The 72089-nt window shown below is 45.7% G+C and overlaps 1 long non-coding RNA gene across 1 annotated transcript; it reads left to right on the top strand.

Moving 5' to 3' along the window:
* Positions 1 to 28138: 28138 nt before the first annotated feature.
* LOC135186978 (uncharacterized) lies at positions 28139 to 33975 on the top strand. The gene is made up of 3 exons (XR_010307156.1): positions 28139 to 28368; positions 32195 to 32326; positions 33073 to 33975. It is a non-coding gene; the product is annotated as an uncharacterized LOC135186978 (long non-coding RNA).
* The last annotated feature ends 38114 nt before the right edge of the window (positions 33976 to 72089 follow it).

Below are 72089 nucleotides of genomic sequence, written 5' to 3'. Positions count from 1 at the left end.
TTCCCCCCAAACCTCCTCCCCCAAACCTTCTCCCCCAAACCTCCTCCCCACAAACCTCCTCCCCCAAACCTTCTCCCCCAAACCTCCTCCCCCCAAACCTCTTCCCCCCAAACCTCCTCCCCAAACCTTCTCCCCCCAAACCTCCTCCCCCCAAACCTCCTCCCCCAAACCTTCTCCCCCAAACCTCCTTCCCCAAACCTCCTTCCCCAAACCTCCTCCCCCAAACCTTCTCCCCCAAACCTCCTCCCCACAAACCTCCTCCCCCCAAACCTCCTCCCCCAAACCTTCTCCCCCAAACCTCCTCCCCAAACCTCCTCCCCCCCAAACCTCCTCCCCCCAAACCTCCTCCCCAAACCTTCTCCCCCCAAACCTCCTCCCCCCAAACCTCCTTCCCCAAACTTCACATTTTTGGGAGAGGTCTCAAAGGAAATTTTTTTTTATTCCATTCCCACACAGCATTGGCTGCAGCCCAGGTGCCCCCCCAGGTGCCCCCCCACGTACCCCCCTTGTGCCCCCCCAGGTGCCCCCCCAGGTACCTCCCCTGTGCCCCCCCACGTACCCCCCCGGTGCCCCCCCAGGTGCCCCCCCAGGCGCCCCCTCAGGTGCCCTCTTGCCCCATCAGGCACCCCCCCAGGTACCCCCTAAGCTACCCCCTCAGGTGCCCCTTCAGGTTGCCCCTCAGCTACCCACCCTTTCCCCCCAGGTACTCCCTCAGGTACCCCTTCATCTACCCACTCTACCCCCCCAGCTACCACCTCAAAGTGCCCTCTCAGGTACCCCCTGAGGTGCCCCCACAGGTGCCCCCCCCTCAGGGACTCCCTCAGTTACCCATCCTACCCTCTCAGGTATCCCCTCAGGTACCCCCTCAGGTGCCCTCCTACCCCATCAGGTGCCCCCTCAGGTACCCCCTCAGATACCCCCCCAGGCACACCATCAGGTGCCCCCTCAGGTGCCCACCCTGCTCCCTCAGTTACCCCCTCAGGTGCCCCCCAGGGTGCCCTCTCAGGTACCCCCTCATCTACCCACCCTACCCCCCCCCGGCACCCTCCCAGCTGCCCTCCTACTCCTTCAGGTACCCCCCCAGGTGCCTGCTCAGGTACCCCCCGAGGTGCCCCCTCAGGTACCCACCCTACCCCCTCAGGCACCCCCTCAGGTGCCCTCCCTACCCCCCCAGCCACCCCCCCAGGTGCCCCCTCAGGTGCCCTGCTTCTGCCTCTTCCATTAGCGCTTGAGCTGGGGGTGCCCCTGGGGGTGCCCAGCAGGAGGCGCCGCTGGGCACTGGGGAACAGCAGCACCCCCAGGGCCTGCGCCCGCAGCATCTCCGAGTCCTCCTGCGACTGGCACCGGTGGTACAGCAGCCCTGCGGGCACCAGCGGGCATCAGCCTGGGCACCGGCACCAGTGTGGGCACCAGCATGGGCACCAGCATGGGCATTAGCATGGGCACCATACGGGGCACCAGACTGGGCATCAGCAGTGGCACCAGCATGGGCACCAGTATGGGTAGCAGACTGGGCACCAGGGTAGGCACCAGCATGGGCACCAGACTGGACACCAGGGTGGGCACCAGCATGGACATCAGACTGGACACCATCCTGGGCACCATCCTGGGCATCATATGGGGCACCAGCATGGGCATCAGGGTGGGCACCAGACTGGGCATCATACTGGGCACCAGCATGGGCACGAGCATGGGCATGAGCATGGGCATCAGGGTGGGCACCAGCCTGGGTATCAGCATTGGCACTAGCATGGGCATCATACTGGGCACCAGTATGGGCATGAGACTGGGCACCAGCATGGGCACCAGCCTGGGCATCATACCGGGCACCAGCATGGGCACCAGCATGAGCATCAGCATGGGCATCAGGGTGGGCACCAGCCTGGGTATCAGCATTGGTACCAGCATGGGCACCACTGTGGGCAGCAGACTGGGCATGTGCCTGGGCACCAGCATGGGCATCATACTGGGCATCAGCCTGGGCATGAGACTGGGAACCAGCATGGGCATCATACTGGGCATGTGCCTGGGCATCAAACTGGGCATCAGGATGGGCACCAGACTGGACATCAGCATTGGCACCAGCATGGGCATCATACTGGGCACCAGAACAGGCATCAGGGTGGGCACCAGTATGGGCAGCAGACTGGGCATGTGCCTGGGCACCAGCCTGGGCATCATACTGGGCACCAGCGTGGGCACCAGGGTGGGCACAAGCATGGGCACCAGAATGGGCACCAGCCTAGGCATCAGCATGGGCATCAGCCTGGGCACCAGCCTGGGCACTAGCATGGGCACCAGCATGGGCATGAGCGTGGGCACCAGCATGGGCACCAGGGTGGGCACCAATATGGGCATCAGCCTGGGCACCAGGGTGGGCACCAGTATGGGCATGAGCCTGGGCACCAGCATGGGCACCAGTATGGGCATGAGCATGGGCATGAGCATGGGCATCAGGGTGGGCACCAGCTTGGGTATCAGCATTGGCACCAGCATGGGTACCAGTGTGGGCACCAGCATGCTGCTCGGCCCCCACTGTGCCCACCTGGGTGCCACCCTGGTGCTTGTGCCCACTCAGGTGCCCCCTCTGGAGATCTTGAGGTGGTGTCTGTGCCCAGCTAGGTTCTCCTGTGCCCACCCAGGTGCCCCCCATGCCCTCCATGGTGCTGTCCATACCAACCCAGGTGCCCCAATGCCCACCCAAGTGCCTTCCATCCTCACCCAGGTGCCACCCTTACCCACCCAGGTGTCCCCATGCCCACCCATCTGCCTCCTGTGTCCACCCAGGTGCCCCCCACACCCCCAAGGTGCCCATCCTTGCCCATCCAAGTGCCTCCCATACCCACCCAGCTGCCCCCTGTGCCCCTCAAGGTGCCCACTGTGCCCACCACACCCTCGAGGTGCCCTCTATACCCTCCCATCTGCCCCCTGCGCCCCCCCAAGTGCCTTCCATGCCCACCCAACTGCCCCCCGTGCCCCTCAAGGTGCCCACTGTGCCCACCCAGGTGCCCCCCAAATCTCCAGGTGCCCCCCGAGGTGCCCCCCAGGTGCCCTCACCCTCACTGCAGCGCAGCCTGTCCCTCTCCAGCTCCCACAGCCTGAGCTGGTCAGTGACAGTTGGGGGGGGGGGGAGCTGTCACCACCCACCCACGGCTGGCACCACGACCCCTCCCACTGCCCCTCCCCGTGGAGCTCTGGGGCTGGGACCCCCCCCCCGCGGGACCTAAGACCCCCCCCCCCATGGAGCTGGGACCCCCCCTGATAGAACTGGGACCCCCCCTCATGGCCTGATGGACCTGGGACCCCCCCAAAAGGTCTGGGACCCCCCCCAGGGCTCTGCCCCCCCCTACCTGTTTGGCCATCACAGGATGGGCTCTGGTGAATGATCTGGGGGGGGGAGGGGCCTCTGGGGCCCCCTAGGACACCCCCCCCGCTCCCCCCCCCACTCAAAGGACCCCCTCGGGGCACCTCAGTGCCTCTCCAGTACCCCCCCCCCCCAGTACCCTCGGGGTACCCCAATGCCCTCAGACCCCCCCCCCAGTACCCCCCCACTGCCCTCTGGACCCCCCCAGTATCTCCCCAGTACCCACTCAGTACCCCCTGGACCCCCCCAGTACCCTGCCAGTACCCCTCCAGTACCCCCTGGACCCCCCAGTACCCCCCCAGTATGCTCCTTGGACCCCCCCAATACCCCCCCCAGTACTCCTCCAGTACCCCCTGGACCCCCCAGTACCCCTCCAGTACCCTCCCTGGACCCCCCCAATACCCCCCCAGCACCCCCTGGACCTCCCAGTGCCCCCCAGTCCCCGCTAGAGCACCCCAAAGCCTCTCTCTAAGCTCTCCTCCCTAACCCACTCAGCGCCTCCCTGCTCCTCCTCCTCCTCCCCTCCCCCTACTGCCCATGGCGGTGCCAGGCGGTGCCAGGATGGTGCCAGGCGGTGCCAGGCGGTGCCAGGATGGTGGCAGGTGGTGGCAGGGCACCTGCTGGGCGGTGATGCCGTTGGCGATGGCAGCCTGGATGCTGTCCCTGGTGACCTGAGGAGAGGAGAGGAGAGGAGAGGAGAGGAGAGGAGAGGAGAGGAGAGGAGAGGAGAGGAGAGGAGAGGAGAGGAGAGGAGAGGAGAGGAGAGGAGAGGAGAGGAGAGGAGAGGAGAGGAGAGGAGAGGAGAGGAGAGGAGAGGAGAGGAGAGGAGAGGAGAGGAGAGGAGAGGAGAGGAGAGGAGGAGGAGGGTGGGAAAGGGAAGGAAGAAGGGAGGGGGGAGGGGGAGGAGAAAAGACAGAGGGAGGGTGGGGAGAGGGAGAGAGACATCACACAATGCTCTCTGTGACGTCACACAATGCTCTCTGTGACGTCACACAATGCTCTCTGTGACGTGATACAGTGTTCTCTGTGACGTGATACAGTGTTCTCTGTGATGTCACACAATGCACTCGGTGATGTCACACAATGGTCTCCTTGATGTCACACAATGCATTCTATGATGTCACACAATGAACTTGGTGATATCACACAATGCACTCTGTGACGTCACAGTATATTCTCTGTGACGTCATACTATGCTCTGCCTGATGTCACACAATGCACTCTGTGATGTCATAAAATGTTCCCTGTGATGTCACACAATACTCCTATGACATCATAAAATGTTCTCTGTGACATCACACAATGCTCTCTGTGATGTCACACAATGGTCTTATGATGTCACTATATGTTCTCTGTGACTTCACACAATACTCTCTGTGATGTCATAAAATGAACTCTGTGATGTCACACAATGCTCTCTGTGATGTCACACAATGCACCCTGTGATGTCACAGTACCACAGTATCACAGTATCATCAGGGTTGGAAGAGACCTCACAGATCATCAAGTCCAACCCTTTACCACAGAGCTCAAGGCCAGACCATGGCACCAAGTGCCACGTCCAGTCCTGCCTTGAAGTGCCCCAGGGACGGCGACTCCACCACCTCCCCGGGCAGCCCATTCCAGTGTCCAATGACTCTCTCAGGGAAGAACTTTCTCCTCACCTCAAGCCTAAATCTCCCCTGGTGCAGTCCTCTCGTTCTGGTGCTGGCCACCTGAGAGAAGATGGCAACCTCCTCCTGGCCACAACCACCCCTCAGGTAGTTGCAGACAGCAATAAGGTCTCCCCTGAGCCTCCTCTTCTCCAGGCTAACCAATCCCAGCTCCCTCAGCCTCTCCTCGTAGGGCTGTGCTCAAGGCCTCTCCCCAGCCTCGTTGCCCTTCTCTGGACATGCTCAAGCATCTCAATGTCCCTCCTAAACTGGGGGGCCCAGAACTGAACACAGCACTCAAGGTGTGGTCTAACCAGTGCAGAGTACAGGGGCAGAATGACCTCCCTGCTCCTGCTGACCACACCATTCCTGATGCAGGCCAGGATGCCACTGGCTCTCTTGGCCACCTGGGCACACTGCTGGCTCATGTTCAGGTGGGTATCAATCAGCACCCCCAGATCCCTCTCTGTCTGGCTGCTCTCAGCCACTCCGACCCCAGCCTGTATCTCTGCATGGGGTTGTTGTGGCCAAAGTGCAGCACCCTGCACTTGGAGCTATTGAACCCCATCCCATTGGACCCTGCCCATCTGTCCAGGTGGTCAAGGTCCCGCTGCAGAGCCCTTCTGCCCTCCAACCCAGCCACATCTGCCCCCAGCTTAGTGTCATCTGCAAACTTGCTGATGACTGACTCCATGCCCTCATCCAGATCATCTATGAAGATGTTAAAGAGGATGGGGCCCAGCACTGATCCCTGAGGGACACCACTAGTGACAGCTGCCAGCTGGATGTGGCACCATTCACCACCACTCTCTGGGTCCGGCCCTCCAGCCAGTTCCTAACCCAGCACAGAGTGTTGCCATCCAAGCCATGGGCTGACAGCTTAGCCAGCAGTTTGCTGTGGGGGACAGTGTCAAAGGCCTTGCTGAAGTCCAGACAGACCACATCCACAGGCCTCCCCACATCCACCAAGCAGTCACCTGATCATAGAAGGAGATCAGGTTGGAGAGGCAGGATCTGCCCTTCCTAAACCCATGCTGGCAGGACCTGAGCTCTTTGCCATCCCTCAGGTGCGCTCTTATCACCCCCAAGATAACCTGTTCCATCAGTTTCCCTGGCACTGAGGTCAGGCTGACAGGTCTGTAGTTCCCAGGTTCCTCCATCCGACCCTTCTTGTGGATGGGGACCACGTTGGCAGTTTCCAGTCTCCTGGGACCTCTCTGGTGAGCCAGGACTGCTGGAAAATGATGGAGAGCAGCTTGGCCAGCTCAGCTGCCAGCTCTCTCAGCACCCTGGGGTGGATCCCATCTGGTCCCATGGACTTGTGGCTGTCCAGGTGGCTCAGCAGGTCCTGAACTAATTCTTCATGAATTTCCAGGGGAACACACTGCTCCCTGACCCCATCCCCCAGTTCAAGAGGCCACTTGCCCTGAACTCCTCCCTCCTTGCTGTTGAAAACTGAGGCGAAGAAGGCATTCAGGACCTCAGCCTTTTCTTTGTCATCAGTTATAGTGTTCCCCTCCTGGTCCAGTAAGCAGTGGAGGCTCTTCTTGCCCTTCTTTTTAGCACTGATACATTTATAAAAGTGCTTTTTGTTATCTTTCATGGAATTGGCAGCCTAAGTTCTAGCTGGGCCTTAGCCTCTCTAATTTTCCTCCTGCATAATCTGGCTACCTCCTTAAACACATCAGGAGAAGCCTTCCCCTCCTTCCAAAGGTGATACACCCTCTTTTTCTCCCCCAGTTCCTTCAGGAGCTGTTTGCTCATCCAGGCTGGTCGCCTTCCCCACCAGCTCATCTTTCGGCACATGGGAACTGCCAGCTCCTGTGCCTTCAAGAGCTCCTGTGCCTTCAAGAGCTCCTGTTTAAAGTAGGTCCAACCATCCTGGACCCCTTTGTTCTCAAGGACTGCTGCCCAGGGGACTTTGCAAATAAGTTTATTGAACAAATTGAAGTTTGCCCTCCGAAAGTCCAAGGTGTAGGTTTTGTTGTAGTGCCTCCCTATCTCCCTGCATATTGAAAACTCCACTAACTCGTGATCACTACACCCCAGGCAGCCTCCCACTGTCACATCTCCTACCAGCCCTTCTCTGCTGGAGAGCAGCAGGTCAAGCTGAGCTTGACCCCTAGTAGGCTCACTTAACAGCTGGGACATGAAGCTGTCCTCCATGCACTCTAGAAACCTCCTGGACTGCCTCCTCTCTGCTGAATTAAGTTCCCAGCAGATATCTGGCAGGTTAAAGTCACACACAAGAACAAGATCTGATGATCTTGAGACAGCCTCCAACTGTAAAATATCTCATCTGTTTCCTCATCCTGGTTGGGTGGTCTATAACAAACTCCAACCAGGATGTCAGATTTGTTTGTCCTCCCTCTGATTTTAACCCACAAGCTCTCAACCCCTTCGTCCCTCACCTCCAGCTCTGTGGCAAGGAGTGACTCCCTAATATACAGGGCCACCCCTCCTCCTCTTCTCCCTTGCCTATCTCTCCTGAAGAGGCTGTATCCCCCCAGTATAGCACTCCAACCATGCCTGTCATCCCACCAAGTGTCTGAAATGGCAACTATCTCATAGTCACCCTGCTGGACCAGGACTTGCAGGTCCTCCTGCTTGTTACCCAAGCTGCGTGCATTGGTGTAGATGCACTTCAGCTGGGCTCTGGGTTCCTCAATTGTCCCTAGTTTCCTTCCCACTCTCTCCTTCTCAGGGAGAGTAATTGCCTCACCCACCCCTTTCAGATCTAGTTTAAAGCCTGCCTAGTGATCCCTGCCAACTCCAGTGCCAGGACTCTCCTGCCCCTCCTAGACAACTGCACCCCATCACGAGCAAGTAAATGTTCCCCCATGGTCAAAGAACCCAAAGTGTCACCGCTGGCACCATCCCTTGAGCCAGTTGTTGATGTCATAGGTTCTGCTGTTCCTCTCTGTGAACTCTCTTGCCACAGGGGGAACTGAGCAGAACACCACCTGTGCTCCTGCCCCATCTATCAATTTTCCCAAGGCCTTAAATTCCTTTTTAATTGCCCTGGTGCCCTTCTTCTCAATCTCATCCCTGCCAGCCTGTATTACCAGCAAGGGGTAATAATCAGAGGGCTGGATTAGGTTAGGGAGTCTCCTGGCGATGTCCCTAACCTGGGCAACAGGAAGGGAGCTGACCTCCCTATGGGATGGGTTGGGACGACAAATGGGTCCCTCTGTCCTCCTCAAGACCGAGTCACCAACAACTATAACCCTTGTGTCTGATACTCTGTGACCATCACAAAAAGTGCAACATCAAAATCCATCTAGAGCCAAAGCTGCTAAGATTCAGCAAGAGCCCCATACTATATTAGCAAAAATTTGCTATTAACATTTCATGAGCAGAGATCAATAAAGCATTACAAAATAAATATTTCATCTTGTCAGTTGCAGCTGATTTGCAAGCTCATGAATAGTGCGGAAAAATATGATAGCTTCAACAGTCTTTCCTGTTATACGTGATACTGGAAGGGCACATCCATTATTTCAGTCACTTGATTTGGTGCAAAATCCAGAGTTATTTAACAAATCTATTCTTTTAAGAAAACCAATCATAAATAATTATAATGCTACTACTTGTCAGTAAGATTCTGATTAATTTAGTTTTGACTTAAGTGCTGAAAGTTTTATTTTTCAACACCTTTTATTCCTCCATTATTTATTTGCATAATTTCCATTAAATAAATCCTAACTTGACCTAGAGGGAATTTATCTGCAGGAAGACAATATTTATTACACGTGAAAAGATTTTTTTCATCTCTTTTGGCTTTAGAAGACCTGTTTCAGAAGAAGCCAATCTTTATAAAGTATTTATGTGGTCATTACATAGTATTTATTTATGCCCTTATGCACCAAAGTAGGCCAGTACGTCGAAGTCTTACACAGGCTGCTGAGTAATACTTTGCAGAAATGGATTTAGCAAAGACAGACACCACTAATAGAATGTTTGAAGCTTCTCCCTTACCTCAGAAATGAAAGTTTTTATCCCCTCCATACATTGTTTACCTTTTTGTCCTTTTAGAAGGCTGTATTCTAGCACTGGGAAAAGTCTAGTAATAAAGAGTTACACTCATTAAAACACAAACCCTCTGAACCTTATTTCCCCTCCAATTTTAGCACAGAAATAGTGACTGACTCGCCTTAGTTCAGTGTTCTCTCTTCCTTTCTTATTTTGAGTTTTTGTTACTCAAAAAGTAGGTATTTCAGTGGCTCATGTATTAATATTTATCACGAGTTTGAAAGCTTTTGGTCTTCTCTGGAGTTTTCACTGTAAGGACAGAAACTTGGCCCTCTGACAGCTTGCCTGTCCTGGGAATTCATCCACTTTTCTGAGATTCTGTGTGGTCCCATGTGGTATTTGGTTACCACTCTTTAAATAGCAGAATAGACTCATCGAATTTTTTTTGGTTGGAAAAGACCTCCACGATCATTGAGTCCAACCACTGGCCCAGTGTTACCAGGCCACCACTAAACCATGTCCCTCAGCTCCACACCTACACAACTTTTAAATCCCTCCAGGGATGGTGATTCCACTGCTGAGGAAGAAGCTTTTCATCATGCTCAACCTAAACCTCCACTAGCACCACTGAAGGCCATTTTCTCTTGTCCTGTCACTTTTTACTTGAAGGAAAAGACCTACCTCCACCTCACTACAACATTTTGTCAGGTAGTTGTAGACTGCAAAAAGGTCTGTGTGGAAACAATTTTTCTATGATAATTTTGCAATGACATAGGGGATAACATCAGGCTGAGAGTCGCTGTTAAGTGTTACACAGAAAGCATCTTCTGTGCAATTTAAGGCAGTTCAGATTCTGTCGTTCATGCTGCCGTGCAGTGCTTCCATAGCTGTGAGAAATGCCACTACATTTTGTGCTACTGTTTGTTACCTTCAAAAGCAGTCATGTCAAATGTTTGAAGTAAGGCTAACAAGGATAAAATGAAAGTTAATGAGTTTGGACAGGATGATCTTGAGGGTCCTTTCCAACCTAATTAATTCTGTGATTCTTTTCTTCCTTCTACTTTTTAAAATTACTTTAAACCTTATGGGTGTAGAGCCTTTTAGACTTAAGTGCTAAGACTTAAAGAGGATCCACAAAGTAACTTAATTTTCTTTACAATATCTCTCAGCCCACTGGTACGATGTTAAATTTTAGTGCCATTATAATCACCATCCAAGTGAGAACTAAAGTACAGACACCAAGTCCCCTTGTTTACTTAAACCTGTGAAAACTGCGGTTGATGGAAACGTAAGAAGGAAAACACCTTCTCTTTTAAAAGCAATCATTTGGGAATACCTCGATTGAACCACTTGTTTGAAAAGAAGGATGAGCAAACATTTATATATGAAATGTAAAGTTCACATGCAGGGAGTGCCTGCAGTAAGAAGGCTAATCTACATTGAGGAGATTATAAGATAAGAGAAATAATTTTTTACATAGATGAACTACAATAAGTGCAAACAAAGGAGGACAGGATTCACTGAACTCAGAAAATTGGAGAGAGGAAAAACTGATGGGTTTTGAGTGAAGTTACTACAATCAAGACCTTGAGAATTTTTTAGGAAGCTGCTTACCAAGAAGTAAGAGGGAAGTCTCATAAAAGCATAATGTAGGGATTTAGTCTGTGAAGGCTGAGGTACTACTCAGAGGTGAAAACAGAAAATCCTGGCTCTAAGAAGTCAGAGCAAAATTGTAAGTATGCTTTAAGGAAAGCTAATGGGTGAGATAACTACAGAAATTCTTCCTTTACCTGTCAATTGCTGCTGGCCACAGTAAAAAGGCATCTAGAGTTATCACAGTATCACAGTATCACAGTAGTATCACAGTATCATCAGGGTTGGAAGAGACCTCACAGATCATCAAGTCCAACCCTTTACCACAGAGCTCAAGGCCAGACCATGGCACCAAGTGCCACGTCCAGTCCTGCTTTGAACAGCCCCAGGGATGGCGACTCCACCACCTCCCCGGGCAGCCCATTCCAGTGTCCAATGACTCTCTCAGGGAAGAACTTTCTCCTCACCTCAAGCCTAAATCTCCCCTGGCACAGCCTGAGGCTGTGTCCTCTCGTTCTGGTGCTGGCCACCTGAGAGAAGAGAGCAACCTCCTCCTGGCCACAACCACCCCTCAGGTAGTTGTAGACAGCAATAAAGTCTCCCCTGAGGCACTTGGGAGCCATCAGGTAAGTACACACATATACACAGTTGCACCTGTGTTGTTTGTATATACAGATATGTTCATATGAAGAAGACTGCAAGTTTAGGAGACCTTCTGAAGGAAACTTCAGAAATTAACAAGTCTGGATTTAGGCCTAAAAGAAAAATTCATGAAGATTTAGATCTTATGGTATCTTGGTCTTCTGGTCCCCGGTAACCAGTTTCAGTTACAAGATAATATTGTGTAGATGTTTCTCTCTCTGTCTTCAGTTCAGGAAAGCACTTAAATATGTGCTTAAGTTCCATGAACTTCAATGTGGCTTTGCTTGCATTTGTACACATGCTTCAGTGCTTGTGTGCAATAGAACAGCTGCTTCAGTCAGGAGTTCTAAGTTATTTTTTTTCTGGTTGTTTCCAGTAAATACTCTAATTCAAATATAAAACACATCTTAATAAGCTGAACTTTTCCTATGGAATAAAAGTTCTAAAACAAAAATTTTGAAAGAATTTTGGAACTATTTCAGAACCTGAAAATATTTTGAACTCGATCTACTGAAAATATGTTTTTACTTTTCCCAGTTATTGGTTAAGTTTTTTTTTTAATCAGGATTTAATTAACTTACAGTGATAGTGTGCAAAACACATATTTCTTTCATATCAAAAGGCAATCATTGGAGCTTCTTGGAATCTTCTAGTACTCAATTTTCTACCATGTTCAGGGTTGTATTTATCATATTTGAGATTATATTAGATTGTATTTATTATATTCAGGACTGTAGTTAAACATTTTCTGTTTCATCAGAACTAGAGAAAGGCCTTTGTTTGGTTATCAAGCATTAATCATTTTCTGACTTTGGCAGCCTGGTTCAGATTCATACCTCTGACCTACAGATGAATGATACCACATCCAGTACAGCTGTCTGAAGAGATGCAAAAATATTAATCATATAAATGATTGATGAATTTTTCTATACTTCACTGAATAATTTATTTTCTTGACTGGTATTCAATAAACTCTACAGCTATCCTTGAACCTGTTCCAATAACTAGAAACCATCTCTCACCTGCAAACAACCCAGGGAGCTCCACTGCTTTTTGGGTCCTGTAGTTCTCCATTTTAAGAGGAAAAAGTGTTAAGTATGGTCACCTTTTCTGCAATCTTTAAAGCCTTTCTTTGAAGTTAAAAATTTGGATGCTTATGTTAACATTTCTGACAAGTTGCTACAGTCTTTGTGACAGGTTGCATGATTCTGCTTCAGTAGCGATGTGGCAGTAACACCACTTGACAATATCATTTTTCACCAGGTGTCAGTAGATGGCACTACTTTGAGATAGAGTGTAGCAAGAAGACTTTCATTCACTCCACATGTAATCTGTCCTTCAGTTATGTGACTCCAAAGATCTAGTTACCTATTACCTTCCTCAGAAAGCTGTATGTATGTAATCATAGAATCATAGAATCAACCAGGTTGGAAGAGACCTTCAAGATCATCCAGTCCAACCTAGCACCCAGCCCTAGCCAGTCATCTAGACCATGGCACTAAGTGCCTCATCCAGACTTTCCTTGAACACCTCCAGGGATGGCGACTCAACCACCTCCCCGGGCAGCCCATTCCAATGCCAGTCACTCTCTCTGTAAAGAATTTCCTCCTCATATCCAGCCTAGACCTCCCCTGGCACAACTTGAGACTGTGTCCTCTTGTTCTATTGCTGATTGCCTGGCAGAAAAGACCAAACCCCACCTGGCTACAACCTCCTTCAAGTAGTTGTAGACAGCAATGAAGTCACCTCTGAGCCTCCTCTTCTCCAGGCTGAATAACCCCAGCTCCCTCAGCCTCTCCTCATAGGGTTTGTGTTCCAGGCCTCTCTCCAGCTTTGTCGCAGTTCCAGCACCTCAACATCTCTCTTGAATTGAGGGGCCCAGAACTGGACAGAGTACTCAAGGTGTGGCCTGACCAATGTTGAGTACAGGGGCAGAATAACCTCCCTGGTCCTACTGGCCTGATACAGGCCAGAATGCTGTTGGCTCTCTTGGCCACCTGGGCACACTGCTGGTTCATCTTCAGCTTACTATCTATCAGTACCCCCAGGTCTCTTTCTTCCTGACTGCTCTCCAGCCACTCAGTCCCCAGCCTGTAGCACTGCATGGGCTTGTTGTGGCCAAAGTGCAGAACCCTGCACTGGCCTTGTTCAATCTCATCCCATTGGCCTCTGCCCACCCATCCAGCCTGTCCAGGTCCCTCTGCAGGGTTCTCCTACCTTCCAACAGGTCAACACCTGCTCCTAGCTTGGTGTCATCTGCAAACTTAGTGATGCAGGACTCAATCCCCTCGTCCAGATCATCAATAAAGATATTGAACAGGACTGGGCCCAGCACTGATCCTTGGGGAACACCACTAGTGACTGGCTGCCAACTGGATGTGGTACCATTCACCACCACTCTCTGGGAACTGCCTTCAAACCACTTCTTGACCCATGCCAGAGTGAATCTGTCCAAGCCATGAGCTGCCAGCTTGGCCAGGAGCTTGTTGTGGCAGACGTTGTCAAAGGCTTTGCTGCAGCCTGTGGACTACATCCACAGCCTGCCCCAGATTCACCAGGCAGGTAACCTGATCATAAAAGGAGATCAGGTTGGTGAGACAGGGCCTGCCCTTCCTAAACCCATTCTGGCTGGGCCTGATCCCTTGGCCATCCTGTAGGTGCTTTGTGATGGCACTCAAGATGACCTGTTCCATCACCTTGCCTGGTGTGATGGTTTGAGCTCTTACCCACCCCCCCACACTTTTGGAATTGCCCCAGCTAACTCAGAAGGCCTCCAGGAATATAAATGAAGCTATTTATTTTACAGCAGCAAATATACAAGCAGATATTTGCAATATATACAGTTATATACAGAAATATACAAAGGATAAACAATACAGAAGCACAACTCCCCTCCCAGAAACCTGAGTCCCCAGGAGGGGCTCTCAAACCACCCCAACACCTTCCCTGGCCCCTCTCAACCTTACCCCAGTTCCCAGGAAGAATAGAGGTGCGGCCAAGAGGTTAGGGAGGAAGGTTAGTGGCAGTGGGGTTAAGGAGATGTGGCTAGGTCTGAAGACAAAGGCAGAATGAGAGACAAAATGGAGAATATTATCAAATGTTTTCCTTCTTCTTCCCAGAACTCTCAGCGAGACTGATGAGGGAAGGAGACACAACCACATTTACCTTTTCACTGCCCATTATCTAGTTCTTTTCACCAAAACATTCCAGCTTGCTTCAAACTAGCACACCTGGCACTGAGGTCAGGCTCACAGCTCTGTAGTTTTCTGGCTCCTCCTTACAACCCTTCTTGTAGATGGGTATCACATTGGCAGCTTCCAGTCTTCAGAAACCTCTCCAGTGAGCCAGGACTGTTGATAAATGATGGAGAGTGGCTTGGCCAGCTCAGCTGCCAGCTCTCTCAGCACCCTAGGATGGATCCCATCCGGTCCCATGGGCTTGTGAGGATCCAAGTGTCTCAGCAGGTCCCTTACTGCTTCCTCATGGATTAGAGGGGGACTATACTGCTCCCTGACTCCATCCACCACTTCAGGAGTCCAGCTGTCCTGGAGACAATCTGTCCCACTAGTGAAGATTGAGGCAAAGAAGGTGTTAAGCACCTCTGCCTTTTCCTCATCCTTTGTCACTCTATACCCCTCTCTATATAATAAGGACTGGAGCTTGTCCTTGGCCCTTCTCTGCCATTCAGATATTTATAGAAACATTTTTTATTCTCCTTACCAGCAGTGGCAGCCTAAATTCTAAATGGGCTTTTGCCTCTCTTATTTTTCTTCTACAAGACCTAGCAGCTTCCTTGAACTTTTCCTGGGAAACCTCCCCTTTTTTCCAAAGGCAATACACTCTCATTTTAATCTTTCATTCCTTCAGCAGCTCCTTGCCCTGTTGGCTCATGTTCAGGCAGGTATCGATCAGCACCCCTAGATCCCTCTCTGTCTGGCTGCTCTTCAGCCACTCCGACCCCAGCCTGTATCTCTGCATGGGCTTGTTGTAGCCAAAGTGCAGCACCCTGCACTTGGAGCTATTGAACACCATCCCCTTGGATTCTGCCCATCTGTCCAGGTGGTCAAGGTCCTGCTGCAGAGCCCTTCTGCCCTCCAACCCAGCCACATCTGCCCCCAGCTCGGTGTCATCTGCACACTTGCTGATGACTGACTCGATGCCCTCATCCAGATCATCTATGAAGATGTTAAAGAGGATGGGGCCCAGCACTGATCCCTGAGGGACACTGCTAGTGCCCGGCCACCAGCTGGATGTGGCATCATTCACCACCACTCTCTGGGCTCAGCCCTCCAGCCAGTTCCTAACCCAGCACAGAGTGTTGCCATCCAAGCCATGGGCTGACAGCTTAGCCACCACATCTCCTACCAACCCCTCTCTATTTGTGAGCAGCAGGTCAAGCAGGGCTGCCCCCCTGGTAGGCTCATGGAACAGCTGAGATAAGAAATTGTCTTCCACACTCTCTAGAAACCTTCTAGACTGCCTCTTCTCTGCAGTGTTTAAGTCCCAGCAGATGTCTGGTAGGTTAAAGTCGCCCACCAGAACAAGGGCAGGTGATCTTGAGGCAGCCTCCAGCTGTTTAAAGAGTAATAAATCAACCTCTTCTTCCTGGTTGGGTGGTCTGTAACAGACTCCAACCAGGATATCAGTCTTGTTGGCCTTCCCCTTAATTCTCACTCGTAATGACTCAACTTGATTATCCTTGATTTCTAGACCCATCACATCCAGAGCATCCCTAATATACAGAGCCACTCGCCCACCTCTTCTCCCTTGCCTGTCTCTCCTGAAGAGTCTGTAGACATTGATTACAGCACTCCAATCATGTGAGTCATCCCACCACGTTTATGTGATGGCGACAACATCATAGTTTTCCTCCTGCACCAAGGCTTCAGCTGGGCTGCTGCTTTTACCCCTATCTCTGGCCTACCATCCTCAATTTCCTTTGATTTATCTCTAGTGCTGTCACATTTAACCCCCTCCCCCTTCCACTCTAGTTTAAAGCCCTCTCAACAAGCCCAGCCACCTGATGTGCCAGGGTCCTTCTCCCCCTCTGTGTCAGTTGTACCCCATCTGCTGCTTGCAGATCCGTGGCCATATGAATGACTTGATATGATTGCTTCAGCACAAGACCTGATCTAAATGCTCCAGGTTCAGAACCACCTTTAATGCAAAGTAGGTGTTGTGAAGGCAGGGAATTAATGTGGCCGAGTCAGGAATTTATATAAAAATAGAGTTATTTTATTTTCCTGAAAACCTGCCCCCAAAACTATATACAGAAATTAATTTAGTTTTAATTACCAGATTCAGTTTGTTTGAGAAGATCTACAGGCTGCCGTTGATAATCTTACTATTTTGGAAGTCAGAAGTTGGAAAAGGCTTTAGCTATTAATGAATAGCATTTCCACTTAACAATAAAGCTGAGCCAAAATAACTCACGGTCAGGCTGGCTTGGTCCAGTGGCCTGTGCTCTCGCTCTCTCCTGATGCCATAGAAGAGTTGTTAAGGGTCGTTAAGGTCTGCACAAAGGACGTTAATGGGTGAAGCAGTCCTTTGGAGAGTTGGGCTCTTTCTGTATACAGGCCAGGCGAGAGAGGGGGGAGAAGTCTCAGGCAGGCACAAACCCCAAACGCAGGAAGTCCCCCAATATTTATACCCTCTCTAGACAAAGAGCAGAGTTACCACTTCCTAGGCGCGAAGACCACAGCCAATTACAGCCCAATTCCAGTGCAGGCACTGCACAGGCACCCCTTGTGCCGGAAGGGCCCCTTGCTCTCCCCCTTCACGCCTGCAGGGCAAGGCGGGGTGGGGGGATTAGGTGGCTTTTCCTCTCCCATTCAAGCCACAGAGGGAGAGGAATTTAGGGGTATACAGGACTCCAGGACAGTAGGCTATATTGTCATCTCAATTATGCCAGGGCAAATCCAGTGTAATTTCACTAGTTTTACATTGCTTGGAACTGCTTCTCATTAGTTATATATCAAACTGACTATCTGGAATGGGTTTATCATTTTTATAGCTATTGCAATTGTATATTGATTTGCTCCTCCAAAGTGATGTGTTTGTCATGAAATGTGCAAAATCTCCCATACTGTGGAAGGTCATAGATGATTGTAAACTGCTTAGACCAAATGTAGCCAATTTTAGGAGTATATCATTGTTCAGTATCTCAACCCAAACCCAATTTGATTTCCTTTTGGACAACTGAGCTTTGTGAAGGTCATGAAATTTTTATTGTACATGGCCTCTTCCAGTTAAATCTGCCAGCAGCTGACTGGATGATGTGGGGCTGCCTCTTCAGCAGTAGCCAAACCAAACCAACCAACCAAAAACCCAAGACCAACAATCCCCAAACCCAAACCAAAGAAAACAAACCAAAATAACTCTCCTCGACCAATAAAAAACCTTTAAATAAACATTTCAACAAATTTTCTAGTTTTCCAAAAAAAGAAAGTATTTATTCTTATCAAATAAAAATCCAATAATCTCATATACAATCAGGTGTTAGTTCTCAGATGTGGAGGACAGGTATTTTACAGATCAGTGGAGACACAAAAAAATCTCCAACAGTCAGATATAAGGAGTTTAGATATGTCTCCATTCTCACAGCACTATCTGTGTGAGGCAAGAATTTAGTGAGACAAAAGGGCCAACAGGTCTGATGCCCTTCCTCAAGTGCCACCTTGTTTATTCCTCTAGATCATGTAATACTGGAATAATTGTGTGTCTGATGCAGACTGAGCAGAACTGGGTTTGCCCTCTAGGAAGTCTAGGCTGCCTTTAACAACAGCTGGCATTGACATCTCGATTATAAGAAGAAACTCCATGCAGAACTGTCATTAACATTAATATGAAATAAAATAGGACTGCACAGAACAGAACTTGGAAAAGATGTCCTGTAAGCTGTTTGCACCACCTTTACTGTATTGTTCGCAGTGTTCAAATATGACTTACCAAAATTTTGCCAGTTGTTCGGTATTGATCTTAGGCTTTGCTTAATCATCTAGTGAGATTATATGATTTAATGCAGATTCATGTTTAAGCTCTACCAAATTATTCTAATTTGTTTATAATTTGCTGTTTTCTGTGGATGAATTTCTTGCTAACAGAGGACACAAATTGATAAACATGAGGAACTCATGCTGTAAAGTGTCCTTGAGTCCATCCTGGAGGCAGGAATTAAGACGGTGAAAACAGCCCCCCATATGTTCCAGTAGGTAGTTCCAATAGAGTGTGTTAAGTAATTGGTAGCTATTATATTGGAATATTATGGTAAGAAATTGTTTTTGTGAATGTATAGGTTAATGATTATTTCTTCTGTGCTGATTCTAAGGTCTTTTATTTTCCTGGATGCCATGGTACCATATTTCTTGGATTTTCTTTGTTTTTCCTCAGATTTCCTTCAGTCGATAGATTTTTCAGTTGATAATATAGTTAAGGCTAAGAGTTTATGCTATGAAAATGATAGGATTTAGGATATAGGGATATTGTAGGTTATTTTTTCTTAGTTTTTTTCTGTATATCTAGATAGCACTAGGATCATATATAACCAAAAAAAAAAAAAAGGGGGGGGGGGGAGGAGGGGAAGAAAGAGGGATAAGGGACAGAGAGGAAAGGAAGGAGAGAAGAAGGAAAAATTTGAAATTTCTCTAGTCACATCATACAGGGAGATTCACCCTAGACAAGGCCAAGTGGATTTGTTAGCCTAGTGAATTAATATGTTTTTATCTGTTTGTGCATTTGTTCATTCATGTTCACAGGCTTTTGATGGATACCAGCTTGTTATGACTAGCCTGCTTTGGCAGTAAGCAGAAGTCTCACTCAGATGGCAGATATTGTGACAAGAACTTGAGAGGGATACTTGAGATAATGGTTGTGTGTGCATAGACCATAGGTTTTGATCATGCTTAATGAATTTGGGTATTTTCATGAGCTTCCAGTAATTCTGTTTTAATGAATGGGCAACTGCAAAATAGAGATCAGGTCAGCCTCAGTTATAAAGGCCAAACCCACTTATTGGCAAAGATGGCACTGTGCTTGCTGTCTTTTTGCAAAGAGCCCTGCAAAAAAATGAGAAACACTGCCTGCATGTTTAAAACAAATAAAGGAATTGTGAGAATTAGGCCTAATAGCCTAAAAGGCTAAAAGGGAGTATCTTTTGTATCATATTCAAAAACTAGTGGCTCTTGAGCACAATAGACAACAAATGCAGGTCATAGCAAAAGAATGCAGTGAAAATGTCAAGATTCCTGAAAATTATAGAGTGAATCCAGAACAATGGGAGTCTGAGAAAGAATATTGGACAACTAGGTGAGCACAATATCTGTGGGGATAGAGATTGGCCTGATATTCCTTCACATGTAAAGGGAAGACCCTGTAGTCTAGGACATCTTTCGCTGTTAACTCCAAATACATCTACGATTCTACAACATTGCTTACTGCACAGAGCCCAATGAAGACCTGGTGTACATGCACTCTTCTGTGACTGTGATGATTGTCTGGATCTTCTGGTCTTTTGAACCAATGACTTACTGTCACTTTCTTAGCACCAGAAAAAGCTTTTCGGGTTGTTAGATAAGCTTGGGTTGTTAGCTTGCTAAACAAACTAATGCTACTAGCAAAGCTCTAACAGGTTCATTCTCTTTCTGATTTTAGTGTTATTGATTTGTAACTGTATTATTTACTCCTGTGTTGAACAGAGTCTGCGTAAAATTGCAGATCAAGTCTGGGTTGCTCAAAAAGGAAAAGGGGGAATTGTGGATGAATTTCTTGCTAACAGAGGACACAAATTGATAAACATGAGGAGCTCGTGCTGCAAAATGTTCTTGAGTCAATCCTGGGGGCAGGAACTAAGACAGTGAAAACAACCCCCCGTGTGCAGCTGCAGGAGACAGGGCCTGCTGGCCGCAGAAGGCTGACCCTACAAGTTGTTAATGTAAGTTTAGCCTATCTGTACCTTTCACATGTACCAATCTTAACTGAGGTAGCTATGCACACCTCTTCCAAGTTCACGTGTAAGTCTCTGTATCACTTCAATAAGGGGATTATTGGAGAACAATTATCTAACCGTATTGGTGTCACAATTGTTACTCTGGGGTGCAACGCCAGCAAATGGCGTCCGAACAGGGACAGCCTGGATTGAGAAGGACCAAGGTATTGCAGACTGTCAGTGGGCAGGACTGTGATTTTATGGGCCGGGGTTTGGGAACACACCAATCAACTGCGAACATTTCAAATTGTAAGTAATGTCACCGGCGACACTGGACGGAGGGCATTGCAAATAGGAGGCAGTAGCTGGTGAGCCCAGACCATGGCCGGGGAACTCTGTAGAAGCAGGTAAGGCTGTGGTGGAAGCAGATGCAGCGTTGCATTTATTGGTGAAAATACAACTATCTAACCGTATTGGTGTCACAATTGTTACTCTGGGGTGCAATGCCAGCAGTTTTCTATAAACAGAATAGATTTTCTATATTTCTTCATGGTGTAGACAAAGCTGAAGAAAAAAAAATAAATGGAATATTGACTGTTTTTTTAACTTTTAAGGACGTTGGTAGTGATGGAATTTGCAATGTGAGCCTAATACAACTAAGTCAGGTTTCGTTTGTTTCCTATACTTTCTCCTCAATGTACACCACAGTCCACTTTCTCCATTTGGTGTTTCATACATGTTTAAGGCAGCAGATTTCTTACTTATTAGAGAACTGATTTTCTAGTAATGTTTCTTTTTTAAAGAGCTTAAAGTTCATGAATCTGTCAAGATTATTAAAATGTCAGTTAAGTTTTTGAATGAGAACAAAACTATCCTGAATGATTACATCAGAAAATAAAAAGGTCACATGCCAAATGTCATCAATGAAAGAGAATGTCACTTTAGGATATCAGAAAAAGAAAGCATCACTGTCTCTCCTACTCAATTTTTAATACCTTTTCTGATGATGTCATCACCAGAGTCTAAATATAGTCTACTTTTCAAGAAAAAGCTGAAGGAAAAAGATTTTTATCTTTAAAAGTAACTTTACAAAAGTGTGAACACTTGAATTTTGGATGACTTTATACATGAACATGCATTAGTCCATCAATGCTACAAAATTATACATATTCAGTACAGGGTAGGGTTATTACAATTAGTTCTGGGAATACGTGGAGTACTGAGTGGCCTCAGTAGGCTGTGTGGGAGCAGGAAAGACATGAGCTTATACCAGTATGATATATAGATGGTCAATCCATTTATTGAATCTAAGTGTGATGCTTATATCATGGAGTTCAGTACAGGGGCGTGTACTTTTGATAGGCTTACATACCAGAATATGAGCTGTCCACATGCACAGAGGCAGACCTGAGCAACTACCCCACTTAATCCCCCTTTGCACAGCTGGCCACAACATTTGCTTGTTCCCAGGGCTGACCAGCCTGATGCCCCCCTTCAAGGCCCCCTCATACAGCTCAGTTTACAGACAGCAGTTAAACTTTCCCACCTTTTACCCAAGGCTGCTTCCCTGCAGCTGTGCCTCTTATCAGTTCTCAGACTGTTCTTTTCACTTCTCAGACTATTCAGTTCTGCTCAACTCCCGCAGTGGAGTTACTACAATCAGTTCCTGGAACTCATTTCCATAATGTCCTACTTCTTTATGCATGTTCATTACCACCTGGTGGTTGCCTTTTGGGGTCTTTGGAAGGAAGGCCAATATCTTCCTCAGACTGACCTCTCTACCTTTTGTCCACCTGGCATCAGTTATGGGTGACATTCTTGGCTAAATTTCCAATGTTTTCCTCTTTGAATATACTATTCTTCTCCATGAGAGTGTTTCAAGACCCTCTCAAGCTTAACTCACCTCCTTTGTGTTTGTCTGATTGATGATGCTTAATATTGGTGCTCACGCAGTTAATGATTTAACTAGGTTGTTGCACTCTGTGTTCTCTATCCCTTTTTCCCATATCAAATGGATTCATCTTGTGGTTTCACACTGTCTAATCATGTCCCTTGCAACCTAAACCATTCCATGATTCTGTGTCACATTCCAAACATGATGTAATGCAATTCACATTTTTTTTTTCATCTCTAACTATATTAACAGTGAAAAAGAGATGTGGGAAATGATCTACAGAAGAGCTTAGCCACCTTTACTTTCTTTTTTCTTTTGAACTTTTGCGAGATTACTTTTGGCTTCCCTTATAACTGAACAGCTTGCTCCCTTGAGCAAGTCTTTTTGCCTTGCCATTTATCATTATTACTTTCTTCATTTGCACAGTTTCTTTTGCAATTTCTTCTGTTCCATTTGTTTTAGGATGTTTCTTTTAATTTTCAATTTATTTTTTTTTAGAGCTGCATTTTTTATCTTCAATTATCTTCACTAGGCAGAGCAATATTTTATGATAATCTCTGTTTTTTACTTCTTTAAGAGTTCTCCATATTTCCAATCTCAAGTAACTAATATTTTAATCACTTAGTGTATTTTTATTTTATGTTCCACTGTCTGTATCATTCTCTTTTGATTATTTTGTCTGTGTATCTTTTGTTTTCTGTTAACTCCCTCTGAAGCTGTGTAGCCTACATTCCTTTTGCTTGCTCTGCCATCTCTTAAAAATTTGCAAAATAAAATTATTGTAGCTTTGAAAAAAAACATATATATCCCAGATGGTAACCAATTATAGAGTCTGAAGTTGTCTGCTGATGACAGGACCAAAATGCCTTCTGCTGATGTCTGCAGTTTGACACTTCAGTGCAGACTGATTTGTCAAGCAGGTGAGCCAGCCACACACAGGTAAATGCACACCTGGGGAAAATATTGCTTAAATGTTTCTCTGTCTCTGAAACACAAAAGCTTTCTGGAGACTTGGAGGACAAATTTTGATATATTGAATAACAGAATAGTTTTTATAAAGAACTTTATCGATACTATCACCTGTTATTAATTTTGTATCAACAAGGACCTCCAAATACATAAGTAGGCGTCAAGTACCTACTGAGGCTTGATGACCTTTGTAGCCTTTTTTCAAACTACACCTGCAGTAGCTCTAACCCTTGGCAACTGCACCAGTTAGTTTTTAAGTGTTTGGTTCAGATACTGCATAGCTCATCAAAAGAGAGCTGCCATTCACTTTGTTTCTGGTCTGTACCTTTTTGAGTTCTTGGAGGGAGGAGCTGAATATTTCAAAAGTTTTCAGCTCATCCACTCAAAAATTGGTTCTAGATGAATCCAGATTTTATGTTCATTAGTGCCAGAATCATTTGATCATTTGGATTCTCTGTATTTTGCTTAAATAGCTCATAACATTTATTACCACCACCCCTTTTTTTTTTTTTTTTTTTGGTCAGTGTTCCAATTTTCCTCTTATTTCCTGTTCTAAATGAGTAGTCATTGATATAGCTTTTACTTCTAAGGAAGCCAAATATTATTACACTCAACACAGGTTTATGCTTTTCTCCCTGTATTTTAGCAGAATCAGTGTTACGTTAGATGCATGAATCTGACACATCTGGAAATATCTCTGTGCATTTTCTCCATGACTTTTTGCAGGTCCTGTTTTCAGTTTGATTAGAAATTATTAGTAAATGGGGAAGAATGGGATTTGAATTTGTTAATGACAGAAGCAAAAGACTTTGATAAAAGATGACAGGTGGTTTATTTTAATCTTCTTTAAATGAAGGCAAAGTGACAAGCTATTTTATTTGTACTTAGATGCACCTTTATGCAAGCAAATGGTAAGTTTTTAGAACTGTCTGTGTTACAAACCCTGTGAAGTGTTACACTGTGATGAAAATTGCAATTGTTGACATGTGGCTATGGTATTCTGAAGGAATTATTAAACTGTAAGATAAATTATTTATGCATTACCATGATTATTACACCAAAGCTTCTTGGAATGAAAGCATGTTGTCAGAGTTTTCTGTCTAGTCATACAGTCTTTTCTGCTTGATTTCCAAAATAATTGACAGCATTTGACTTTAAGCATGTGAAAGTTACAGTGGGAATGATGTTCACTTCACTTGTCTTCTAGGTCAGTAACAACTATCCATGTGCTTAAATTTCTTGCTTAACAAGGATCTTTAGATTCTCAAAAATGGTTTTAACTATATATGGTTGGGTGTCTAGGTCTGACACCTTACCTATGTTTGCTTATCATGCATTTATTCCTTGTGATTGTAATATACTTTTAAAAGTCTGTTTGCCTCCTTTCATTATATTTTGCATTACAGAATTGAAAATGAGGTAATTTATTCATGCAAAATCTTCAGTTCACATTGCTGGACATATTTACAAGTGTTTAGTGACACAAAGGCCCCAGAACAGAACATACAGTATCTTAAAAGTGAACTGTTGAGCAGGAATCGAATTTAATGTTTGATCTTTGTAATGATTCTTCTAAATTCCTAAATTTCTTATTTTAGAGTTCAGTGACCTGAACCTAGGAGAAACAATCAATACATTTCCATTTTAGTGGTTTCAACTTCTTCTGTAGCAAGCTTTCCTCTTCCTCTGGTTACTAAGAATCAGATGGGTCACTTTCATACAACTCAACTGCTCTAAACAATTGTGGTTTCTTGTGAGGACTCTTGTGAAAAAAAGTCAGTTTTATGCAAGACCATTTTGTGCAAAATAACTAAGAAAATGGTTCCTGTCTTTCCCCTCCTTCTGACTGTTACACCTGAAAGAGTGAGGACAGGATTCTGGTTACTTATCTAGCCATTAATACCTGTAAATCAAAATTCCCAAAGCTTTATGAATGCAGTACTGATACCTCCGGTTAGGGATAACTTCCTGTTTAAGATTGTTTTTAAAATCCTAGATATCTTCTTTGATCAGAAGAATGTTGTTAAAGTGACTTTGAAAAAGTAATTCTTTGCTTATGTTTGCTTGTGTTCCTCTTGAAATAGTGGATTCCTGACTACTTTTAGTTTACTTTAGAGTCATGCACTCCTACAGATACAACTGACAGAACTAGTGCCCCTAGTTTTGATTTAATGCAACCTCCAACCTTAAGAGAGAGATTGGCAGTCCCTCTTGAGTTAGTCTGTGTTTCTCACCCATCTTCAGGACGCACTCACACTGTCTAGATAAGGTTTATTGAGCAATGTTAAAGGAATTAAATACCCACTTGTTCCCACTGAAATACACTGTGTTAGGAGCCTTATGCTTCTTTGAAAACAGAAATAAATATTGTGCTAATACTAATACCTGTAAAGGCATTTTTTGTCCTTGAGATAAACATTAATTGTCCCCCCAACTAAGACTTAATACTCAAAAGTCCAGTCTGAGATGGTTTTCCCTGCCCTTAGATTTTAAAGCCAGCATTTCTTAGCTCATGTTTGTTCTCTGTTTTCAGAGTTGGAGCAGTCTAGCTGGGGACTGACCTCCCTCAAGAACCCCTGTGCTCTAATTAGATTTAGTGTCTTGATGAAATTAGTGACAAAATAGTAGTATGTAGAAAATTCCAGACATTATTGTGAACAAGTGGAATCCATTATTGTGAACAAGTGGAATCCATTATTGTGAACAAGTGGAATCATGGCTCTCTAAAAAAAGTCCTTTCTTCATTAGTCTGTTCCTTTCGTTAAGACACATCTGTTTCATGGGTTAGACATTTAGTCCCTAACTAAGAACTGACAACACAGTCAACATGAGGTTCTTTTCTGATGTCCATACTCAGCTTATTCTCTAATCAGAGATTAGTGTCTGGATCATAAACATGATCACATCTTATCATCTGAAGAATCAGGATGCTAAAAGGATAAAATTACTGGGGGAGATTTAAAAGTCCTGTTTCAAACCAGATTGCCTTCCTGGGGATAAAAACAGAAAGAAACTAACTATGATCAGAACAGAAAAAAAACCTTAAGAACTGTATCCAAATATTCAGATAATTATTTGCAATTGAACATGTTGTATTATGAACCCTTGCATCTCAGTCACTTACAGAAGCTGCTAATAAAAAGCTGTAGCAAAAGGGCTGCTCTGCTTGTAGCAATTATGTCCCAGTTATCAGTTTTAATGCACCTGGGCCTGTTCTCAGCAATACTTTCATTCACTGAAAACTCTTTGCCATGAGCCTGATGCATTATGTCCTCCCAAAGGAGCATGACACAAACTTTAGCTTCAGGATTTGGCATGAGCACACAAAGTAATTACTGATGACCAGCTCCTAGCAATTGAAGCCATACCACTGCCTCCAGCAGGTACCATGATGTACTGTGCCTTATTCCCTTATAGTGTTAAAGAGAAGCCTTACCCTTTGGTTGTATTCTACAGAAGCAGAAAGACAGTGAAATACTTTGATTTCTTTGAATTTTCCTTGTTAGTGTTGTGAAAAGATTTTGTTTGGGTTTGGGGGGACTAAATATGAGGCCGAACTTAAAAGGCTTTAAAAAATTTAATGTTATATACAAATAGAATTCCCCCTCCCCCCGAAACTTATATACAATTAACCTACACAAGTCCTTTGTATGCAGTTGCGAAATTACTTTACAGAATATCTATTTACAGCTTAGTAGAGGTTTGAAAAGATTTTGGATAGAGAGTCTTGCGACATAAAAGGTGCCACAGGTAAAGTTACTGAAAGTCTATGCTTGTTTAAATGGAGATTGCTCAGCTACTCACTGGCTGGAGTCATAGTCTCTGTGGTCCCAGATATGTATGGCAATGGCCATGCTGTTGATCCTTGTGGACCTGGATAGTTCAAATATTGTATTAGGGTGCGCTGTCTGAGGAAGCTCCACGGGCACAATCAAGCTGGGAACGACGAGCAGGGGCGGCGGCTGGAATTTTCCCCGGGACCGGTGCAAAGTACCATGGGTTGAAATCATGCAGCGGCGATGGTCCCAAAGCAGCGAAGAGGCTGGAAGCAGTGGGTGGAGGAGGGTGGCAGGAACACTAAGTTGCCCCTCATATGAGGTATGAGCCTGAGATTGATGGTCCTTGGCCACAATTCTGTCCAATAAGAGTCTGGCAGCAGGCCAAAACATGCCAAAAAAGGTGAAATCCACGGGTCTGGTGCCCCCAAATATGGAGGGGGCTCAGGTGGATCCCCACCCTAGGTGCATGAGCTTACACAATGTGTTTACTTCAACCTTGCAAGCAGGCAGGCCAGACTTGAAGGCACCAGGCTTATTGTGCTCCTTTGTCCCCCTTAATTTGTTTTCTCCTGGTTTGAGCAGGACAACACCTTTCAGGGGGACAACATGTCCAGGCAAGAATAGATTTGTAAACACAGCCATTTGGGCCTATGTGACCCTCCACCACAGTTAGTAAAAAATGTAGGACTCCACTGCAAACTGAATTCATCATGTTTGGGGTAGCAAGACCTGTTGCAACAGCACAAGGGGTAACAATTTTATACTAAAAGATTGGAGATTTAGACTAGATACAGTGAAGATTTTGTTTTTTTTTTATAACTGAGGGTGCTGAAATAGTGGCACAGGTTGCCCAAGGAGATGGTAGATGCCCCATCCCTGGAAACATTCCTGGTTGGGTTGGACCAAACTCTGAGAAGCCTACTCTAGTTGGAGATTTCCCTACTGACTGCAAGGGGGGTGGACTAGATGACCTTTAAAGGTCCCTTTCAACTCAAACCATTCCGTGATTCTGTGATCTTTGTCCTGCAGCTTTCACTCACCTCTGGGCATTAAAAACCCTGTATCAGTTTCAACAGGTTAAACAGGTTTCTCAATTGCTTGTAGAGCTGAAAAAATGAAACAAAATATTTTGTTTGACCAACCAAATATTTATCCTCAAGCTGCTGCAAGACTGTGCTGCAAAAGGTCTTTCTGTTGTTTTTCAGCTGATCTGTCTGTGGACTGTTTCTCTTCCCTACCTGGGGTAAAACAGAAGTCAGTTCTGCCTAACTAAGGGCACCTGGGCCACCAGGGGCACCAGAGATATCAGGCATACCTGGGAGCTCCACCCCCAGGAGAAGGTCAAGGTAAATGTCCTCTTGCAGACAGCTGCTTAGAAACAAAGGTTGGCAAGAAAAAAAATCAGCTAAATATAATAAAATATTTATTTGAGGGAATGCTATGATTAGGATGCTTTGTGCAGACTGGGAAGATTTAGAATATGAATTTCTTCAGAAAATCATGGCCGTGATGAGTGCAAGAAATCTTTGGTGACCTAGGAACAACTGAGAGAGGAAGACACTTCTTTTCTACATGGCAAGGTAGCACAAATAATTATATAGTTACATATCAATTACCTCTAGGATTGGTGTGCTGATTTTATGTTAGTTTTGCTCTTCCTATATGTGAGAAATAATTGTAATTTCTTAGTTTATTAGTTGGAAAAATGTGAGCAATAAAAGCTAGGTACCTGAACGAAAATTGTTCTCTTCTAACTTGCTTTCCAGATTTTGCTGTTATGAGTCAATGTTATACTTTATAAATCAGCTAACTTATTAATATATCAGTGCCATCAGTTAGGAAACTGTCGAGTAAAGTATCTTTTGTGCATGACTAATAGGTTTATTGTCTGGCCAATAAATTACTGTCATGATTTAAATTCAGTTGTGTATTACAAATGTAAAAACAACTTTCTATCTGTGGTAGGTTAAAATTTGTCATTTATAAATTGGGGCACATTGAGACACATGAAAAGAGGAGACCATTGTGTATAAATCATTCTGTCTTCATTCAATGCTGTACTAACCTGTAGAAATGGAATATGGGTGTTAATTTGGTAAAAAAAAAAATGCTAAAGATAAAATTAAAAAATGCCAGCTAGTGGTATATATTTTAATTTTTAATCATCTGAGTGGAGCAGATACAATGTATTTGAATTAGTTTGCCCATGTTTTTTCTTTAAGCATGTTATATATGTGTTAACTTCTTGGATACATCTCCTTTCTTTTTCTGTAAATGTTTATTGCCTGCAGCATCTTACTAACACTGCCATGCCTCCTTTTCCTCTTGTTCCTTTAGTTCTAACTCTGATACTTTCCACTTAAAAGCACCTTATCAGCCTCTCCCAGATGACTGGTTTTGTTTTGTTTTGTTTTGTTTTTTAATTAAAATATGGAATGCCATGAGTGCCCAAGGCTCTGGAAATATTTGCTGATGGCTCCCTGAGTTACCTGCAAGCTCAGATCCTATAGCTCCTAAGGGAACAGCTTCAACAGACACTGTGCAAAGTGTTACTGTCATAAAGAAACTTGAAAAGATACTGGTTAGTGCCATAGTAATGTGGCAGACTATTAATAAGCAAAAAGTACACTTAGAGAAAGAATTGAGGTATGAAGTGTCTCATCAGCCAGAGAATAAAAAGCCTTTCCTGGTTGGTTTGTAGAAGCTGTTTGAGCTGTACCTAACTCTGGATGTGTGGTTTCAGCTGCTGGTGAGGGTAATTGGAGTTGCTGTTTAAACTACTGCCACACTTTCAGTGAGCTGTGGTATCTGTATTTGTGCTTGTAGTCCACACTTATTGTGAAAGGAATAGATGTGAGTTTAAGCTGCATCAACACTTTTACATTAATGCCATGCAAGTTTCATGATGATATAAATGGATGCGTTTAGTCTAACAATTATGTTCATTGTCTTGGGTTCTAATGCAGGTTCCCAGAGACTCTAATAAATTTAATAGACCCAATGACAATTTATAGAATTTATAGAGTGCCCTCCCCTCTTCTCCCTCCTTTCCCAAAGATAGGGAGAGAGAAAAGAGCTAAGCACACCCAAATAAATCAATCTCGCTCGATTTGGAAGTTAAAAAGGAAAAGCTTAACAATAACTTAGAAAAGGTATTGGAGGTAGGGAAGTTTACAAAGGATAAGGAAGGGAACACAGCAAAATACAAACAGGGATGGATACAACCCAAGCAATGTGATGGTGTCTCTGCCTCGTGGCTGCCACGTGGTGTGCTGGTATGCAGTGTGCGTGTGTGTGCCAAGAGGGAGCGAAGGAAAAAAGAGGAAGAGATAGGGAGCTCCTCTCTCTTTTATACCACAGGAAGTGGGGGGAGTGGGCTAACCATCACCTGGAGTGTGGCCCACCCCTGGGGAGGGGCCAAGACCCCTAGGGTCAGGTTCAGAGTTACTCCCCCAGGAGTGTTAACCCTATACATTCATAAAACAAGAATTTACTGGAAATGATAGAAGATGAAGCATCTCCTGGCTGCTGTTAACAATGGCATCTACTTCATGTAATTCAAAGCCCTCCTTTTTTTGAGAATTAATCTCTACTTGGCATTAAGGGACACCTGGGTTATAAAAGCATTTGCTGCTGCATGTCTTGTAAATTGGTCATCCCCTTGAAGTGGATACTGAATGCAGAGGCAGCCTGTAATGGAGAGTCCCAAAGGTCACAAAATAGGCTTGAGCATGTCCTGTCTTGTCCAGACATGTTTACCTGCCTGTCTGCATTGCAGCCAGAGGCAGGAAAATAGGACAAAAGAAAATCAAAACAACCTAGTCTGGTTTAGTCTGGTCACATAAGAGGGGTTTCATAAGATCCACACCCCTATTGCATGCAAGGTGCATGTGCCCCCATTTTGGAGGAGATCAGCTTGTGGGTTCTTCCTCTTTTGGGTATATTTGGGTGATTGCCAGAAGGTGATTGGGTGATATTGTGGCCAAAGTCACCATTAGTCTTGGCCATTGTTCTATAAAAGGGGATAAACCGGTGAATAAGGTGCTTGCATGCTTGTTTGTTTGTTTGCTCACCCACCACCTCAGCCTGCCGTGCCAGCCCAGAGAGGGTCGCTGACCCCTGGTGCACCAAATTGGCCTACCTTAGCCTCCAGACTGGATTCTACTCTGCCCAGACAGCTGAACATCTGATGATCTTCTGAGAAGCCATGGAGAGACCTTGTCTGTCAGCATGCCAGCAGCCGAGGCACATCGCAGCCCATGTGGAATTCACCACAGGACTTCCTCTGTACATTTTCCTACATAGGTTTTGGAACACAGACATTAAGACTGAAGACTAGTGAGTATTCTGAATTCTTTATTCAAGTTGCTAAAAGAATTTGGTTAACCTCACAAGCGGTGAATTAAGCTTCAAGACTCTCTATCGAAGACATTTCTAAAACCTTTCAAATTTCCTCCTTCATAACACAGCCAATACCTTCATAACACAGTGAATATCTTTGGTCTGATCTTAGCTAGACACGGCAATAGTAGGAGTCCCACTCTACAGGGGCAGACGCTGCTGCTATGCCTGTGTTGTAAATGGGACTAGTTGAAATCTGAGTTTGGGGTAAAATGCAATGAGGCAGATTTAAAAGTTATGATATATTTATTAATATACACAAAATAATTCCACCAAACTTATTTACAGGTATTCACACAAGTTCTGGGATGCAGTTAGCAGAACTATTGCACAGAATGTCTATGCACAATGGAATTTGGAAAGGTTTCAGAGAATGTCTCTGGTAGAGAGTCCGGCAGCTTCATTAGCCGCTTGTGAGGTTGATTAAAATCCTTTAGCAACTTGAACAAAGAATGGAGAATACTCACTAGTCCTGATGGCCGTGGCCCAAAACATAGGCAGGAAGATATCCAACAGAAGTCCTGTGGCAAATTCCACTTGGACTGCTGGCTGAGGTGGCTTGAGGTGGCTGAGGCGACGGGCAGGGAGTGGCAGATCAGCGAAGAATGAATGAGCACACCAACCCCTTTCCCCCTGTTCACCCCCATTTATAGGGTAATGGCCGAGGCTAATGATCTCATTGACCACACACTCACCCAATCACCTCTGGCAATCACCCAAGTAGACACAGAAATGGAAGAACCCCCAGGCTGTTGTCTTCCACAGAATGGGGGGCCATACACCTACCTCGGGGCAGGGGCGCAGTCCCCATGAAACCCCTCGCAGGCAAAGAAACTAAGTTGCCTGGGTTTCCTTGTCCTGTTTTCCCGCCTCTGGCTGCAATGCAGACGGGCAGGTAAATAAGACAGGACATGCTTAAGCCCATTTTATGGCCTTTAGGGCTATTCACAGCCTGAAAATGCCACTTGGAAATAATAATTTCCTTCTTGAATACCTTTTTTGCAGCTTATTCTTCTGAAGAAACCCAAATAGGTGGAATAACCTCTCCAAAGATCAGGGCCCTGGAGGATGTCCACAATCTCTGTATATGCCCAGAACAAAAAAAAACCAAAAAAACCAACAGCTCTTGAATGGCAGGTAAGGAAAGAAATTAGAATTACTTGTTTATAGAAGTTGTGACTGGTTAAAATAGAAAATAACATTGAAATTCTCAATCCAGAGGTGATATCAGTATTTATGGTTATGTTGAAAGTGTGTATTTGTGACACTGCCTAGTGCTCTCTGTACTACTATTCTATTCCCAGCACATTTTCAAGACAGGATGAAATGCAGGGAATGCATTTCCAAGTAATGATCAGACGATGAGGAAGAGGTGATGCATTGCTTGTGAGGAGAATTACTTCATTTATGTATTAATCAGAAGGGCAACTTATTTTTAACTTTTAACTGCTCATCTAAGCTCATTTTCCTACTAGTTAAAATTAGGAAATGTACATGTTGTTAACAGTCAGAGGGGGGTTCCAAAGGATTATGATTGACATTTGTCAATGTGACAGCAGGTGTCAGGGTATCAATAGAATTAATTTAAAATAAGCTTTTAATCACCAGCAGTGATCATTTAATAATAGAGATTTCTCACTGTGTTAGACATTTCTCTCTCCTGTATTAATTAAAAATCGATCAGAACTCTTACAAAGTAAATGCGTGCTAAAGATCCTGTCTGAAATTCATATCCCGGTGGTGTGAACTGGATATCAAGGTGTATTTTAGATTTTTGAGTAGCTGTTTCAGGTGGGCAACTGGATATCTGTCAGTATTTACAGTCAACACAGAACTCTAAGAATAAGGAGAGAAAAGTAACTTTTATTTCTCTAAAATAACAGTCAAAAATGGATAGCCAGAAGCAGACAATATGTCAATATGTTGTGTCTTGCTGAAGTGTGATTCATTCCTTCTGGATTAAAGCTTGCAAGGAACTGCAGTGAACTTTTGTGTAAGTTAAACTTTGCTTATAATGACAAACTATTACACGCTCTGCTGGAGTAGAAAATGGCATTTTTCTTTGAGTTGTGCTCCTTTTAAAATTATTTGAATAATGGTACGCTTCCACATCCGTGTAAATGTATCTGAATAACCTCATGTTTTGCAAACAAAGTTGACTTGTATAAACATGTTTAGTCGTGATTGAATTTTACTTTCCCATTTAATGAACACTGTTTGGTCATGGTGTTCAATCACTAAATTAATTAATATGTCTGTAACTCTGATTGTTTACATGTCAATCAAAATCAAAGGGAAAAATTACAAAGATTCTGCTAAGGAAACAGAAGAAGTTTATATGAAGTGAAACAAAATTGAAAACTTAAGTGTGTTTATCTACAGTCAACAGGAGTTATTTTCCTTTTTTTTCCTGTTTGTATTTGTATTTTTAAAGAAATTGTGTTTATATAATTTAATAAATAATACAGGAATTCTTTTGTGCTTATATTGACTGTTGGGCAATCTCTTACATACTGTGTGTATCTGTATCATCCAACTCCATCTAGCTACTGATCTGCCATAGTAGATGACATAGTACTTTATTAGAAGGTGAAGTCATTCTAATTCTCAAGGGATGCGACTTCTCAAATATGTAACTGTATTAACTTATGTATGATTTGGGTCAGGAGAGGGAAGAATCCAAGAAACATTTCCTCATAAATTACTTAATGAGTGTTTTCAAGAGATGGTTCTGGAGATTCTTCTTTTAATTTTCTTCTGTTTTAACTTATTTCAGATAATTAAAAAAAAAAAAAAGATAAACCAGTTTGCTTTTTTTTTTTTTTTTTTCTGCCCATGCTATAAGGGCATATTGACAATGTGAAGCTTATCTACTAGCATGTATCACAGACTACCACACAACTAATTTGGGAGGATGTGGACTAATGGGAGTTCATGTTTTATGAATATATGAAATTATGAAATATTTCAATACATCAGTACAAAAACTCCCTTGGATGTTAGAATCTCTACTTCTGAATTTTCTATTGTAACTAAGACATTTATGGTTTGAGAAGAAAAAGGGCAAAGTATAGGCAAGAAGACAGGCAATCTTCCACAGAGTCATGTCTGTCATTTATTTCCCCCCCTCATAAATACAGCCTTATCTTTTAGTTCTGACATTCTGCAAAATAGCCTAAGTCTCCATCAGACTTGACTACAGCAAGTAGGTAGTAAAAAGGGGACAAAATTGACTATTTTTGGTGAAGATTATGAACTGCATAATTACCATAGAGAATTGTGGAAATATTCTGACATCATGGAATGTGGTGACATATGGAAATGACTCTATAACTCAGTAGTTATAAAGTAGGTATGTGTTGGAGAAATCCTTGCTGGCTGAGGACACAGAAATCATGAACGTGAGCAACCCATGCTGGGAAGACCTTGAATCCGTTCTGGGAGTTAGATACCAGGCACAGGGTGGCTTCCCCCCATATGCAGCTGCAGGTGGGCAGAGTTTAGCCAGCCCCAGAGGCTGACCCTCAGATTGTTATGGTATACTGACCTACCCATGCCTTACGTGTAACCCTGTACCCTCTGTATGTAACCAATCTTGGTGGAGCACAGCTCTTGCTAGAATGCATATAAGTCACTGTATCACGGAAATAAAGTGGATTATGACCATCTAACCATATTGGTGAACAAAGAGTCATTTTACCCAGTTGCTCCACCAGCTTGTACGCCAACAGGTATGTTTATTGCACACAGATGCGTGGGGGATCTCTCCACCACAAATGTGCATACCCAAAGCAGCAAGCCATCCTACGTTTATACAATGATTTCATCCCTATTCACAGGGTACCTATACATATTCACTACTTTTAGCCCATCCACTCCTGCTTTGTATGTTGATTAGCTGCGCCTGCATGGAATCCTCCAGGAATCGTGGGCAGGGGTTTTCTCGATGTGGGTGGTGGTCTCCAGGAGGAAGGCTGTGGGTCTTCCTTGTGATGCACTTTTTAACCTTTTGCCTGGAACTTGGTGACCTTATCGGTCTGTGCTAATTTGTACCCTTGGTGGTCATCTGCTTCATCAAGGAGGCTTACTGATGGGTTAATAGTTAATGATGGATGTTACCTGATTTTTCCTCTTTATGGCCTCTCCTCTTAGATAACACTTGAAGGAATGTCTTTGTTTCTTTAACATTGGAATGTCTTCCATTATTACTTATGAATCTCCTGTTAATCATTCCTCTCTATGCAATTCTATGTAATGTTCTATTCTATTCTCTCTCCCATTTACCCATATCAGTGGCTCGACTAAGTGAATGGCTGACATTCTCAGCTGTATTGCCCGATGTCCCTTCAATAACAATGTGATGTTTCCAAAGCTGCCACAGAACCATTACAGTGTGAATGAAAGTATTTCATTAAATGCTCCATATACCCTTTATGTCATTGACAATAAGCAATGCAATTTATGTATCACATATTGTTTAATATTCTATATCATCTTAGTGAGACGTTACCCTAAAAAATGTCCTTAAAGTCAATTAAGGTTACAAATTAAGAAGATTGAAGAACAGACGTTGTACCTGCTTTATATGCTCTAGAGTTATGAAACTTACTTCATACACACAGAATAGATGAAGCTTGAACTGAAATGCAGTGTGTGGTGGAGCTTTGCTTCTGAAATCTATTCTTATTTGGGACTGATACTGCCCATCCACAAGCTAAACTGCTGCCCTGCTGCTGTAGCTCTCTTGTGGAGCACATTACACGTGTATTGCATAGTCACCTCAGTAGGATCATTGAGTATATAACCCCTCTGGGCAGTTTCATTCTGCACAGACTTTACTTAGCTATTATATTTTAAAGATAGCTTTGATTTAGCAGCAGTTGCTTAACTATGACTCCCCTTAAACATGCTAAATCAATGCCTGATGCTTTTAGTGTGGATTGCTGTGGTGGAAGGTCCAAATTATACCTAGAATACAGATCCATCACGTCCCCTGTACACCTGCCTGAATATCCACCTTGGTGTCCCCCTCCCCCCTGTGCTAGTCTGAAGCTAGCTAGAGAGTTTGGGTGAGAAGAACTAGATTACAGGCTGTGAAAGGAAAACAATGGTGATGTCTACTTCACTCATCACCTTGCTGAGGAGTTTGGGAACAAGAAATGAAAACTCTTGCCATTTTTCTATCACTCCGGCTTGGGCTGCTGACTGAGCTGCATCTCTAACACACCGTTTCATTTGGCCTGACTCACCTTTGCTTTTTAACCTCTTGGCCGAACCTCTATTCTTCCTTAGGACTGGGGTAAGATTGAGAGGGGCAGGGGAAGGTGAAGGGGTGGTTGAGAGCCCTTTCTGGGAGGGGAGTTATGTTTCTGTATTACCTTTTACTTTGTATATTTCTGTACATAACTGTATATATACTGTAAATATCTGCTTGTATATTGTGCTAGCTGTAAATATAAGCTTCATTCATATTCCCAGAGCTGGCTGAGTCTAGTCTGGGTGATTTCTAAAGTGGGGGGGGGGGGGGGCGGGGAACACCCAAACTCTCACCCCCCCACCCCCTCCCATTCTTCCCAGGTGGAAGAATCACGGGAGAGTAGACAAAAGCCTTGGTGCCTCTCAGTCTATCACAGACACCATATTTGGCCTTGTTTTGCAGCCTGTTTTGTTTGTGGTAAACACAGGTCAGGGATGCTAGCATGTGCCTCTCCCTTTTTGGAAATGCAATTCAGGATTGTTTCTAGTGGTGTTTTTATCTGTTGCTATTGGTCAAAGATGCTACTCAAAATGCTTAAAAACCTGGCAAACTTGTTTGTTTGCTGTTGCTTTTGGTTTGTTTGCTACCCATTTGCCTTACGTGCCTCTGTGTGCCACGACCCTTTGCATGGTGCATAGCTGGGGACTTGCCTCCCCTATGACTGACAGCCCTACCCCTGCCTGTCTCCCACGCTGAGCCAAGGGACTGATGTCATGGAGGGTAGCAGAAGCCCTTAGCAGGCCTCCCTGTTGTAAAAGTTGCAGTGTCTCACATTTTAAGCCAGAAGCATCATAAAACCAAAACAATCTACCAGTCCCATGAGAAGTTTCCTCCCTAGAGGAGATGAAAGGTAAACATCGGCCTTGTTTTCCAACTTTCGGCCTTGGTTCTCATGCACACTGACCACCTGCTGATGGGCCGAGCTTTGGGTGCTCCTACAGGTTGTTTTGGTAAGGACTGTCCAATTATATAGGTTAATTATAATTTGTGCCAATCTGTAAGAATAAGGTAAAATAGCCTGGACTGGAGGGTTACACCTCTTTTGAACAGTATAAATGGTGTGCCTGCCTGGATCGGCGCTTGCTTGCTTGAGCTTGCTGGTACCCGCTCCTACCTGCTCGCTCGCTAGCCTGCCTGCTTGCCTTGCTCCTGCTCCAGTGACCTCTCGTTCCTGGTCAGCCCTGCCCAACGAGGGGCCCGCAGAGGCCTGAAACCTGCTTGGGCCCGATCCTGACGAACAAAGGGACACCGCCCAAACTTCGAATCCTGCTAATCTGAACCACTGAATCGTGAGTAAACCAAAGAAAGAACTCCTCACCTAAAGACTGAGTAACTTTAAAGACTCAAAAGAACTCTAAAGAAATCACAGACTCTCCTTTATTTTCCTTTTTCTGAAATGTTATTCTACAACTTCAAACCTAAAAGAACTCAGGTGGGGAATTTAGTTCGGGAGGGGATCTCCGTGTTTGAGCAATAAATCACTTGAAATCCACAAGTGAGCCTTCACGTATTTTCCCCACAACCTCCCAAACTACCTTCCGTGACAACTGAGAACGGCTTGCCCTTAGGCTGGGATACAGCTGCCCACCTAAGCTCAGCTGACCCGAGTTCCTTTGACTCTGGCCAAGTCTAGGCAGCAACTTAACAGTAGCCTAGCAAAGAGTTGTGACATCAGTACCTCCACTCCAGTCCACCTCTCCAGCCAGAGGTCTGACTCATTGCTATATACCACACCCAATCAGACTGCTCCATTCTGCAAACCTGGATCCTGCTTTGCCCAGGAGTCTGACCACTCCAGTGACTTCCTGAGAGCCATGGAGGTCTTGCTTCATATCTGTGGGCCTTCTCATACAACGTGCTCAATCTGAACTAAACAAGCAACAAAGCCCTGCCGCACCATCACAACAACATGGAAGGCCACCATGTGGAAGTCCACCACGTGGCTGGGGCTATGCTTTCTCTGTTTATGTTTATGTATTGCAAGTACTGAGAGTATTTTGGACTGCAAATACAGTGAGTAAATTAACCCTCTCTACTCAAGTTTGTGAAAGGTTTATGCTCAACCTTTAAGCAGCAGTTTGTGCTGCAAGACTCTTCAGTTATAAATACTTTCTAAAACCTTTCATAAATCATTTATATTGAATCTGACAGTATAGACACATTCTGCAAAAAATAGTTTTGCTAACTGCATAATAGAATCTGTCTGTGTTAATTGTAAATAAGTTTTGGGGAAATTTCATATATATATTATAAACTATTTAATAATTTTTATATCGGCCTCATTACAATTCACTTCTAACTCAGTTAAAAACCCCTCCCTAACAATTGCCCACTGTGCTGACTGCCTCTGTTTCTGCTTTGTAATGTCATAGTACTTTATACATAAGAGGGTCAGAACAGGTCTGCAAGGAAAAGTGATGATCATTAGTAGTTAGAAGAAGTCTACTGTTTTTGTTTTACTTTGACATTTGGAAAATATGACCAGGAGCTCAGAATTATTAATGTTATGGGTATTTGAAGCCCAGTGTTAAGGAGGGGATTAGGTTTGAACCTGGGTTTGGGGTGAAATGCAATGAGGCCAATTGTAAAAGTTATTAAATAATTTATTAATATATACAAAGAAAACTTTCCCAAACTTATTTACAACTTACCCACACAAATTCTATGATGTGGTTGGTAGAACTATTTTTGCAGAATGTCTATATACAATCAAATTATGTGATTTGAAGAGGTTTTAGGAGATGTTTCTAATTAGAGAATCTTACAGCATAAACCACCGCTGGTAAGGTTAATCAAATTCTTTTAGCAACTTGAATAAAGAGAGTTCTGATACTCACTGGTCGGAAGTCTTAATATCTGCGTTCCAAGATCATACGCAGGAATATATATATATATATATATATATGGTGAAAGCCGTGTGGCTGAGGCTTCATGTGTGGCTGCTGTGATGTGGCTTGTGGCCAGTTCAGCCCAAACTGGGGCATGCTGTCTGAGGATGGTTCACAGGCATGAGAGGGATCTTCCGCGGCTCTCAGAAGGTCATCGGATAGTCAGACGGCTGGCAAAAACAGGGTCCGGGCTTGCAGGCTGGAAATAATCCCCCGGGGTGTTGAGTAGCAGGGGGTTCAGCAGCTCCCAGGCTGGCAGGGCAGGCTGGCTGCGGCGGGCCGGACAGGAATGCGTGGTTTGATTGTCCGCTGGATCATTACCTGTATTCAGGCCCCATTACGATGCACAGTGTCATAGCACACAGAAGCACATAAAGCAATAGCAGCGGCAAACAAACAAAGGTAGCAGCAGCAGGCAGCAAACAAGCAGGGAGAGGTGAGCATCTTGTTTACCTATATTCTCCTATTTATCAGATGTGGGCTGAGAGTAATGGTTCTTTGGCCATGATATCATCCAATCGGCTTTGGCAGTCGGCCAAAACATACCAAATTAGGAAGGGTCCACAGGCCTGGCTCCCTCAAATAGGGAAAAGCACAGGCCTTGCACCTGGTAGGCCATAAGATAGGCACATGGGCTTACACAACAATGTTACACAACCTGGGCCTGGGCAGGCCAGACATTATAGTGCTAGGTCCTTTGTGTTCCTTTGTGTCTGTTTCTGCACTTACCTCTGGTATGGCAGATAGGACAAAGTGTCCAAGCAAGGCAGCACACGTATAAGCCTATTTGGAGCCTATGGGCCCTCCACGACACCCAGTGAATGATCAAAAACTGGAAAAAAAAATTGATCCGGCGGAGGGCAACAAAGCTGGTGAAGGGTCTAGAGAATAAATCTTATAAGAATTAAGGAAGCTGGGGCTGTTTAGTTTGAATAAGAGGAGGCTGAGGGGAGACCTCATTGTTGTCTGCAACTCCGTGAAGGGACATTGAGGAGGGACTGGTGCTAGTCTCTTCTCATAGATAATTGGAGATCAAACAAGGGGGAATGATCTCAAGTTGAGACTGCGTAGGTTTAGACTGGTTATTAGGAAAAAGTTTTTCACAGAGAGTGGTCAGGCACTGGAATGAGCTGCTCAGAGAGGTAGTTGAGTCACCAAACCTGGAGGTGCTTAAGGGTTGTTTGGATGTGCGCTTGGGGATATGGTTTAGGGTAAATATTGTAGGGTAGGGTTATAGGTTAGAATTGGTGATCCTGAGGGGCTTTTCCAACATGGATGATTCTGTGTGTGAATATTTATGAATGTTAGAAACTTTATTTAAACAATATTTGGTTTATGGGCAGGTCAGCCTAAGCTGGCTGTTGAAGGCAGCCAAGCTAGAGTAAATTACATGGATGGAAAATGCCCATGAAAGTTACACAGATAATAAGTTTAATTCAAGATCGGTTGATGATGGTGTTGGAGATGTCAAGTTTAGGATCAAATAGGAATGATGCTGAAGATGTTCCTTGTTCTATACAGATACAATTTTTTCCTTACAGACCTCAAGAACACTTGAGAGTGTGCAAAATTGGTAAACTTACTACTTCTGTGATGGTTTGGGTGTTACACACTCCCCCCTCCCCCAGTTAAGAAATCATCCAGATTATTCTCAGCTGACTTTGGAAATTTGAATGAAGCTTATATTTACAGCTTAGCAGAACAAACAAGCAGATATTTATAACATATACAGAAATATACAAGGTAAAAAGTAATACAGAAACACAACACCCCTCCCAGAAATCTGAGTCCCCAGAAGGGGCTCCCAACCACTCTTCCACCTTCTCCCACTCCCCTACCTTACCCCAGATGTTACCTTTTGCCCCAAGGAAGAATGGAGGGTCATCCAGGGGGTTTAGGAAGCAAGTGAATTCATCAGAGAGACAGAAGGTGAGGTTAGAGAGGAAAATGCATTCACAGCCTGGACAAAGAGTGACTCATCTATGTTTGGATTCTTGTTCTTACACATCTCATCAAGCCTATGAGTGAAGTAGACACCACCACTGTTTCTCTTTCACAGCCTGTGATCTAGTCCTTCTCACCAAAACACTCTAGCTTCAAACTAACACAATCCACCCCTGTCTATTTCACTCAGAGTATTGCTGAGAACTATCTGATCTAATCTAAAACAGTATTTACACTAATGAATATCACAAGTTCAGTTCACACTTCATTCCAGCTATCTCAGATGTAGGTGATTCAAAAGCTCAGAACAGTTTGTCTCCTCACAGATGAGACAAGAACAGGGACTCCCAGGTGACGTTGGGTTTGTGCTCATGTACTGTAGATTCTCTAGTAGATTCTTTCAGTGTTGGACGCCAATGGTGCCTAGAACAGAAAACTCCTAACAGCTTGTATGATACACTCTGAATTTAAACTCTCTCAGCTAAAGTTAGGTTTCCTTGTGGAATACACTGGATTTCACCATTCTTCTGCATTACCCAATAGGTAATAGACCAGGACCTTCAGCAGACACCATCCCTCGGACAGGTTTCCCTTCACCCGAAGGAGAAAATACCCAAATAGTTTTTCCTACCAGATTCTTCTCACGTACAACAGGAACTTTATCACCGTCTACTGTTTGGACCAAGTCTGATTGTGCAGGTCCTGCTCTGCTTACTGACCCTTTACTATTTACCAACCAGGTAGCTTGTGCTAAATGTTTGTCCCAGTTTTTCAGAGTTCCACCCCCCATGGCTTTTAGGGTGGTTTTCAGCAAACCGTTGTAGTGCTCAATCTTCCCTGAAGCTGGAGCACAGTAGGGTATGTGATAGATCCATTCAATACCATGCTCTTTGGCCCAGTTTTTCACAAGATTGTTCTTGAAAGGAGTGCCATTGTCTGACTCGATTCTCTCTAGAGTTTCATGTCTCCACATGATTTGTCTCTCCAAGCCACGAATAGTGTTACGTGCAGTAGTATGTGGAACTGGATGGGTTTCCAGCCCTCAGTTGATGGCCTCTACTATTGTTAGCACATACTTCTTGTCAGAATGTAATCAACATAAAGTGATGTAGTCAATCTGCCAGTGTTGGGAAGTGCTGGAGAATGGGGGGCACAAGCCCTTAGAAGCGTGTACAATCAAGCCTTGGATGTGAGGTCTGAGTATTGGAACTGCAGTAAACCACAGCGCGGTGTGTGAGGAAGCTCAGAGGAATTTGTCCTTGAGCCTTCTGATAAACAGCATCTGTGGGGCAGTGTGCAAAGCAGGAGGGAATTGGGAGGGATATACAAATTCCAGTACTTAGGTGTACTAAAAATGCTTTTGCAGTAACCACAATTAGGGAAGATTATGCATAGTCAAATAATTAGATGCGCCAATGTGATCATTGTATGCTGTATTCATTTCACACTTCTCACCCTAATTGAAAAGTATGTGCTTTGTAACTTGGAGTCTGATGCTCTCAATAAAGAATTGGATCTTGGATAGATTAGCTCATATTGAGTCATATCCAGGCTTTCCCAGTTCCCTCATGCATGCCAGGCTTCACCATACTTGTACTTTGACCATCACTCCCCATACCATAAAGGCTTGATTTACTTAGCCTCCTTAGTAGCAGCACAAATACCACAGTCATGTATGACATGGGAGTTACTGTCCACGGATAAGTCAATGGACCTATCATTTGCCCATCGGTATGTTGCATCTCTGCCTTGATGTCCAGACAAATCATGGGCCCACTGAGCTAGGAATAGTTCACCTCAGTGTTTCCAATCAAGGTCAAGATCAGAGTTGGTATCAACTTGAGAAATCTTAGCAGCTTGGTCTGCCTGCTGGTTGTGTTGGTATTCCTCAGTGGCTCTGCTCTTAGGCATGTGTGCGTCTACGTGTCGCATCTTCACTGGAATTCTCTCCAGTCGTGCATCAATGTCCTGCCATAGATCAGCACACCAAATAGGCTTTCCTTTCCTCTGCCAATTATTCTTTTTCTTTTTCCAGTCCTTTAGCCAACCCCATAGAGCATTGGCTACTATCCATGAGTCGGTGTAGAGGTAAAGGATAGGCCAATTTTCACATTCAGCCACATCAAGAGCAAGCTGGACAGCTTTTACCTCAGAGAACTGACTGGATTACCCATTCTTGCTCGTTGGGTTATCAAAGTCATCCATTTAGACCAGGTTGCATCTGTGACATGATGCGGTGATGAACCTTTGCCTTTGAACATCAGTTTAGAACTGGCAGTCTAGGAGCTACAAGCAATTGTGACTCAGTTCCAATCACTTCAGAAGCTGCTTTCACTCCTTCATAGGCTGCTAGTATCTCTTTCTCTGTTGCAGTGTAATTTGCCTCTGAACCTGTGTAGCTATGACCCCAAAAACCAAGTGGATGACCACGTGTCTCATTTGGAGCTCTCTGCCAAAGACTCCAAGTTGGACCACTGTCACTCGCAACACTGTATAGAATGTTTTTTATGTCTGGACAAGATTGCACAGGTCCCAAGCCCACTGCATGGACTACTTGTCACTTGATCTGATCAAAGGCTGCTTGTTGTTCAGGTCCCCACTGGAGTTTTACCTTTTTCCAATGCATTTTGGATGACTGAGTGACAGATGGTGGAGCTGTGATTCCACCCCTGAGGCAAACGGTTGAATTGGTACTGGATTCCTCTCCAGGTGAATGCAATCTGAGCCCTGCACTCCTTTGCTATGGGAATAGAGAAGAAAGCATTCACAATGTCTATGGTTGCATACCATTTAGCCTACTTCAATTCCAGCTCGTACTGGCGTTCCAGCATGTCTGGCACAGCTGCACTCATGGGTGGAGTCACCTCGTTGAGGGCACAAAAATCTACTGTCAGTTGCCAGTCTCTGTTAGGCTTGCGCAAGGGCCAGATAGGACTGTTGAAAGGTGAATGAGCTTTCTCGATGACAGCCTGACTCTCCAGTTGACAAGTCAGCTGATGAATGGGCAACAAAGAGTCATGGTTAGTTCTGTACTGCCTGTGGTGCAGTTTGAGTAGCAATTGGCACCTCCAGATCCTCTTTGTCATGATGTCCCACGACTACAGATTCATCTGAAAGTTCAGGTCTAATAGACAGTTTCAATTAACCATCCTCAATCTCTACAGATGCTATTCCAAAAGCCCATTTGTCACCCTTAGGATCTTTGAAACAACTTTGTCTCCAGAAGTCAATTCCCAGAATGCAAGGTGAATCAGGACCAGTTACAATAGTGTGTTTCTTCCACTCTTTACCAGTTAAACTTAGCTTAGTTAACTCTTGAGATCCACCAGTGATTCCAGAAGTAGTGATAGAGTCTGTCCCTTTGCAATTGGATGGCAATAAAGTACACTGAGCACCTGTGTCAACTATAGCCCTGTATTTCCCAACTTTCGAACTGCCAGGCCACCTAATGAATTCATTGTAATCCTGGATGTCACCCTTCTCCTCTTTCTCTTGTTGTTCTGGTTGTCCCTGGCCTAGAAAGAGAACTTTCCTAAGAGCATTCTTAAACTTATTGGAACCATCCTCTTTCTTGGCAGCCAACCTCACAGCGCTCCTCTCATCAGAGTACTGGGATCTAAGTATGTTGTCTAAATCTTGAAGGCTATATGTCTCCTCTTCCTCCTCTTGCACTCCAGATGTCCCCTCCCCTAAGTCCTCTTTTGAATCACTCTTTGTCAAATGTTTCATCTTAACCCAGGATTTGGCTGGGGCCAGGATAACTCAAGCTGAAATGGACTTTGCCGACCCCCGTAGTGGGTTCAAAGTATTGGGGGTCTGGCCTGAGGCCTGTGAGTTTGAATCTGGCTTAGGATTAGGGGTTTCTGCTGCCTGAGGATTTGAGTTAGTTAAAGGAACATCTGGAATTTGAGCATCTATCTGTTTCTGGGCTCTGTGCCATGTTATTGTTATTACCTGGGACTTTGGCAGTATACTCAGAACCTAAGGGAGGAGGTCCAGTTATGGCCCCCCCTTGCTCTCCCTCCAAGCTAGGAATGTTTGCAGTCGGACTGCTTATCTCTTTATCTTTTGTGTGGGACATTAGCCTCTTCTTTTTACTTCATAAAGACATCACACCTGAGTTTCTCTCACATAATGCCAAAATTAATATGAAAATAAAAATTACAAGACCTAAGATCGCACATGACAGAAATGCTTGTTATAGAGGGGTTTGAGTCTGAGACTGGGGCGAGATATGAGGCCAATTTGAAGGTTATTGAATAATTTATTAATGTATACAAAGAGAATTTCCTCCAAACTTATGTACAGCTAACCCACACAAATTCTTTGTATACGGTTGGTGAAACTGTTTTACAGAATGTCTATTTACAGCTGAATTAAGCAACTTGGTAGAGGGTTTAGAAATGTTCTGATCAGAGAGTCTTGCAGTGTAAAGTGCCACTGGCAAAGTTAATAAAATTCCTTAGCAACTTGAATCAAGAGATTTCAAATACTCACTAGTTGGAAGTCTCAGTACCTGTGGTCCCAAAATATATACAGTAAGAGCCATGTGGTTAATTTCACATGGATCTAATAGTTCAATTCGAATTGGGGCGTGCTGTCTGAGAAGATTCTGTTGTGGAGGGGGTTTCAGTGCCTATGCCTATTTGACAGAGATGAGAAATTAATTTGAGGTGGTATTAATTTTATATAAAAATTTAATTTATTAAAATTAATATTTACAAATTCTTGCCACCCCAACCACAGTTTAGTTCTTTTGTGCAAATTCATGAAAACTATTTAGAGATATAATATATACAGGGATTTGGTCAATAACTGGAAAATATCAACTATGAATGGAGAGAGAAATTTCCCTTTGGCTTAATGCCGCTTGGGAACTATGCTACTTGCCCAACAGGGTGGGCTGAAGTTCTGTGTCTGCTTTAAGGCAGAGATAACTTATATTACAGAAGAATTAAGCTTTACTTATGAGTGTTGTTATTAATTATTAATCACCCTCCCGGGGCTGTGTCACAGCCTGTGCCCAGTGTCCAGACTTCCTGGGGCTCTGCCTGTGGACTCTGTGGGCTGGAATCTTCCCGGCTTGAGAGGGAAATGATAAATCTTCCCAGTCTCTGGGGTGAACAGGTTTTTCTAACCTTTTGTTCTCTGGGCATGGGACAGATCTCTGCCTCGATGCTGCATCTGGATACTGTGAGTCCAGGGACAATCAGCTGGCAGGCTTCCAGGAACAGGAGGAGAATGTCCATGCAGTTTCTGGCACAGTCCTCTGCACAGCTAGCAGGCTGTGTGTATGTAGATTAGCAGACAATCCAGAGGCCTGCGTCCTGGCTCTCTTACCAGGCAAAAGTTGGGAGTCTGAGCTCCATAGATAAATAAAGATAGCTGGCCGATATGCACAGCTGGCTCTAGGAGACTATCAGTATCATGTGCAGGCTTGAATGTGCTCTGCTTCTAAGGTACACGGACAGGTTAACTGTGAATTGAATCAAAGTAAGAGGTCTGAGCCTCAGTGAACTGCGTGTGAGGGCCAGACTCTGTGTCTTGGCCTTGCAAGTCAGGGCAGCAGGAGCTGTAATGTGGATCAGAGAGCTGAATCTGAACACATGGTGCTCCTTTGCACCCCTCTTTATAGACTGTGGGCCGAGATTAATGGCCCTTTGGCCATCCTGTATAGGGTTAACACTCCTGGGGGAGTGACCCTGAACCTGACCCTAGGGGTCTTGGCCCCTCCCCAGGGGTGGGCCACACTCCAGGTGATGGTTAGCCCACTCCCCCCACTTCCTGTGGTATAAAAGACAGGAGTTCTCCTGTCTCTCCCCTTTTCTCTCTTTTTCCTGCGTTCATGATCACACACACACACTGATACTGCATACCAGCACAACACGTGGCAGCCACGAGGCAGAGACACCATCACATTACTCGGGTTGTATCCATCCCTGTTTGTATTTTGCTGTTTTCCCTTCCTTATCCTTTGTAAACTCCCCTACCTCCAATACCCTTTTCTAAGTTATTGTTAAACTTTTTCCTTTTTTTTACTTCCAAATCGAGTGAGATTGATTTATTTGGGTGTCCCTACCTTTATCTCTCTCCCTGTCTTTTGGGGAAAGGAGGGGGAAGAGGGGAGGGCACTGTATAAATTCTATAAATTGTCATTGGGTCTACCAAATTTATAAGAGTCTCTGGGAACCTGCATTTGAACCTTAGACAATTTATTTGGCGTCTCAACGTGGGGCTAGGTAGAAAGAATTCTTTCAGAGAAGATTTGGAAGTTAAAAAAATGGATATTCTGAGAGTCTTAATCATTAACGCTTTTGCATGGCTGTTGTGGGGCTGGCTGTTAAAGTTTATAAGTTACCATGTCTTCTGGATTGTCATTGATATGCTCTGGGAATATTCTAAGCATTTGCCTGCCCGAGTCTATGCCTATTTCCTGAATTCTGTTAGTAATCTCACTGTGTTTAGAAATGTTTCTGGAACATGGAATCAATCTGAGTATATGCATTGGAGCACAGAAGCTCCAGATATTTTGGGGGAGAAATGGCACTGGATAGCTGTTATTTCACTGTGTGTAAATGTGGGTTTGGGAATGAACAAGGTAGCTCTGAGTTATCCTTATCAGCTCCACGCCCAGAAAGGAAATCAGGCACACAAGGCAGGAGTATGCAAGGGCAAACGGACAGTCCCTTTTAGCCTGGCTTTTGAAATGCTGGGATGCAGGAGCAGAAACCGTGGACCTAGATCAGAGGGAGGCAAAGCAGCTGGGATCCTTGTCGAGGGATGGAGGTGTGGATAAGGAGCTGGGAAGGCTCGACGGTACCCACTCACTTTGGGCCAGGCTTCTGATAGCTGTGAGGTACAGGTACCCGACTAAGGATGACATGATTTTCCATCCCCTTAAATGGACAGATATGGAACAGGGGATCTCATACCTGAGGCAAATGGCGGTTCAAGAGATGATTTATGGAGCCGACCAGATGCCCTCGGACCCTGATGATGTCCGCATGAAGCCAGCCCTCTTAAAGAAACTGACCCAGTGTGCCCCTTCCACATATGCCCCCACATTGGGAGCACTGCTGCTGGGCAGAGACCCCAACAACCTTCCCACAATCAGGGAGTTTGTGAATGACCTAAGACAGTTTGAAGACAGTTTGTCGAGGAAAACCTTAATTGCCACTGTAGAGACCCTCACCCAAGAAATGAACGAGCTAAAAGCCTCTTTCTCTGAACTGCAGAAGGCAGAGGATGACTGCTCTTCACCTTCAGAATGGGTGCAAGTCTCAGCTGTAAGGAACACACGCCGCCGTGCTCCTCCTCCTCCTCCCCGCAGGAGACCAGCCCAGAGCAGACAGGGTACACACAGGGGGTCACTCTGGAGAACACTGTGTGACCATGGGGAAAACATGGACAGATGGCATGGCCAGCCCACCTCAGCCCTATCGGCCAGGGTAAGGGAACTGCAGGGGACAAACACAGGGAATAACTCCTCCAGAAGAGGGCTTGCCCCAGTGTCCCGCAGGCAGCCCTCTCGCCCAAGGGGTGGTGAAGCCAGTAACTCAGGTCCATGTGCCTCATGCGGTCACACTGCTCAGAATTAGAGGTGCCCTGTCTCCAGCCAGGCGGAGGCCAGGGATAACAGAGTATATTGGGACGTGTTTGTGAAATGGCCTGGCACTTCTGAAGCCGAGAAGTACAGAGCGTTGGTAGACACCGGTGCCCAATGCACTCTGATCCCCTCCAGCCACAGGGGGACAGAAACTGTTACAATTGCAGGAGTCACAGGGGGGTCTCAGGAGTTGACTGTGCTGCAGGCTGAGATAAGCCTCACTGGGAATGTGTGGGAGAAGCACTCCATAGTAACTGGCCCTGATGCACCTTGCGTCCTGGGGATCGACTTTCTCCGGGAAGGGTACTTTAAAGATCCGAAGGGGAACAAGTGGGCTTTTGGCATAGCATCTGTAGAGACTGCAGACAAAGAGCAGCTGTCTATCATGCCTGGCTTGTCAGATGACCCTTCCGTGGTTGGTACCCACAAGGTGGAAGATGTCAAGTTACCTATTGCTTCTCGTGTAGTTCATCGCAGGCAATACCGCACCAACAGAGACTCCCTGCTACCCATACAGCAGCTGATTCGCCGCCTGGAGCAGCAGCTTGTCATCAGCAAGAGCCACTCACCCTTCAACAGCCCGATATGGCCAGTGCGAAAGGAGACGGGGGAGTGGAGACTCACGGTGGATTTCCGAGGCCTGAACGAAGTGACTCCTCCAATCAGCGCAGCCGTGCCTGATATGTTGGAGCTGCAGTATGAACTGGAAACGAAGGAGGCCAAATGGTATGCCACAATTGACATTGCTAATGCTTTCTTCTCCATCCCCATTGCAGAAGAATGTAGGCCACAGTTTGCCTTCACCTGGAGAGGAGTCCAGTACCACTGGAACAGACTGCCTCAAGGGTGGAAGCACAGCCCTACAATCTGCCATAGCATCATCCAGACTGCACTGGAGAAGGGTGGAGCTCCGGAACATCTGCAGTACATCGATGACATCATTGTATGGGGTGAGACAGCAGAGGAGGTCTTCGAGAAGGGTGAGAAGATCATTAATATCCTGTTGGATGCTGGTTTTGCCATTAAGAGAAGCAAAGTGAAAGGGCCTGCCAGAGAGATCCAGTTCCTGGGAGTTCGATGGCAGGATGGCCGACGCCACATCCCTATGGATGTGGTGAATAAAGTGGCCACTATGGTGGAACCCACTAACCGGAAGGAGACACAATCCTTCCTGGGGTTTGTGGGCTTTTGGAAGATGCACATTCCCAGGTACAGTCAAATTGTGAAACCCCTCTTTGATGTTACAAGAAAGAGGAATAACTTTGGGTGGAGACCTGAGCAGCAGGTGGCATTTGACCAGATCAAACGAGAGGTGGTCCATGCCATGGCCTTGGGACCAGTTCGAACCGGCCCAGAGATCAAGAACATTCTCTATACAGCAGCCAGTGAGAATGGTCCTAGCTGGAGCCTATGGCAGAAAGCTCCTGATGAGACACGAGGCCGCCCACTCGGGTTCTGGAGCAAGGCATACAAAGGCTCAGAGACCAACTATACCCCCACAGAGAAAGAAATCCTAGCTGCCTATGAGGGAGTCAGAGCTGCCTCTGAGGTGATTGGGACGGAGTCACCACTCCTTTTAGCTCCAAGGCTTCCAGTCCTGACTTGGATGTTTAAAGGGAAGGGTTCGACTCCGCACCATGCCACAGATGCCACTTGGAGTAAGTGGATGGCTCTGATAACTCAGAGGGCTAGGATGGGGACTCTCGAGCGTCCAGGCATTGTGGAGGTCATCACCAACTGGCCAGAGGGCACTGACTTTGGAAAACCAGCAGAAGAGAAGGCAGTGACCCGTGCCGAGGAAGCCCCCCCATACAGTGACCTCCCTGAGGAGGAAAAGGCATATGCTCTCTTCACAGATGGATCCTGCCGCCTGGTAGGCAGCAAGCGGAGATGGAAGGCTGCCGTCTGGAACCCCACACGCAGGGTTGCAGAGGCAAGAGATGGAGAAGGTGAATCCAGCCAGTATGCTGAGGTGAAAGCCATCCAGCTGGCCCTGGACATTGCAGAACAAGAGCAGTGGCCAATGCTATACATCTACACCGACTCATGGATGGTAGCAAATGCCTTATGGGGGTGGCTGAAGGAGTGGAAGAGAAATGATTGGCAGAGAAAAGGGAAGCCTATTTGGGCTGCTGATCTCTGGCAAGATATTTCTGCACGCCTGGACAAACGACCGGTTAAAATCCGACACATCAGTGCTCACATCCCAAAGAGCAGAGCCACTGAAGAACAGCAGCATAACCACCAAGCTGACCTAGCTGCCCACATCTGCCAGATTGACCTGGGCTGGAAGCACAAAGGTGAACTGTTCTTAGCTCGGTGGGTACATGACTCTTCTGGTCACCAAGGAAGAGATGCCACATACCAATGGGCCCGAGACAGATCCGTGGACATATCCATGGAGGCCATAACTCAGGTTATCCATGAATGTGACATCTGTGCCACCATAAAGCAAGCTAAGCGCATGAGCCTTTGTGGTACGGGGGACGGTGGTCAAAGTACAGGTATGGGGAGGCCTGGCAGATTGATTACATCACTCTGCCTCGGTCTCGCAGTGGCAAGCAGTATGTGTTAACCATGGTGGAGGGAAGCACTGGGTGGCTGGAAACCTACCCAGTACCTCATGCTACTGCCCGTAACACCATTCTGGGTCTGCAGAGCCACATCCTGTGGAGACACGGAACCCCAGAGAGAATTGAGTCAGACAATGGGACCCATTTCAAGAACCATCTTGTAAGCAACTGGGCAAAAGAGCATGGGATAGAATGGGTTTATCACATCCCATACTACCCACAGGCTGCAGGAAAGATTGAGCGACACAATGGTCTGCTGAAAACCACCCTGAAGGCTATGGGAGGTGGAACTCACAGAAACTGGGAGAAGCACCTTGCAGAAGCCACTTGGCTGGTGAACAGCAGGGGATCAGTTAACAGAGCTGGTCCTGCTCAGTCTGCCCTACTGCCCATAGTTGAGGGAGATGGAGTTCCTGTAGTCTGTGAAAGGAATCTACTGGGAAAGACTGTGTGGGTTGCTCCTGCCTCTGGTGGGGGAAAACCTATCAAAGGGGTGGTATCTGCAGAGGGTCCTGGTCATACCTACTGGGTGATGATGGAAACTGGTGTTATCGAGTGTGTCCCTCAGAGAAATCTCTCTTTAGCTGAAAAGGTTTTGAAATCTCAGAGTTGATTCCATGTGTTCCAGATATTTCAGGTTATCTTGTATTATAGTTGTGTAATAGTTGTATCATAGTTGTGCAATACTTGTATCATAGTTGTGCAATACTTGTATCATAGTTCATAAGGGGTTACAAGTTGTTTTTGTAGTTATACCCTCACCACTACACGGCATCCAACAGAACCTACATGACAGCAGCAGCTATCCAGAGTCCTACAACATCACATCACACCACGGCGTCCAACCAGAACCCTGCATCTGATTCGTCACTGATGCCCTGCAGTGAGAGACTGTTCCTGATTTCCCTCCAGAGGATGTCTACAGCCATCTCATCTACACCTGTTCCCCTGATGCCAGACACCAAGAGACTGTTCCTGATGTTTTCTTCGCAGAGGGAAAAGACTTTTTTCCTGAGTTCCAACAAGAACTGTTCCTGTTTCACTGACTTTTCTTCCGTTCCTGCCCTGCTCACACCTCACCAACCTGCACCGGACCAGAGGAACACATCGCCTTGGGATACAGCCGGGGACTGAGAAGGACTTCACGAACTCTTAACCCAAGGACACTTTTCCCATCTTTGGAGAAGAAGACTGTTTCGTAGGAAGGTGGAAGTGGTCTAACCAAGGGGTGGAATGTATAGGGTTAACACTCCTGGGGGAGTGACCCTGAACCTGACCCTAGGGGTCTTGGCCCCTCCCCAGGGGTGGGCCACACTCCAGGTGATGGTTAGCCCACTCCCCCCACTTCCTGTGGTATAAAAGACAGGAGTTCTCCTGTCTCTCCCCTTTTCTCTCTTTTTCCTGCGTTCATGATCACACACACACACTGATACTGCATACCAGCACAACACGTGGCAGCCACGAGGCAGAGACACCATCACATTACTCGGGTTGTATCCATCCCTGTTTGTATTTTGCTGTTTTCCCTTCCTTATCCTTTGTAAACTCCCCTACCTCCAATACCCTTTTCTAAGTTATTGTTAAACTTTTTCCTTTTTTTTACTTCCAAATCGAGTGAGATTGATTTATTTGGGTGTCCCTACCTTTATCTCTCTCCCTGTCTTTTGGGGAAAGGAGGGGGAAGAGGGGAGGGCACTGTATAAATTCTATAAATTGTCATTGGGTCTACCAAATTTATAAGAGTCTCTGGGAACCTGCATTTGAACCTTAGACACATCCAAAGTGACCAATCAGGTTGGCAGCAAGCCAAACTTTACCTTAATAGGGAGGAGCTGTTTACCTGGACTCTCCCAAATATGGGGATCACACACACAGTATCACACAGTATCATTAGGGTTGGAAGAGACCTCACAGGTCATCAAGTCCAACCCTTTACCACAGAGCTCAAGGCTAGACCATGGCACCAAGTGCCATGTCCAACCTTGCCTTGAAGTGCCCCAGAGACAGCGACTCCACCACCTCCTCGGGCAGTCCATTCCAGTGTCCAATGACTCTCTCAGTGAAGAACTTTCTCCTCACCTCAAGCCTAAATCTCCCCTGGCGCAGCCTGAGGCTGTGTCCTCTTGTTCTGGAGCTGGCCACCTGAGAGAAGAGAGCAACCTCCTCCTGGCCACAACCACCCTTCAGGTAGTTGTAGACAGCAATAAGGTCACCCCTGAGCCTCCTCTTCTCCAGGCTAAACAATCCCAGCTCCCTCAGTCTCTCCCCATAGGGCTTGTGCTCAAGGCCTCTCCCCAGCCTCGTCGCCCTTCTCTGGACACGCTCAAGCATCTCAATGTCCCTCCTAAACTGGGGGGCCCAGAACTGAACATAATACTCAAGGTGTGGTCTAAACAGTGCAGAGTACAGGGGCAGAATGACCTCCCTGCTCCTGCTGACCACACCATTCCTGATGCAGGCCAGGATGCCACTGGCTCTCTTGGCCACCTGGGCACACTGCTGGCTCATGTTCAGGCGGGTATCAATCAGTACCCCCAGATCCCTCTCTGTCTGGCTGCTCTCCAGCCACTCCGACCCCAGCCTGTATCTCTGCATGGGGTTGTTGTGGCCAAAGTGCAGCACCCTGCACTTGGAGCTATTGAACCCCATCCCATTGGACTCTGCCCATCTGTACAGGCGGTCAAGGTCCCCTTGCAGAGCCCTTCTGCCTTCCAGCTCAGTCACATCTGCCCCCAGCTTAGTGTCATCTGCAAACTTGCTGATGACTGACTCGATGCCCTCATCCAGATCATCTATGAAGATGTTAAAGAGGATGGGGCCCAGCACAGATCCCTGAGGGACACCACTAGTGACAGCTGCCAGCTGGATGTGGCACCATTCACCAACACTCTCTGGGTCCGGCCCTCCAGCCAGTTCGTAACCCAGCACAGAGTGTTGCCATCCAAGTCATGGGCTGACAGCTTAGCCAGCAGTTTGCTGTGGGGGACAGTGTCAAAGGCCTTGCTGAAGTCCAGATAGACCACATCCACAGGCCTCCCCACATCCACCAAGCGGGTCACCTGATCATAGAAGGAGATCAGGTTGGAGATGCAGGATCTGCCCTTCCTAAACCCATGCTGGCTGGACCTGAGCCCTTTGCCATCCCTTAGGTGCGCTCTTATCACCCCCAAGCTAACCTGCTCCATCAGTTTCCCTGGCACTGAGGTCAGGCTGACAGGTCTGTAGTTCCCAGGTTCCTCCATCTGACCCTTCTTGTGTATGGGGACCACGTTGGCCATTTTCCAGTCTCCTGGGACCTCTCTGGTGAGCCAGGACTGCTGGAAAATGATGGAGAGCAGCTTGGCCAGCTCAGCTGCCAGCTCTCTCAGCACCCTGGGATGGATCCCATCTGGTCCCATGGACCTGTGGGTGTCCAGGTGGCTCAGCAGGTCCTGAACTAATTCTTCATGAATTTCCAGGGGAACACACTGCTCCCTGACCCCATCCCCCAGTTCAAGAGGCCATTCTTCTCCTCCTCCTTCCTTACTGTTGAAAACTGAGGCGAAGAAGGCATTCAGGACCTCAGCCTTTTCTACATCATCAGTTATAGTGTTCCCCTCCTGGTCCAGTAAGCAGTGGAGGCTCTTCTTGCCCTTCTTTTTAGCATTGATACATTTATAAATGTGCTTTTTGTTATCTTTCACAGAGGTGGCAGCCTAAGTTCTAGCTGGGCCTTAGCCTCTCTAATTTTTCTCCTGCATAATCTGGCTACCTCCTTAAACATGTCAGGAGAAGCCTTCCCCTCCTTCCAGAGGTGATACACCCTCTTTTTTTCCCCCAGTTCCTTCAGGAGCTGTTTGCTCATCCAGGCTGGTCGCCTTCCCCAACGGCTCATCTTTCGGCACATGGGAACTGCCAGCTCCTGTGCCTTCAAGAGCTCCTGTTTAAAGTAGGTCCAACTATCCTGGACCCCTTTGTTCTCAAGGACTGCTGCCCAGGGGACTTTGGAAATAAGTTTCCTAAGCAAATTGAAGTTTGCCCTCTGGAAGTCCAAGGTGTAGGTTTTGTTGTAGTGCCTCCCTACCTCCCTGTATAATGAAAATTCCACATGGGCGGACCCCAGGGATACACGAGTTGTGTGTGTATGTGTGTGTTAGATAACCTGTTTACTACCAGGGGTCCTGGCAGAAAAACATGTCCAGGCATGTAGACATAAAGAGGCCTCTGTTTCGGGCCCACAGGCCCTCCATGACAGATTCCACAGGCACGATCGGGCTGATGCGGTGGGCTGGAGCGGCACCTGTCCGGAAATGCCTCATTCGATCATCCACTGGATCAGTGCAGAGTGTCATGGAACAACGGATCACGTAAAGCGAACAAAGGCAGTGGCCCCAGGCTGCAGGCAGACAGGGAGAGGTGGGTGGAGAGAGTGACGAGAGCACCTTGTTTTCCTGGATTGCCCTATTTATTGGATGTGGGCCGAAATCGATGGTCCTTTGGCCACAGTATTGTCCAATAGGCTTCTGGCAGTCAGCCAAAACACACCTAATTAGAAAGGGTCCACAAATCTAATACCCCCAAATATGGGAAGAGCATAGGTCCTACACCCAGTGGGCCATACGCTAAGCGCTTGGGCTTATGCAACCGTGTTACACACCCTGACCCTGGGCAGGCCAGACTTTGTGGCAGCAGGCCTATTGTGCCCCTTTTTTTCGTTTAATGTGTTTACCTCTGGTTTGGTCAGAAAAACATGTTTGGCAAGGCATATGTAAGCCTATTTGGGTCTATGGGCCCTCCACTACAATGCCACAGTCTCTCACAAATAAAATTCAGAGCAAGGGTTAGGTACTTGGGTCTTAGACAAAATTACTCTCATTAAAGCTGTGGACAAAGCAGTAACATTTCTTGTATTATTACTGGAAAAAGATCCCGTAAAATTAAATCCAACATATCCAAGGATATAGTCCCCCCCCCAAAAAAAAAAAAAAAAAAAAAAGCAATCTTTTATATAATCTTCTTCAAAATTAGATTGAACAAAAAGTAACCAATTTGGGCTTTAATCCAATTATAGACAAGAAAGCAGAAAATGGGCCATACAGTAGCCCCCACTAAGTAAAATAGCTTCATTAGCTTCATTCTGATTCCCAGAGTTAACTAACAATCACTCAAAATTAATGTGGGAACTTGGACTGGTGTAGCAAATTTCTTAAACATTTTTCTACACAGGCGTTAGAGTAACTTCAGATTGTGATACGATATTTTACACGTTGTAGAGACCTGCCCTGGTCTGTGCCAGAACAGCATTAATTCTATTCAGGGATTTTACTTCTCAGCTCAGTCTCTATTTAGCAATGGTTCTTTCTGAAGCTAATGGAATGTTCTCACAGACACTGGCTGCTTCTAGCTGATGTTTAGAGTCGGTGCCAGCAGCTGGGGTGCAGAAAGGCTTTTGTTTATCCTTGCTGCCCTGTGCAGAGTAAGGTCACTGTTAAGTTTTGTTTGCCATGTTGGGCCGCACTGAGTGGTGGCTCCTGGTAAGTGTTGTGGAGACAGGGAATTAATGCAGCCGAGTCAGGAATCTATAGAAAAATAGAATTATTTTATTCTCTCAAAAACCCACCCCCAAAACTATATACAGAAATTAATTTAGTTTTAATTAGCAGATTAAGTCAGATTGAGAAGATCTACAAGGATACCATAGATAAATTTGACTATATTGGAAGTCAGAAGCCGGAAAAGGCTAAGCTACTAAATATAGTATTCCCCACTATTAATCAGGCTAAGCCAAAAGTTTACTCACAGGTGAGTCAGGCTGGCTGAAAGAAAGGGCAGTACAGATGCTTGTCCGCTAGCTCTCTTTCAAAAGCTGTCTGAGGATCGTTAAGGCCTATCATGCCTGAATAAAGGGGGTGCTTATGATGGGAAACCCTCCAAATCAGGGACGGTCCTGTTCCTCAAGCTTGTCCTTCGGAGTGCCAGGGGACTCTTTGTGCAGGAACTATCCAGGCAGGGAGAACTCTAAGGCAGGAACCCCAAGGTGGGAAGTACCCCAATATTTATACTCTTCCTAGACAAAGACTCAAGTTACCACTTCCTAGGCACAAAGACCACAGCCAATGCCCAGCCCAATTCCAGTGCGGACATCTGCACGGGGCACCCCTTGTGCCGGAGGGGCCGTGTGTTCCCCCCCTCAAGCCTGCAGGGCAGGTGGGGGGAAAACAGGTTTTTCACTCCTTTCCTCTCCTATTCAAACCACAGAGGGAGGGGAATTCTGGGGTATACAGGACTCCAGGACAGTAAGAAACAAGAGCAGATATTTTGGGTGACCCTAAACTGACCCATGAGGGATTCCATTTTAACTATAATGCTGAGAGGCCACCAGGGTCAAGCCTCTTCTTCTATGGCCCCTCTCTGAGGAGGAGTCTGTCCTCTCTGCCCAATCTGTGTGTTCCTGAATCCAGTCAGAATCCATCTCCTGCATCTGGTTTCTGTTTGCCAATGAGTTCAGTCAGGGACTTCTGCCTGCCCACAACATCAGTGACAATGACAACATCATTGCCATCAGGGGTTGGGTTTGATATTAGTTTTGTATATATTCATGCTTATTTCATTTAATTGCTACTCTTTTTGTTAAAGCTGATTTTGGTTTCTTTCCTGGCCCATCTGACTGTGGTGGAAGATCCAAATTACACCTAGAATACAAATCCATCACATGTCCTAAACACCTTGGCGCCCCCACCCCATTCTTCTTCTCAGGTGGAAGAAGCATGGGAGAGTGGACAAAAGCCTTGGTGCCTCTCAGTCTATCACAGACACCATATTTGGCCTTGTTTTGCAGCCTGTTTTGTTTGTGGTAAACACAGGTCAGGGATGCTAGCATGTGCCTCTCCCTTTTTGGAAATGTAACTCGGGATTGTTTCTAGTGGTGTTTTTTATCTGTTGCTATTGGTCAAAGACACTTGTCAAAATGCTTTAAAACCTAGTAAACTTGTTTGTTTGCTGCTGCTGCTTTTGTTTTGTCTGCTACCCATTTGCCTTACATGCCTCTGTGTGCCACGACCCTTTGCATCATGCATAGCTGGGGACTTGCCTATGACAGGCAGCCCTGATCCTGCCTGCCTGAGCCAAGGGACTGAAAACGGCTTGCCCTTAGGCTGGGATACAGCTGCCCACTTGAGCTCAGCTGAGCCTGAGTATAGGTAAACAGCTTAGCAATGAGTTGCAACACCACGACCTGCCGTCTCACCGCTCCAGCCCACCGTGCCAGCTCATCGCTCCAGCCCGATGGTCGACTCTTTTCTATACACCGCACTTGATCAGACTGCTCCAGCCACAAACCTGGATCCTGCTTTGTCCGGGTGGCTGACCACTCCAATGAATTCCTGAGTGCCATGCAGGCCTTGTCTCATGTCTGTGGGCCTTCTCAGATGGTGTGCTCAATCTGGACTAAACAAGCAGTACAGTCCCATTGTACCACTGCCACGTGGAAATCCACTATGTGGAAGTCCACCATGTGGCTGTGACTATATTTTTCAAAAGAGTGTTTACGCTTTTGGGTCACAAATATTGAGACTCTTAAGCAGTGAGTAAACTAACTCTCCTTACTCAAGTTTGTGAAAGTTTGCTTAACTTCTAAGTGGCAGTTGGTGCTGCAAGACTTTGCAGTTATAAACATTTTCTGAAAACCTTTCCTAAATTGTTTAAATTTAATCTGACTGTATAGATACATTCTGCAAACATAGTTTTAACAACCACATAATAGAATCTGTGTTAACTGTAAATAAGTTTGGGAAAATTTTCTGTATATATTTAAGAAACTATTTAATAATTTTCATATTGGCCTCATTACAATTCACTCCTTACACAGAATCAAGGCCCTCCTTGACAGTGACTCTATCTTTTATTCCCTTATCTTTTCTTAAGGAAGGAAGAGGGATTCATAGACAGCAGCAGACCCAGCCACAACCTTTGACAATGGGTCCATTTTCTGTCGTTTATGGACACATCAGTGAGTGGAGTTTGGGTACTTGATGGTCAGCATGGTACAATTAGCTATGTGTTCTAGGAAGGTATTTTAATTTATTAACTACTTCTGATCTTACCAGAAAGAAAATTCATCCATCACCTCTTTTCTCTGTGTTCAGGATGGCTGTTTTAGATATGTGACTGAGGTACATGTTCTTGACTGAAAAAAGCCAGATGATAATAAAATGCTGCAACTAACACTGTTACCTTGAATTATTAGTTAAGTTAGTAGAATCTTTGGATTATCTTACTACACAATATCAGTACGTTACATAAAATCCTTGGTTTCCAATTTTCTAAAACCACAAAAACACCCAAACCAGATTCTTCCTTAATGAAATGAGTATTCTTCCCATCTGTGCTCTGGGCAGCCATATGATCTTGTATTAGCAGAGAAAAACAGAAGACATACAAGAGCTGAAGCCTAAAACATACTTTCAGAAAAATGTTGTGAGCACTGGCATGTTATAAAGTTCTAGACACATTTAAAAAACTGTAACAAACCCAAACTCCACAGAAGCACAAACATGAAAACCAGTTTGCCAAATGCAAAAATGCCAAATGCTTTCCTCTCATTTATTTTCCACAGCCTCATTAAACATATCAATTGGGCAACTCCAAGAGATCCTTTTCAACTGGGCACCTTTACACAAATGTGCCACTGGTTCCAAGAATTCCCATAGAACCTCTACCAGAAATAAATAATTCTACTGAAAAAGCTAGTAGAAAGTTATCAAGAAAACTCTGTTTATGTGGCAGGCATGCTGTATCTCTAACAAACCATGGACATCTTACTCTATTAAGTACTCCAGGAGAGTTTTTATATCCTAGCTACTTGTCAGAAGATCAAACACTTGTTTCACTGCTGAAAATTAAAATAGATGCTTCCCATTTTCCTCTTTACCTCTTTGTGAAGTGATTTTGGGAGTGGCCTTTTCTTTCTCTCATTCTGCTTACTACTCTCTTCTGGCTTCCGTCTAGAAGACACTGATTTCTAGATCAAGGCAACTCTTTCACAGTGATTAGATGTTGTGCTGAGGGATTTGGTTCAGTCAAGGACTTGTCAGTATGAAATTAATGATTGGATTCAATGATGTTGGAGGTCTTTTCCTATCTAAGAAATTCTGTGATTCTGTGTCATTCTTGACTGTCTTCTGCAGCTCTTCAAAATGCTTGTCCTGTTCTCAGATATGCTGATGGTGCATTTAGAGTAAAGATAAGGCCTGTAAAGTCCTACCAGGTGCAGATGATGCAAGACAATGAAATGAATGTGAAGCTATGCTCTGTAGAAAGAGTACACATGCTTTAATAAATATGTTTCCTTAATCGCTAGAGAAGTGATATATTGAGACCTTCTTTAAAGGTAAAATAGGAACTGAAGGCATAGAACTGCTTTTGTTTGTATTAATGTTCCGAAATGCCGATGCACTGAATCAAGCAGCTGCCATCTAGAGATCTGTGCTGTCCTGTCCGATATCTGGAGGCATTCATCTTACAAAAAACATACAATTCTTTTCAGAAATAATAATTGAGCAACTGCTGCAGTTTGTAGAGTGGATAAAGATTCATGCATTTAGCAATATTAGAAATGGTGGACTTGTCTTATACAACTATGTTAATGTGATGGACTTTACAGAGAATTGCAAAGATCAATGCTATAGCTAATAATGTTCTTAAAGGTGAAAAGATAAAATAATTTATTTATTAATTGGAAAGGCAGAGCAAGACCAATGCGATACTCCAGGAATATCAAATGGTTCCTTTTAGTAAAGGACCTAAAAAGCAGGTAAAAAATCATGCATCTATACTCAGATATCTAAAACTTCTTTAATTTTCATAAATAGATATGGCAGTAGACAAGGCTTTTGTTTGGCTGATCATGGTTCGGGGTTTTGTTCATTGGATGGGTTTCCCTTCTAATGTCAAGGCATATCCTTAGTCTTATTACTATAACCTTCACTGCTCTATAACTCAGTTGTTACTATGGACAGAATCTATTGTGAGTTGTTTGAAATAGCTTAAGCCCCAAACCAGACAAGGTTGTGACTCTTCTTAATCAGTTTTAGTATTTCAGAGTGGATGATGACAGTGTTTGAGTGTTATAGTTGTGTGGTGGAGGGCCTGTAGGCCCAAACAGAGGCTTATTTATGCCTACATGCCTGGACGTGTTTTTCTGCCAGGACCCCTGGTAGTAAACAGGTTGTGTAACAAACACACACCCAGCTCATGTCCCCCTGGGGCAAAGCCATGTGATCCCCATATTTGGGAGAGTCCAGGCAAACAGCTCCTACCTACTATGGTAAGGTTTGTCTTACTGCCAACCTGATTGGTCACTTTGGGTGGCCAAAGAGGCCATTAATCTCAGCCCACAGTCCATAAAGAGGGGTGCACAAGATCACCACGTGTTCAGATCTGTTCAGACCAGCTCTCTGACCCTGCCTGCAAGGCAGCTCAGCTCTCTGACCCACCTGCAAGGATCAGCTAAGCTCTGACCTTCACCTGAAGTGCTCAGCTGCTCATACTTACATGCTCGGATGCCATTGCATAGCTCCGATACCCTCTGAGGCACAGACCTCATGCTTTGATTTCAATTCGCAGCTAACCTGACTGTGTACTTTAGATGCAAAAGCTCAATCAGGCCTGCACATGATACATATAAAAGGAGCCGATAGAACCTCCTAAGACCAGCTGTGCATATCTGCAAGCTATATCACTACCAGGACCTGATCCTGATCTGCTAACCCACACATACATCCTGAATCTGTGTAGAGGACCGTGCCGGAGCCAGCATGGACATTCTTCTCCTGCTCCTGGAATCCTGCCAGCTGATAATCCCTGGACATGGCTTCCAGAAGAAAACAGCAGCATTGAGGCAGAGATCACCCCATGCCAGGAGAACAAAGGTTAGAAAACCTGTTTACTCCAGAGACTGGGAAGATTTATCATTTCCCTCTCAAGCTGGGAAGATTCCAGTGTCCAAAGGTCCACAGGCAGAGCCCCTGGAAGTCTGGACACTGGGCACAGGTTGTGGTACAGGCCCGGGAGGGTGATTAATAATTAATAATAACACTTATGAGTAAAGCTTCAATTCCTCTGTAATATAAGCTACCTCTGCCTTAGAGCAGACAAGAGTTTCAGCCTATCCTGCTGGGCAAGTAGCATAGCTCCCAAGCGGCACTAAGCCAGAAGGGAAACCTCTCTCTCTGTGAATAGTGGAAATAGTTTTGCCAGTTATTGACCAAATCCCTGTATATATTATAGCCTAATTGTTTTCATAATTTTGCACAAAAGGACTAAATATTAATACACAGTGGTTGGGGGTGGCCAGAGTTCATAAATATTAATTTTAATAAATTATATATTTAATATAAAATTTATGCTGCCTCAAATTAATTTCTCACCTCCGCCAAATAGGTGTAGGCATAGAGAACCCCCTCCGCAACAAGTTGAAATATGTTAGTAGTGTTTCGCATATCGTTGTCATTTTTTCTGGATAAGAGATTCACGTGGTATCAGTCATTGTGTTCATCATCAACTTCAATGCTGAGACGAAATACCAAGATCTCAAGACAGGGCTCCCATTGTGAAGTATAATGCCTTTTTAATTTTTTTAACTGAAATTTGAAATTTCATTTCAAGGATATTTTGCTTTGACTGACTGACCTTTCTTGTCTATTACTTGTAGTTAGAGTGCGTGAGATAGAAAGGAAGAACCTCAGTAACCAAGGCAGCAAATGAAATTACAGCATACTGAAAAGGTCAAAGCAGTGCAGCTCACAGTGATAATTTGCAGAGTACATGAGGCATTCAGCTTCAAATAGATCATTTTCCTGACAGACATTGCAAAGAGCAAAGCAAATGACAAGAAATGAATCCATAACTGCTGGAATAAAATCAGGAAAAAGTTAAGATTTAGCATGTTCCAGACCAAAAAACCGAACCAAAACAAACACACCAAAATCCTCTACCAAATAAAACCCCCCACTATATTCTCCCCCACCCAGAAAAAAAAAAAAACAACACAAACCAAAATCAACCAACCAAAACAAACAAAAAAAACCCCAAAACAAATAAACAAATAACCTGAAACTCAAACAAACAAAACCCGCAACAAATCAAACCCATTTCTGTATTGTTCCAGACAGTTACACTGAGTTACTGGGAGAGTATGTTCCTCACAGCAGAGCTGTAGCAGAGCTGTATGAAATGTCTCCTCTTCATTGTTAACAGCCTTTCTTCCATTTCACAGTGAAACACTCATATAATTGTGAATGGTGCGCAGCAAGGGTGGTTGTATGAGGTAGAAGTTGATCCTGAAACATAGATAACAATCATAGTGGAGCTTCATTCATCAGGGGGGAGGGGAGAATGGTAAACCATTTATTGTTACAAAAAAAGAAGAAATCAAGCTCTAATGCTATGGCTAATGGACAGAAGCAGATCTCATAGATTATACTGTAGTGCTGCCTGGACCTGTCATTTCAGAGGTGCCTGTATCATGTGATATTTGGTATTCATTTTATTTTTCTTTGTAGCTTATATTTCTGTGAAAACATATGAGGTGTGAAATGCCATTTCCTTTCAGGGATACTCAGCTGCTACAAACAGGAAATATGACCAGGTCAGGGAAATACCATGATCCAAATTGTTATAGGGAGAGAGATGAAAAGCAAATCTGAGTGGTTTTGTCATAAGCCATTATGCTTTTATAGCATTGTAACATCTCCTGAGACAGTGAACTGAAAGATGTTGTCCGGGAAGGATTACTGACTGTTAAAATATGTAGTGAGAACCCTCCTTTCAGTGTTTTTAATGCAGAGGGACAGAGCCCTTCAAGCAGCAATAATTGACAATCCCTTGTGATCCTGGTGCTTAAACTAAAATGGTGCCTTTGAAGCAGAGAATACCAAAGCATACTTTGGATTGAATTCACCTCACCAGGCTTGACTGCAGTGGTCAAACTTTTACTGTCAATGGGGGTGCAATTTCCAGTTTACTCACTAGTGACAAAAAGAAGACAATAAAAGATAATACTTATCATCCTTGTTGTCTTTTGCTAAGGTAACCAATCCCTTCCCAGGGGCTGTGGAATCAGGGAAGGCCTGTGAGAAAGTGGTAAATGTGCATGATGGCACTATGCTGTGCCCTTTAGAAGCAGACAACCAGACACTGAAAGGACATAGTGACTCTTAGGCCAGACTGCTTTCCTCATGTGAACATTCTGGGTCATTTTTTTCCGTAACAAAAATTTCTCTTTATCTGTTTTGTAATAAAAGATTACTGGGACCCAAACCCTTTCTTCTAAGGCATGTCAAGGTTAATTCCTGTTTTTACAGTGCAGGTGTGTGTTTGAACTTCCTGGGATAGCTTTTATATCCAAACAATTTACTCCTGAGCCTTTTGTGTGGTTTACTATTTGAGTTTGGTTTCAAAAAATGTATTTTGGAATTTACAGGTAAATGACATAAATTTCACAGGTGCTTCTGTAGTGCAATCCACATGTTATAGAGGGGTTTGAGCATGACTTTGGGGTGAGATATGAGGCCGATTTGAAAGTTATTGAATAATTTATTAATATATGCAAAGAGAATTTTCCCCAAAACTTATGTACAGCAAACCACACAAATTCTTTGATACAGTTGGTAAAACTGTTTCACAGAATGTCTATATACAGCTGAATTAAGCAACTTGGCAGAGGGTTTAGAAATGTTCTGATCAGAGAGTCTTGCAGTGTAAACTGCTGCTGTAAAGTTAATCCAATTCCTCAGCAACTTGAATCAAGAGAGTTCGAATACTCACTAATTGGAAGTCTCAGTACCTGTGGTCCCAAAATATATACAGCAAGAGCCACGTGGTTGATTTCACGTGGAGCTGATAGTTCAATTTGAATTGGGGCACGCCATCTGAGAAGGTTCCACAGGCACAATTGGGCTGACATGGTGGGCTAGAATGGCGGCCGGCCAGGAATGCGTGGTCCAATCGTCTACTGGATCGATGCAAAGTGTCGTGGAACAAAGAAGCATGTAAAGCGAACAACGACAGTGACCCCAGGCTGCAGGCAGGCAGGGACAGATGAGCAGAGAGAGTAGCAAGAGCCTCTTGTTTACATGGATTGCCCTATTTATCGGATGTGGGCCAAGATTAATGGTCCTTTGGCCATAATACCATCCAATAGGCTTCTGGCAGTCAGCCAAAACACACCAAATTAGGAAGAGTCCACAGGTCTAGTTCCCCCAAATATGGGGATAGCATGGGCCTTGCACCTGGTGGGTGTATAGGGTTAACACTCCTGGGGGAGTAACCCTGAACCTGACCCTAGGGGTCTTGGCCCCTCCCCAGGGGTGGGCCACACTCCAGGTGATGGTTAGCCCACTCCCCCCCACTTCCTGTGGTATAAAAGAGACAGGACCTCCCTGTCTCTTCCTCTTTTTCCTGCGTTCACTCATGACCACGCACCTATACTGCATACCAGCACAACACGTGGCAGCCACGAGGCAGAGACACCATCACACTACTCGGGTTGTATCCATCCCTGTTTGTATTTTGCTGTTTTCCCTTCCTTATCCTTTGTAAACTTCCCTACCTCCAATCCCTTTTTCTAAGTTATTGTTAAACTTTTCCTTTTTTTTACTTCCAAATCGAGTGAGATTGATTTATTTGGGTGTCCCTACCTTTATCTCTCTCCCTGTCTTTTGGGGAAAGGAGGGGGAAGAGGGGAGGGCACTCTATAAATTCTATAAATTGTCATTGGGTCTATTAAATTTATAAGAGTCTCTGGGAACCTGCATTTGAACCTTAGACAATTTATTTGGCGTCTCAACGTGGGGCTAGGTAGAAAGAATTCTTTCAGAGAAGATTTGGAAGTTAAAAAATGGATATTCTGAGAGTCTTAATCATTCACGCTTTTGCATGGCTGTTGTGGGGCTGGCTGTTAAAGTTTATAAGTTACCATGTCTTCTGGATTGTCATTGATATGCTCTGGGAATATTCTAAGCATTTGCCTGCCCGAGTCTATGCCTATTTCCTGAATTCTGTTAGTAATCTCACTGTGTTTAGAAATGTTTCTGGAACATGGAATCAATCTGAGTATATGCATTGGAGCACAGAAGCTCCAGATATTTTGGGGGAGAAATGGCACTGGATAGCTGTTATTTCACTGTGTGTAAATGTGGGTTTGGGAATGAACAAGGTAGCTCTGAACTTGGACACGTGGAAGTATCGGGTGGGTGCCACCATTGGGATGCTTAGGGGGAGGGGTGGCCCTCACTGCCCGAGCTGCAGCTGCGGGGGGTGGGCGACAGGTCAGACCAGTCTGACGGGTCCGGCAGCCCCGAGCGCAGGCACCGCCCCTAGCGCGGCTCCGCCCCAAACTCCACCTCCGGTCCCGCCCAGGGCAGCCCCCCAGACCCTGCCCCCACAGCCCAGCCCCCTCCATCTGGCTCCAATTACCACGCGGCCAGCCAGATCAAACCCGAACCCTCTCGCAGACACAGATCCAGGGCAAGGGACCCCTTCGGGAACCAGCACCCCCCAGCAACAGCAACCAGCTGGAAATGGACCTGATAATGGAGTTATCCTTATCAGCTCCACGCCCAGAAAGGAAATCAGGCACACAAGGCAGGAGTATGCAAGGGCAAACGGACAGTCCCTTTTAGCCTGGCTTTTGAAATGTTGGGGTGCAGGAGCAGAAACCGTGGACCTAGATCAGAGGGAGGCAAAGCAGCTGGGATCCTTGTCGAGGGATGGAGGTGTGGATAAGGAGCTGGGAAGGCTCGACGGTACCCACTCACTTTGGGCCAGGCTTCTGATAGCTGTGAGGTACAGGTACCCAACTAAGGATGACATGATTTTCCATCCCCTTAAATGGACAGATATGGAACAGGGGATCTCATACCTGAGGCAAATAGCGGTTCAGGAGATGATTTATGGAGCCGACCAGATGCCCTCGGACCCTGATGATGTCCGCATGAAGCCAGCCCTCTTAAAGAAACTGACCCAGTGTGCCCCTTCCACATATGCCCCTACATTGGGAGCACTGCTGCTGGGCAGAGACCCCAACAACCTTCCCACAATCAGGGAGTTTGTGAATGACCTAAGACAGTTTGAAGACAGTTTGTCGAGGAAAACCTTAATTGCCACTGTAGAGACCCTCACCCAAGAAATGAACGAGCTAAAAGCCTCTTTCTCTGAACTGCAGAAGGCAGAGGATGACTGCTCTTCACCTTCAGAATGGGTGCAAGTCTCAGCTGTAAGGAACACACGCCGCCGTGCTCCTCCTCCTCCTCCCCGCAGGAGACCAGCCCAGAGCAGACAGGGTACACACAGGGGGTCACTCTGGAGAACACTGTGTGACCATGGGGAAAACATGGACAGATGGCATGGCCAGCCCACCTCAGCTCTATCGGCCAGGGTAAGGGAACTGCAGGGGACAAACACAGGGAATAACTCCTCCAGAAGAGGGCTTGCCCCAGTGTCCCGCAGGCAGCCCTCTCGCCCAAGGGGTGGTGAAGCCAGTAACTCAGGTCCATGTGCCTCATGCGGTCACACTGCTCAGAATTAGAGGTGCCCTGTCTCCAGCCAGGCGGAGGCCAGGGATAACAGAGTATATTGGGACGTGTTTGTGAAATGGCCTGGCACTTCTGAAGCCGAGAAGTACAGAGCGTTGGTAGACACCGGTGCCCAATGCACTCTGATCCCCTCCAGCCACAGGGGGACAGAAACTATTACAATTGCAGGAGTCACAGGGGGGTCTCAGGAGTTGACTGTGCTGCAGGCTGAGATAAGCCTCACTGGGAATGTGTGGGAGAAGCACTCCATAGTAACTGGCCCTGATGCACCTTGCATCCTGGGGATCGACTTTCTCCGGGAAGGGTACTTTAAAGATCCGAAGGAGAACAAGTGGGCTTTTGGCATAGCAGCTGTAGAGACTGCAGACAAAGAGCAGCTGTCTATCATGCCTGGCCTGTCAGATGACCCTTCCGTGGTTGGTACCCACAAGGTGGAAGATGTCAAGTTACCTATTGCTTCTCGTGTAGTTCATCGCAGGCAATACCGCATCAACAGTGACTCCCTGCTACCCATACAGCAGCTGATTCGCCGCCTGGAGCAGCAGCTTGTCATCAGCAAGAGCCACTCGCCCTTCAACAGCCCGATATGGCCAGTGCGAAAGGAGACGGGGGAGTGGAGACTTACGGTGGATTTCCGAGGCCTGAACGAAGTGACTCCTCCAATCAGCGCAGCCGTGCCTGACATGTTGGAGCTGCAGTATGAACTGGAAACGAAGGAGGCCAAATGGTATGCCACAATCGACATTGCTAATGCTTTCTTCTCCATCCCCATTGCAGAAGAATGTAGGCCACAGTTTGCCTTCACCTGGAGAGGAGTCCAGTACCACTGGAACAGACTGCCTCAAGGGTGGAAGCACAGCCCTACAATCTGCCATAGCATCATCCAGACTGCACTGGAGAAGGGTGGAGCTCCGGAACATCTGCAGTACATCGATGACATCATTGTATGGGGTGAGACAGCAGAGGAGGTCTTCGAGAAGGGTGAGAAGATCATTAATATCCTGTTGGATGCTGGTTTTGCCATTAAGAGAAGCAAAGTGAAAGGGCCTGCCAGAGAGATCCAGTTCCTGGGAGTTCGATGGCAGGATGGCCGACGCCACATCCCTATGGATGTGGTGAATAAAGTGGCCACTATGGTGGAACCCACTAACCGGAAGGAGACACAATCCTTCCTGGGGTTTGTGGGCTTTTGGAAGATGCACATTCCCAGGTACAGTCAAATTGTGAAACCCCTCTTTGATGTTACAAGAAAGAGGAATAACTTTGGGTGGGGACCTGAGCAGCAGGTGGCATTTGACCAGATCAAACGAGAGGTGGTCCATGCCATGGCCTTGGGACCAGTTCGAACCGGCCCAGAGATCAAGAACATTCTCTATACAGCAGCCAGTGAGAATGGTCCTAGCTGGAGCCTATGGCAGAAAGCTCCTGATGAGACACGAGGCCGCCCACTCGGGTTCTGGAGCAAGGCATACAAAGGCTCAGAGACCAACTATACCCCCACAGAGAAAGAAATCCTAGCTGCCTATGAGGGAGTCAGAGCTGCCTCTGAGGTGATTGGGACGGAGTCACCACTCCTTTTAGCTCCAAGGCTTCCAGTCCTGACTTGGATGTTTAAAGGGAAGGGTTCAACTCCGCACCATGCCACAGATGCCACTTGGAGTAAGTGGATGGCTCTGATAACTCAGAGGGCTAGGATGGGGACTCTCGAGCGTCCAGGCATTGTGGAGGTCATCACCAACTGGCCAGAGGGCACTGACTTTGGAAAACCAGCAGAAGAGAAGGCAGTGACCCGTGCCGAGGAAGCCCCCCCCATACAGTGACCTCCCTGAGGAGGAAAAGGCATATGCTCTCTTCACAGATGGATCCTGCCGCCTGGTAGGCAGCAAGCGGAGATGGAAGGCTGCCGTCTGGAACCCCACACGCAGGGTTGCAGAGGCAAGAGATGGAGAAGGTGAATCCAGCCAGTATGCTGAGGTGAAAGCCATCCAGCTGGCCCTGGACATTGCAGAACGAGAGCAGTGGCCAATGCTATACATCTACACCGACTCATGGATGGTAGCAAATGCCTTATGGGGGTGGCTGAAGGAGTGGAAGAGAAATGATTGGCAGAGAAAAGGGAAGCCTATTTGGGCTGCTGATCTCTGGCAAGATATTTCTGCATGCCTGGACAAACGACCAGTTAAAATCCGACACATCAGTGCCCACTTCCCAAAGAGCAGAGCCACTGAAGAACAGCAGCATAACCACCAAGCTGACCTGGCTGCCCACATCTGCCAGATTGACCTGGACTGGAAACACAAAGGTGAACTGTTCTTAGCTCAGTGGGCACATGACTCTTCTGGCCACCAAGGAAGAGATGCCACATACCAATGGGCCCGAGACAGATCCGTGGACATATCCATGGAGGCCATAACTCAGGTTATCCATGAATGTGACATCTGTGCCACCATAAAGCAAGCCAAGCGCATGAAGCCTTTGTGGTACGGGGGACGGTGGTCAAAGTACAGGTATGGGGAGGCCTGGCAGATGGATTACATCACTCTGCCTCGGTCTCACAGTGGCAAGCAGTATGTGTTAACCATGGTGGAGGGAAGCACGGGGTGGCTGGAAACCTACCCAGTACCTCATGCTACTGCCCGTAACACCATTCTGGGCCTGCAGAGCCACATCCTGTGGAGACACGGTACCCCAGAGAGAATTGAGTCAGACAATGGGACCCATTTCAAGAACCACCTCGTAAGCAACTGGGCAAAAGAGCATGGGATAGAATGGGTTTACCACATCCCATACTACCCACAGGCTGCAGGAAAGATTGAGCGACACAATGGTCTGCTGAAAACCACCCTGAAGGCTATGGGAGGTGGAACTCACAGAAACTGGGAGAAGCACCTTGCAGAAGCCACTTGGCTGGTGAACAGCAGGGGATCAGTTAACAGAGCTGGTCCTGCTCAGTCTGCCCTACTGCCCATAGTTGAGGGAGATGGAGTTCCTGTAGTCTGTGAAAGGAATCTACTGGGAAAGACTGTGTGGGTTGCTCCTGCCTCTGGTGGGGGAAAACCTATCAAAGGGGTGGTATCTGCAGAGGGTCCTGGTCACACATACTGGGTGATGATGGAAACTGGTGTTATCGAGTGTGTCCCTCAGAGAAACCTCTCTTTAGCCGAAAAGGTTTGAAATCTCAGAGTTGATTCCATGTGTTCCAGATATTTCAGGTTATCTTGTATTATAGTTGTGTAATAGTTGTATCATAGTTGTGCAATACTTGTATCATAGTTGTGCAATACTTGTATCATAGTTGTGTAATACTTGTATTATAGTTCATAAGGGGTTACAAGTTGTTTTTGTAGTTATACCCTCACCACTACACGGCATCCAACAGAACCTACATCACAGCAGCAGCTATCCAGAGTCCTACAGCATCACATCACACCACGGCGTCCAACCAGAACCCTGCATCTGATTCATCACTGATGCCCTGCAGTGAGAGACTGTTCCTGATTTCCCTCCAGAGGATGTCTACAGCCATCTCATGTACACCTGTTCCCCTGATGCCAGACATGAAGAGACTGTTCCTGATGTTTTCTTCACAGAGGGAGAAGACTCTTTCCTGAGTTCCAACAAGAACTGTTCCTGTTTCACTGACTTTTCTTCCGTTCCTGCCCTGCTCACACCTCACCAACCTGCACCGGACCAGAGAAGCAGAGCGCCTTGGGATACAGCCGGGGACCAAGAAGGACTTCAAGAACTCTTAACCCATGGACACTTTTCCCATCTTTGGAGAAGAAGACTGTTAGTAGGAAGGTGGAAGTGGTCTAACCAAGGGGTGGAATGTATAGGGTTAACACTCCTGGGGGAGTAACCCTGAACCTGACCCTAGGGGTCTTGGCCCCTCCCCAGGGGTGGGCCACACTCCAGGTGATGGTTAGCCCACTCCCCCCCACTTCCTGTGGTATAAAAGAGACAGGACCTCCCTGTCTCTTCCTCTTTTTCCTGCTTTCACTCATGACCACGCACCTATACTGCATACCAGCACACCACGTGGCAGCCACGAGGCAGAGACA

Source organism: Pogoniulus pusillus, chromosome 26, assembly GCF_015220805.1.
Source record: "Pogoniulus pusillus isolate bPogPus1 chromosome 26, bPogPus1.pri, whole genome shotgun sequence".
Lineage (NCBI taxonomy): Eukaryota > Metazoa > Chordata > Aves > Piciformes > Lybiidae > Pogoniulus > Pogoniulus pusillus.
Note: the sequence above shows the minus strand (reverse complement) of the source record. Positions and strands in the feature narration are given on the sequence as shown.